This window comes from Scomber scombrus, chromosome 11, assembly GCF_963691925.1.
Source record: "Scomber scombrus chromosome 11, fScoSco1.1, whole genome shotgun sequence".
In the NCBI taxonomy this organism is placed as follows: Eukaryota; Metazoa; Chordata; class Actinopteri; order Scombriformes; family Scombridae; genus Scomber; species Scomber scombrus.
In genome coordinates this window covers 16,822,032-16,893,991 of record NC_084980.1, presented here as the reverse complement: position 1 = coordinate 16,893,991, position 71,960 = coordinate 16,822,032, and the positions used below count along the sequence as shown (strand labels likewise).

At 38.7% G+C, this 71,960-nt stretch overlaps 2 protein-coding genes across 3 annotated transcripts; both read left to right on the top strand.

Moving 5' to 3' along the window:
* Window positions 1–21,274: 21,274 nt before the first annotated feature.
* On the top strand, window positions 21,275–28,399 carry LOC133990936 (NAD-dependent protein deacylase sirtuin-5, mitochondrial-like). Of its 2 annotated transcripts, none has more exons than XM_062429366.1 (9): window positions 21,275–21,363; window positions 22,568–22,672; window positions 23,519–23,652; window positions 24,071–24,296; window positions 24,888–24,975; window positions 25,148–25,201; window positions 26,680–26,803; window positions 26,955–27,070; window positions 27,366–28,399. In XM_062429366.1, exons 2-9 carry the CDS (start codon window positions 22,573–22,575, stop codon window positions 27,436–27,438), a joined length of 915 nt encoding a protein of 304 aa, XP_062285350.1. In that variant the 5' UTR covers window positions 21,275–21,363; window positions 22,568–22,572; the 3' UTR covers window positions 27,439–28,399. The 2 variants fall into 2 exon arrangements, with proteins under 2 accessions (XP_062285350.1, XP_062285351.1); XM_062429367.1 differs by lacking the exon at window positions 21,275–21,363 and adding an exon at window positions 21,627–21,649.
* Window positions 28,400–39,063: 10,664 nt separating this feature from the next.
* Window positions 39,064–71,729, top strand: adcy1a (adenylate cyclase 1a). The gene is made up of 20 exons (XM_062428919.1): window positions 39,064–39,672; window positions 42,827–42,976; window positions 43,371–43,489; window positions 50,038–50,149; window positions 59,448–59,575; window positions 60,658–60,816; window positions 61,101–61,242; window positions 62,527–62,682; window positions 65,560–65,757; window positions 65,871–65,968; window positions 66,112–66,196; window positions 67,066–67,155; window positions 67,715–67,977; window positions 68,791–68,917; window positions 69,320–69,481; window positions 69,568–69,714; window positions 69,834–69,932; window positions 70,046–70,160; window positions 70,252–70,376; window positions 71,310–71,729. The coding sequence occupies exons 1-20, from the start codon at window positions 39,064–39,066 to the stop codon at window positions 71,727–71,729; spliced, it is 3,504 nt and encodes a 1,167-aa protein (XP_062284903.1).
* Window positions 71,730–71,960: the final 231 nt, after the last annotated feature.

The following is a 71,960-nucleotide window of genomic DNA, read 5'->3' as shown; positions in this document are numbered from 1 at the left end:
TGAAGCTTTGGTAAATGTTAGTAGTTAATTCTAACGTGAGATTAAGAAGATGGGAAAATATAGCTTTTGCCACACTTATTAGAATGCTGCAAGTTAAGATTTTTTGAATGTCATTTTACTTGAAAGTGAATTATACAGATTCTTCCATTTCTTGTCATCTGGTCTGAACTGGTTTCCATGGTTGTGGTGCAGGTTTTAGGCTAAACAATCCACTTCCGACCGAGCAGCCTGTCACTACAAATCTGCTGTTCCCTCTCTATCTGTAACCCTTCGTCTCTACCCATCTGTCATTCTATCTCTGCATTATTATCTGTCTTACCCACTCATAGCTACACACACACATATACACACAGTGCCACATTTGTTTGACAATCTGAAAGGGAATTAATAAAATGGCAAAAGTGTGGCACATTGCCTTTTTCACTCTTCTAATTTGCTGTAGGGAAATGTGAATAGTTATGTAATTATAATCTGTAAGGAAGTGATTCCTCACATTTTTTATGCAGTCCTCGGCTGCACCTTCAACACTAAGCTCAATCAGCTCGTAACATGATTATGTAAAGTCCACAGACTGCAACACCTCAGGAGTGGAAAAAATGCATTCATTAAAAAAAAAAAAAAAAAAATCAAACACAAATACACAGCAAGAGAGAGTCAAAATGGAGTGAAATGTAAGAAAGAAATGTATATTCACAGGTTTTTATATGAAATTATGCACATTGAACTTTCCCTCTTGACATTAATAGTCACTGTGAACATATGTATAATAAGATTTCATAAAAATAAGTGAATACTTTGACGTTGTGGTTTGACAATTCCACTTGTTTCTATTGGAAAACAACCTCAATTGTTGCCATGTAGAGGACCTCCTACACTTTTTCTACAAATCTTAAAAAAGGTAGAACTGTATCTCATATAGTGATGCTGGAATTACTGCATTGATAGTTATGGCAAGGGATTACTATCTATACCATCTTCTTACATTATGTCATATTGTTCTTCTACTATGTTACTACATTCCAATGTATTCTGTTACCTCATAGTCATTATTTTTTATATGTTGCATAGCAGTATGCATGTTTACAAGTGTATAAACATAAATATCACATACTAATTGTCATTATCTTATTATATTATGCTAGATTATATTAATTATACATACTGTACATACTGATTCACCTATACCCTACATATACAGTACATTCATAACTATAGTCTACTCCTGTATCAACTGTGTAACTTTGATCCAGATTATCGTAAAACTATAATATCAGTTTTGCATACACATTACACTTATATACATTGGTTTAAACTAACATGCTGTGTATATGTAGCATTTTAACTTTGATTTATTTGTTTCCTGTATGTATTTCTCTAGTTTTCTGTACCCTATTGCCCTGGTCTATTCTTGTGCTGCTCATCCTCCTGGGGTTCAAAGTAAAGTTTTATCTCATCTTATGCAACAATGTGCATATAAAACTATTAATATGCAAACAAAGTTTTGTGATATTTTATGGTGTCATTACATGTTTCACAGTAATAAAATCACAAGTTGCTGCACCAGTCATTAGCAATATTCGTCAATAACAAAAACACTATGTGTTTACCTGATGTCACACATAAGCAAGCACATATATAATATATACAGTACATATAGATATCTATTTATTTTTTTATAGGTAGGACACTTGCACACTGCACTAACATACATACTGTACATGCATACACATATATATATATATATATATATATATATATATATATATATATATATACAATTAAGAGACGTGCTGCAGTGCTACAGGCACCACTCATCCCATGTAAGATCCATTACAATGCTGCCATCTGGTGGGAAGAGGTTCAAAGAACACATTGATTAATGCTGCATTCATGTCCTCCTCGGATAGTCACATATCCCAAGTCCCACCACTTCGGTGTGTTCATGAGTTTTTAAATTAAATCGTAAGCCTAAACGTGAAAACAACAGACTTGTTGTTACACCAGTACAACTAATCTTGGTCACTTTACGTGGGCAGCAGCAAATAGTTATTAAATCTAAATTACAAATTACATAAGAGCAATTCATATATGCAATACATGAATTACGAAAAAGTTTCTTGCCATCAGCCAAACATTTACCTTCGGCCGTCATTTTTCAGCGTATGACGTCTAGACTTTCCGTGTTGTTGTGCCAGTTTAACTTTTATGGGCATTCAAGTGAATTTTCCCAGTCGAGACCTAATTTTTCCCATTATTCCAACACCACTTGCATGCCACATAAATGATATGCCTTGAATCAATTCTAACATCTCGATTATGCGGCTGTTATTTTAATACTTAATTTATATTAAGTAAGTATTTTGTGCTTTAGAAAGAGAGAATAATATTTTTAAAATCTGTTTTCAGTGCCTCTACGTTGCTCATTTGTACGTAATGACGTAGTGCGTAGTGCTACGTACACTTCCCCATAGGCTACTACATCCATGGTCGGATGTGGACATCCATATTTCCACAGTCAGATGTTTTCCAAAGGCTGCGATGTTGTTAGTAAAATATCCATCTTCCCAGCTCAAAGCATCGTGTCCGTAACGCCAGAATGAGCAACATTAACGGAGCACGGTGAGTGTTAAACCTAGCTTCATTTTAGTCCGAATATGCCCTGACAAGAGATGAAAAAATACCATTAGAAAATAATGTTTATGGGAAGTTGTGCGACTGTCTGCAAGATATGCGTCTGTCCGCTCATTCTATATAACAACTTTGTGTAGCTGTCCCTTAGGTGAACCTTATTTAACATGTCAATGTTAGAAGAAACAATATTACATTTATTTTTACAATATATAAAGTTTGGACATACCTTCCCATTCACTCAAATTAAAAGGTTTACCTAACTTTTGACTGGTACTGTACCTCTGTATTCTTTATTTGATGGGTGACTCTTCACTGCTTGACCTGTATATTTGTAACAGTTGGCTTTTTATTAATTGCAGAGTATTTGTTAATTGATGTCTGTCTTTTTATTATCATTTGTTGATATTTATTATTTGGTTATTTTGTTGGATGTTATTACTGTGAATAGATTTAAACGTTCTTTATTTGTTGTGGTGATTTGTTATTTACGGAGTTAGAGTTTTAATCCTTAGATGTGATCCTTAAAGGCTCCCTTACTCTTCAAATGTTTTGCTTTGTCCAACTAGCAATTTCATAAAGCCTGGATATTGTGTTTAAAATGATGGAACCAAAGAATGCTTGACATATTTGTGTAATACTTCAAAAAAAAAATTGTCTCAAAGAACACATAAAGTTTAAGCTTTGGCTTGAAGTCATTCTGAGTTAGAGTAGTTTCAATCTTGAAACTGTGCTACATGAGTAAGAGTTCACTTATCTCCATCAAACGGCTCCCTTCCCTTTTTTCCTCTGTACATCAAAATGTTATTGTTTAAAACTGTGTGCATGTTAGCATTTATCCAGATTGCAGAAAGACATATAGGGAAAGGAGGACGCTCTATGGATTGTTATAAACCGCTTAGGTTTGTACCATATTATTACATTTACATGAATTTACATATTTCAATACATAACCAGGACACTAACAGTAAGGAACTGGAGTAATGTAGCAACTGAATGTCACTGTGTAGCCAGTATTGCTCTTGGATGCTGAGCAGAGCAAATGTTGAGTGAACAGATAATTTGGGTAAATGATAATACCTGTTATTGCTAAACCATGCAATTCCCTAAATGAGGAGAGTGTAAGTACCTAACACTTGACCTCACTGTGCACATCCTGGTCATCTGCTCATAGATCCAGTTCTCATATATAGTAATATGTTTTTAGGTGATGGCCTACAGTATGGCATCCAGGGCCACTCCTTCACATGTGAATTTGTTCAGAAAATATAGGCCTTCAATATTTAAAAAAAAAAAAAAATCTCTTAATACACCAATAGGTGGTGCTAAAGTTGTGCCGCAATGACAACTTTGCCAGCCCACAAGCCATCCAGCCTCATTTGTCCAGAATAAACACCTACATTACAAAAAAGGAAATGGAGGTAAGTGCATTGAATATCAATTACTCTGTGTTATTTGCATTTATTCATGTTAATGTGCTTTTTCAAGGCTTAGAGCGGATATCTTTTACCAGGTGAGTTGTTTGGCACTAGATGTTATTAATTTAAACTATGAATTACCCAGTGAAGAAAATCAAAATGTATCCAACCATTACATTTTTAGTTCTTGGATGACAGGTTTAAATGTGACCCTCAAGATCTGTGGTGACAGCGGTGGCCTAAAGGTTATCCTGTGAGGGAGCCTGTGCCTACAAAATATATCTGGGCAGGGAAAGGGCACTGACCCATAACCCCTGCTGCAGCCAGCAGATCAAACTGTGATTGTACTGGGCAGTGAGCAGGTGTAAACGTGTGTAACTATGTGAGTGTCAGAGCATTCCTGCAAAAGGAGAGCTGGTTACTCATTGAAATTTGTCTCAATAGATAAAAGGTTTTTAAAAAAGTAGCATCAAAGGCCATCCAGTATTTTGTGAATGTAACAAAGACATTTCTCTTTGTTCTTTATAAAATCTTTCCAACAGTGTTTGGCCCCAAATATGATTCAGCCCTACAGGCTCTAATGAGAAAATTCCTCATCAGTCTGCAGAAGCTGCTACCTGTTCCAAACCTTTAACAAGTGGGTACTTGACGTACAACAATCTTTGGACAAATTTAGTGAATAAAATGGATATTTCAACATTTATCACAGATGGTTTGAGAACTGAATTTAAGAGTTCAACTTGTAGCAGTATTTTTATATGTTAGTCCAGAAATAACTGAATGTTCATGTTATTATTCCATATTGCTCATTCTGTACTTTATACTCCTCTAAAATGCTCCACATACAAGTGGAAAAGTCAGTCATGTACTGTAGTACTGCACTGGAGAGTTGCAAGAACTCTACTTATAACCTGTTTGTAAAACCTTGTGTGGAATTACTTTTATAGTTGGTTTGAGATAGGCAGTGGGTATTAATGTTTTCACCCTCATTAACCTGTGAAGCCGTCATTCACACACAGAGTGTGTGGAGTTCATGAATCAACCTGAGCCTCTAAATATTCGTATTCAGCATCATAAGCATCATGGCCATAAAGTTAAATAAGGTAGTACTTTATCGGAATTATCACTAAATTTCTGATTGTTTTATTTGTTTTTTTTCAGATACTGATTTTTTGTTTGTTGTCAATTTCTTTTCCAGCTCTGTGTTCCCCTGGTGATGATTGCATCCTTTCCAGCCTGTCCTATCACCTACCAAAGGTGGACAATGACGAAGGAGACACTGGATCTAGTCTGGCGTCGAAAGAGTACGAAGAAGAAAGCTTAGAGGAGATAAATTCAGAAAGGACAAAGAATGCGGCGAGCAATGGACAGCAACATGTTGATCAGACTGAAGATCAAGGAGCCTCTGTTGAAGTAATACTTCCTTTTGATGAAAGTGAGTCTTATAATAATGACTTAGACAAAAAAGTGGTATCACCACTTGAAAGCCTGCAGTACAACATCCTCAAAAACCTTCAACTGTCAAATGTTTGTGGCCAGGATTTTGCTTCTGTTAGAAAACTAAAGAGGCACAAGATAACTCACAGTGGATTTTTAACGAACAGATTGGGTGAGTCAGAGTCTACTTGCCAAGGTAGCTTTTTTCAGAAGATTAATTTGTATTGTAAACCAAAGACCAGTGCTGAAACTAGTATTTCTGGAAGTGAGAATGAGCTTCTATCATTGGAAAGTGTTACATCAGATAACCCACCAAAAGTGAATAGTCTTCCAAGCTTTGAGAAGTAAAATGTCAACTGTAGTCTTGTTTGTTCTGATTGTGGCAAAGTTTTCACTTACCCAAAGAATTTTGACAAACACCAGAAGATTTGTGCAGTCGCCGGTAAACAGAAGGGTCCGACAGTAGATCCAAGCACAGCCGGTTGCGGCCATTCGTGTGCCAGGTTTACAGCAAAGCCTTTCGGTTAAACAATGAGTTGAAAAAAAACACACAATGGTTCACACAGGGGAACAGCCATTCCGGTGTCCGAGATGTGGCAAAACATTTACGAGAAAATCTCATCTTAGAGAACACAGAGAAAAGGCATGTCTGTAACTCCACCATGTTTGTTCAGTTGTATGTAGAATAATACAGTTCATCACTACACTAAATACATGCACCATACATGTGCTGTCTTTAACAATATATTTATATTGTTTATATACTATAAAGTGTTAAAATTAACTTCAACACTGTCTGGTACTGTGAATGATTCACTGAGAATAAAAATGGTCTTGAAATACAGTGTCTTTTTTTAAATGGGCTTGACAAGGTTTCTCTAAGGGCTACAAAAAACTTGAGGCTGTGCCATAGAGGAAGAAGCAGACTCACAATTTGGAGATTTTTGGATGAATTGAGTCTAAATAAATAGTACAAAAAGAGTGTTGGAACAAGTGGTATCACATACACCCACATGGCTATTTAGCAATGAAACATCTGTCAGGGCGTACCTAAATGAATCCATGAAATGCTTAACAAATGTTTTTCTTGATAAACTTTTGTGTGAACAGGGCCTTACCTTTACACACAGAGTGGTGCTGAAGCAATGAATCATCAGAAAATTATTGAGCAGCTACTTTTATAATAGATTTTTTTTTTCCAGCATTCTTTTCATCCTCTGGTTCCAGCTTCTTAAATGTGAGGATTTTCTGCTCCTCACTGCTTTATATGACAATTTTCTGTTTTGGGGGTTTAGACAGCTGGTGAGACATATTATTAGACATAATATTATTACTTATACAGATTAATTTAAAATGCAAACAATTGTCTTTTCCAGCCCTACATGTCACAGAAAACATGAACAAGAACTTCAAGGCATGTAAACAATTTGATAAATTAAATAGGCTCGGTAAGAACTCGTTCTGCAGCTACAGATCCTTTACTCAATTAAACTAAAATGTAAAAACATTACATTCCATGTAGAAGTAATTGCATTCAAAATTTGACTGAAGTAAAAAGAAACAGAAGTATCAGCAAAGTGTTCAGTGTCACAAAAGAACACATGCAGAATGGCTCGTTTTAGATGTATTTAGGTGTAATCTGTTATATTAAGTCATCAAAGCATTAACAATCCTGTTTTTTGTGGGTGTGTTGCAACTAGCACCTTTTTTCACCATTAATTGATGATTCAGTCTATAAAATGCCATACAATTATGAACCACCAAAACTTCTCAAGACTAGATGATTGTAGTCTTGACTTTACTAGTGTTTGGATTTTGGACATACAGTCAAAAGCCGGATACTCAATTTGAAAAGATATATACATTTGGCCTTTTTTTCTTGATAAATTACTTAGCTGATAAAGCAATTACTAAAATCATTAGTGATTAAATTGTTTCAGTACCAGTATGTGCTGCACAATTAAACTTGTGCAGTAGCCTACTGATGCAGAAAAAGCTTTGTTCCAGCAGAGAGCAGTGGTGCTCCAGGGACTGCTTCAATTCCATCACCCAGAGTCAAACATACAATATCTATATGGTGATTAATACTTAATTTCACAGACCAACTCCCATTAAATGAAGACAAGCAACAGAAATCTATAAAAACAACATTCAATAACTTGTTTCAGAATGTCCCACATCATTTTCTTTATAGAACATTTTTCTTTGTATGACTGTCTATCTTCATGTTTACGAAGATAGCAATGGACCTGACATAAATGCTGTCACTACATCTGTTGTCTCAGTGATCAGACCCATTTTGTGTGTATCCCTTTTTGTTCCACGCTGAGCCCTGTTTCTGCAGAGCACAGTGAAACCCTCAGTTTGGGATTCTCCATTTTGTCTGCTAATTAAGAAACAGTGTTGCAGGCAAGGTGATAGAAGGTGTCAGACAAGAGCTTTTGCAAGGAAATGAACACCTCTTTAATAACTATGCAGCGGTGATGCAAGGACAAAGTGTTTGTGTTATTCCTGTTTATTGACAAGTGCAACATTGGGAAAAAGAGGAGCACTGTAGACTTCCCTGTTTTACTGTAAGTGCATATTTTCAAAGGGTCGTGGGCAGGATGTGCTTTACAAAATTGCGATAATAATGTTTGGTTGTAAACTGACAAAATCACACCATTTGACAGCAGACAAGTGAAAACCCAAACAAAAGAGCAACATCTCCAGTGAGCTCTGCTACACTGGTAGGCAGACTGTGCCCCTCCTCTGGGATGTTCTGGCTGTCTCTCTTCTTAGACACTCTGGTATTCTCTGACTGAAACCTCCATCTGTCCTGCTCTCTCTAAATGAAGACCACAGTGTGGAGTGGACTATCAACTAAAGAGCTTAGGGCCCCTCTGGCCTCTTATGGCTCTGCTGCAGTTAAGACTGATATCTCTTGGTTTCAGGCACAGGTAGCTCAGCATTATATAACATGTGCGTTTTCCCAGTTACTGATGAGCCATGACTGCAGTCATAATTGCAAGCTTTAGTGGAGAATAATTGTCAATAGACCATGAAACAACGATCCATACAGTTAGAGGCATTCTAAAACTGCTTTTCTATAATTTATTAAGCTATAGCTCCAATCATTCACTCCCTGGCAATGTCAGACTTTAAACAAAAAATTACTTTTAGAGTACAGACAGAAAACCTCCATCACATTTTCAGCTTTCTAGGGAGACTGTTAAAAGTAGGTAAGCCTTTATGAAAAAATAAAAACAGTCAGGTGAAAGTTTGAGCAACTTTTTGCTCAAAATTCAATGTATTTTGGGGTCACATGGTTTAGACGTTAAGATAGAGAGCATGAACTGCACTGTCTCTGGTGCGTGTCACTTAGAAGGCTTTTGTTGCATGTCATTCTCTAAAAAAAAAACATAGAAGTAATCACCACAAAAATTCCATCCGTTTTGTCTGTCATGTAAAACAAAAATATTGAAGCTAAGGATTTGCCTTAAGATGTTTTGCTCAGTTAGTTTTAAAGCCTGTGTGGAATTGTTTTATGTGATTATAGAGTTTTACAAGCAAACCTTCTTTTTTTAACCATGCAATGCTGTCTGCCAGAGTGTCTTTTTTGATGCTACTACTGAGAACCTTCAAAGCCATAAATGTTCAAATCCTAGACACAGAGCTTTTAATTAAAACTTTTACATAACATTTTATTGACTTTGTAGATACAGAATCCTTTGTGAATGCACATTTGCAGATGTTATCACTTAATGTTACAAAAGCGACATCAGTCATTGCACCTTACACAGATACTGGTAACACAAATACTTTTACTCCTATTCCAGTTTATGAGAATGTTTGCTTTCATTATGATTTTAAAATACTGTAATAACCTACACAATTCAATCATTTTGTCCTTGTGGTTATTATGTGATGAGATTACAAAATCAATTCTACATTGGATCTATAAGATTTGCTGGAGAAAGGATTGGAGCATAATGTCCCCTTGGTTCAATCATTTAATTTCACAGAATTATTCTGCTTCTTCAGATCGCAGTCGTTTATCCTGTGGGCTATTAGTCTGTCTTTGCACAGACTTACATAACTGTCTGAAAAGTGGAGGCATAATTTACCATAATGTACTGTGCACACAGTATATCTCTCCTCAAATCTATTTTTCATTTGAGGAGCTTTACTCCAAAACAAGGTTTATAGGGTACTATAACATTTGAAAAAACACCTACTCTTTATTGATTGATCGTAAAACACTTAATTTACGGAACAGATTAAAGGAAGATTGGGTATTCACATATGACATCTTATAATGAATCCTCTATACTTAAAGAACACTGATTGGTATTTTAATTATTTGGATATAGCAGTTCGGAACATTATAATTAATGTGCTGCTCATTCTTTTTTTCACATTTTACATAATAGTAATATTGACCTGGTTTGAAAGTGGAGGAGCCAAAATGTATCCTGACTTAGAAATAGAATAACATTTTGAAGGACTGCTGAGTGGTGCAATGCAGCTTTGATTGAATTGAGTCCCAGGTTTGCAGCAGTGTTGAAGGGATTCTGACTCTGTAAAGTCTCTTACTCAGCAGAAATATCCTAAAGAGCTGGTGCACTATGGGAGCTGCACTAGTGACGCCAGCAACAAATGCCACTCTGTAGACATTCATCATATCCACTTAATGGATGTTCATTGTATAGTCTACACCTGCTTGATGCTATCCACTGATATTATACATTTAAACTGTCACTGTATCAGGGACAGCCACACCCACCCCTAAGGCAACATAGGCTGGATTCAGTGGCACTGCCTGCTTGGTTTTATGTCTTTAAATCCAACAAAATTCATTGCATGTTTTAAATTCAGTGTAACCAGCAACAGAGAGTGATAGCGATTCAGGCAGAGCTCTCCTCCAGCATAATTGGTCCTTGGCAGTGCTGCCTTCAGATTGCTGTAGTATCTTAGCCCTCTCTGGCCAATGTGCTGCCACACTTACTATAAATATGACCCATAACTAAGCACATCGTCACACGGCTTTCTTCAGCTCGGGAGGCTTTTGAAAAAGGCGTTATTACTCAGCTGGAGTGTGGAGAGCACATCACAGCAAGGAGCTTTTTCCAACTTCCAAGTGTGGCAGAGAAAGAGCAAGATGAAAAGACGGAGATAGAGAGAGCGAGACAGAGAGTGAGGGAGAGAATCTGGGAAGATGCAAGATGCAGCTGCCTGCAGGCTCTTATAGAAGACACCTGCCTGTCCTTTTCTTTAAACCTTCTTGCTACAGAGGTTGGCAGGTTTTCTGGCCACTCTCCTACTCATGTTTTATTCAGACCGGTGATGCTTCATCACAAGAAGGCCTATGTGCAACCAAGTAAGAAAGATGGATGTGTATTTTTTTAGATGCAGGGCTGTTACTAAATCATATGATGCTTTGAAATGTCAGCCATATGCTGTGTGTGTGTTTGGGACATGGGGTTTGTAAAAGAAAGATAGATTGGGGAAGAACTGATATAAATCTCTTGCCACTAATTATGGCTACTTTGTTAAACATTTGCTAATAGCCTCTAGTGTTGCAACCAAAACTGCAAAAAAACATTATAAATTCAGCAGACTCTGCGCTGGCTCTCGTCTAATTTATCTGAAATGCACTTTTCTTTTGAAAAAAGAACTGACATCTTGAAATGGTGCAAATTCTGCTCGTTCTTGACCTTGCAGTCACCTTTTGCTGCCTTTAGAATTCAAACAAAAAATCTGATTAGACTCCATTAGAGTTTACATGCAAAACATTGCTACATGATTAACAGAGCATTCAAAACACAACATAAAATATCTGCATACATGTCTTGTTAGAAAAGCTGTGATCTAGACCTGACCAGCAGCTATGTAAACCAGCTGGCTCTGCAGCAGAAATTTGTCCCGTCCCATCATGCATCTGGTGTGTATTGATTGTAGCCTTTTGGACAGTGGTGCTAACTGTACACAGAGATTGCAACACAGAGCAGCACAGAGAGAGAGAGAGGCAGGTAGTGGTGGGCGGTGAATGAGTTTTTTTAGCTACAACATAGAGCCTGGTTTAAAAATTGAATTGTAAGACAGTGAATGCATGCACTCATCTCCATAACATGCGTTCAAGCTCTCTCTTGCATATTTATGAGTATGTATCCAAATTTGTCACCACATATTTAAATTTTAATACACATTACATGTGCTGTATACTGTAAGACAAATACACATCTGTACAATAGCTAGGGAAAGTACACTGGCTTCAGCTTTGTCTATTTGCACTCAGGCCAGGTATAATGGTCAGACCTTTAGCCATCAGTGTCCCCACACCTTTATACTGCACACAGAATCCAGATGCTCAGCACAATTAACATCTATATTATAGGTGTGTTGTTACTAATGTTCGATATGCCAAAGAAGACCTGAGAAGATCCTAAGCCTATAAGGAGCTGACCTGTGTGTTGTGTCTGCGAAGTGCATAGAAAAAAGCAACCAAAAACGTATTAGTGCCATTTCATGCTGTACTTGTACCAGTTAGTCATTCAGCCTCACACTGAAAGTATCTGACGACAAAAAAAAAAGCCTGGACCTGCATTAGTTTTGTGTGAGTGTTAATCACAGAGGAGTATTACAGGATCACAATGTAGACAAAGAAAGAAGGAATGCAGGCACAGACATGAGTAAAAAGGTTAGGTTGACTGTGTGCACACATATGATACAGAAACAAAGATTGTCTGATCTCTTTGGCAGGAGAGTGCTAGTGGAGTATCAAAGAAGGTAGCTCCTGTAATTGGGAGAGTTTCTTGTGTGTAGCATGAGTCTGCAGACAGAAAGCAGATGGGGCTGTAGTTAAGCTGCTGAATGATGGGCAAATAAAAACAAGCAGACAAGCTCTTCCAGTGAGATGGATGCTGTGTCAGCAGGCAACACACACACAGCACATTAACAAAGGACTATTATGAACGCGCAATACATGTGTGCAAACATGTGTGCAAACATGTGTTCCCAAATGCACATGCATGTGTCTCGCTTTATCTTTTGGTTAAAAATCCACAAATAGGATCCTTGGGCAAACAGTAATGATTATTGTTCTGTAAACATGGTCATCACTCAGGTGCTAGTCCAGATGACAGTGTGTGTTTGTGCGTGTGTGTGTGTGTGTGTGTGTGTGTGTGTGTGTGTGTGTGTGTGTGTGTGTGTGTGTGTGTGTGTGTGTGTGTGTGTGTGTGTGTGTGTGTGTGTGTGTGTGTGTGTGTGTGTGTGTGCGTGAGTGTGTGGCTGGGCTGACAATCAGTTTCACAGGGGCAGTAATGATTGAAATCAATCCTGTGAAGTAGATCAAACACCCATCTACACCTACACCCCATAATGTTTTATGATAGGTGACACAAACATTGATCTCTGCACAATAACTGACAGCTATTATATCATTATGTCTTTGTGACTGTGCACAGGGCCATTTAACTGTGGGGTAAATTAGATTATTGCAGACGTTAAACAGGGCAATGCAATAGAGCAATGTTTCATACATGCTCTCTGATTCCATTAGAATCCCACAGAGTTATCATTTGTATGCTACAGCCTTGTCTCTGCAAAAGTCAAACTAGAAACAGAGACTAAATCCCCATGGAGACGACTGATGCATGTATGGGCTAACTAAGCTCAGTTTCAGCATCAGAGAATAAAGCATCCGCTGTTAAAAAATCTAAACAACTAAGCTGGCAAGACAGACAAACTCACTACGTAACAAAATGGATCACACAACTCTGCATCATTGAAGCAGATGCCGTACTGGCGATATGTTGGTTGTAACCTAATTTAACCTGTTGGATATTAAAGTGCATTTCTGCTCTCTGTGAAGCAGCAATTCATTGATGAAAATATGTATACAGTCCATAACATTTTACAAATAAATGTCTACTCAAAAACATTGATGCAGGTCTCCTCCTGTGTCACTCTTTGTACACTTTGTATTCATTTTTGTTATCTATGTAGAATGTTTTAAAACATTATACGGACGCTGAAAAGTAAACACTGTAACAAAGAGAAACCAAAGCAACTGTCTTGTCCTGAACAACACAAAGCTAATTGCTTAGTTCTTGTTTCAGGTCCTTGGCAGCACTGACCATTCATCATTATAAAGCACCTGGGCACACAACCACAAGACTCTTGGTTTCCTTGGCAATAAGCATGCTAAATCCTGCTACACTTATTCTTCAGGTGGAAGTGAGTCAACATTGCTGTTGTACAAATCGCCCCCGTACCATTCTCATGCTTTGTATAAGCTTGTTGTAGAGCAGGGATATAAAAAAACAGGAGCATAGAGACAAATGACAGTGTCCTGCCATTGACAACAAGCTTGTCTCCACAGGGCAATGCTTGTTGGCATGAGCAGAGAAGCCTAGAGAGTTGCAAATGCTTATCTGAGATAACAAGCTGGGGGCCCTTTTTTATTCAGCATTCATTCATTCACAGAAATACAACAGAGTACCTTTGCTATTTTCCAACAGTGCCCTGGCTCATATTGCACACCTGGGAGCTGCCAATACAGCTACCAATGTTGACCTCTAAACAGCTGCACTGGAGCAAGGTACAGTCACCCTGTGAATAAACTGAGCCTCTGGGCACAAACACTATAACCTCTCGAATACACAGCTTTAAGATAACACAAATTATTCGGAATGTCCTTCTTGTAAAAAAGGCAGCATGGGGGTGCACTGCTGAGTACTCCAGCCTCCTCCCACAGATGCAAAAACATGCAGGTTAGCTTAATTTGTGACTCTAAGTTGTGGGTGTATGAATTGTTGGTTGTCTCTATACTATATGTATACTATATGTCCAGAGTGTACCCCGCCTCTCATCCAGTGCCAGCTGAGATTGATTCCATCTCCCCTGCAACCCTCTAGAGCAGGGGTGTCAAACTAATTTTAGTTCAGTTAGTTTCCAGACAAACTTTGAAGATGTCACCTTTGGGTTTGAGAATTGTGATGGACATTTTCACCAATTACCATCTTAAAGACTGCATATTAAATCAATAAAGTAGAAAAAATGATTGAAAGATGAATCAATAATAAAAATAACTTAATTGAAGTTGTACTTACAGACCTGCTTTGTCATTAAAATAGCTGATGATGTTGAACAGTGGATGTTTACACTGTGCGTCACAAATCTGAACTTAAGTTTTTGACGTTAGGTTTCCACAGGACACAATAGCATCACTGTAAAAATGATCGTTAAAGAAAGCTTAACCCAGTTTCTTCACACTAACACATCCAATAGAGCAAACCACCCTCACCTAATGGCATTACAGGATAAAGGCTAAAACGTGAAATTACTCAAATGTAGACATTTTGGAAAACACACGAAGAACCCTAAAACCCATAATAAATACTAGACTGGCAGACATCCAAACACTAAAGTAGATTATAGGCGTGGTACCATTCTCACACATTTTGCTGAGTGGATGAATGGGTGTGACTCCTGCAAGCTGAAATGCTGGGGCTATGACATTGTCTGTTTCGTCGTAACTGCTCTATAGGACTTATTTCAGAACATTGGTATCATGGGAACAAACAACATGGGACCTGATGTCATTCTAGTTACTACACATGTGGGCACAATCAAATCATCCTCATGAATGAGACGAATAAGAGAAAACCATACTTGATAGTGACTGGTACAAACATCAAAGACCCATTACAAATTGTTAAATGACTGACATGACTATCATGAGATTTTATTTTCGGCAGTCTCGTGGACGCAACGTGTATCTTAATTACACTGTAGTGCAAAAGATCTGAATCCTGTTGTCAGCATAAAATGCCAAGTCACCATGGTAACAGAGGATGCAACCCGCTTTGAAAAGGATGATAGAGAGAGAAGACTATATTCATCACCAGCATCATTGCAGGATTTGTTACACCTGTTAAAAATGCGATGATTAACATCTTTTTTTTAGAGCAAACCGGATATCCTATCTGATTTTGTGCCCCACAACCACTTCCAAATCTCGGGCTACTATGGGTCACGTTGAAGCTTCTTGACATTATGTAACACCGTTGAATTACACTGGTAGAAATTACCAGGCGCCGACGAAATCACAGTTCACATATGAAACGGCGTTCAAAGCTGTGGAAATGCAGATACAGTTTTATTTTTCCCCTCTTGCTTTTTTGCGCCAGATGCAACCACCAGCATCAGTCTACAAAGTTGCGTAACATTTCAGGCACATTTACGGGAAAGGACCCACAGCAGTCCATTAATAAATTTTGGAGCGATAAATCTCACAGCACAACTGTAACACAAGTCCTCAGGAATACCAGAGTCTAGGGTATCGTCATATTTTTAAATTCGGGTAATAACCCCCCTCCCCCCACAGTCCATCCACATAACGACATCTGGCATTAACATCTAACGTGAAGATTTGGGGACAGGATGGATACGCGCCTACCTGTCCGCAGGTTAAAGGAGAGCCGGGCTTCAACAAGATATGGGGTGTCGCTCTTTGAGCGAAGTCTCCTGATCAGTCGGCGGTCTGTGCTGCTGTCTGGAGAATTCGCCATCAATTTGAACCAGTGTCCAGTGGTGACTGCTGGCCGACCGGGGCAGACGCAGAACCGCGGCCACTCGCACTGTGGGAGGTAGCTGTTGATGTAGAGGAGGAGGGAGATCACACACACATCGAGGGGGAGAGAGGGAGAGAGAAAAAGAGAAAGAGGGGGCGGGGGGAGGGAGGGAGAGAGAGCGAGAGAGAGAGAGGCGTTGGTGGAGCACAGCATAGATAGCTACAATGAGAGAAAATATAAAAATAAATGTCCTAAAAATGGCAGCATATAATGCCATTAAAGAAAAAAATCTAAGTAAATCTAATTTGAGACACAGACCTAGAGGTTATCCTCATTGTATTCTTTGTAATGCAAAATTAAGTTTTACGTGTTTTAATGACTGGCAATTATTAATCATATTTATTAATAATATGTTTAATAATATTAATGATTATAATTATGATCATGAGTTAAGCATAATCATTTTCTCGTAAAATGCCAACAAATGGCTCGCAGAAGTTACAACTGTACACAACATGCACTATATCACACACTATCCAATTATACAACCACACTACTCAACATTATATAGATAAGCAAACAATTAATAATAATGAAATAAAATAAAATACATTAATAAATATGAGATAACAATTGAATTTGATGGTAATGGCGAGATTTATGTTGTGTAAGGTATTGAGGTTTTGCTGCTTCATTTGAGTACAAGAGTTTTTTTTTTCTCTCAGCAAAGCAGCATACACATACACACAATAAAATCACAAATGCACAATAAGACTTGAGTGGCAAAGTCAGATTATTTTCCGAATATATATATATATATATTTATTTATTTATTTATTTTTTATTTATTTTATTTTTCTTGACAGTGAGTCAAATTCTTTTTTTCCCCCTTCTTATTCTTATTTTGGTAACTTTCTTGAGTCTGCATAGGCTGCAGTGTAACAGTGTTGCAGTCTCTGTTTAATTTTGCTCCTCCTGAGAAAAATCTTTAAGGTCTGACTTCAGATGTAACCCCCTTTGTAATCATCAACATTTTCATAAGTAACTGTAACACATTATACATTTTTTCTCAGTAACTATAATGGATTACAATTAAATTACATAACGCCATTTCATGTAACTAGTTACACACTCTCTCTCTCTCTCCCTCTGTCTGTCTGTCTGGGTATGGGATCAGAGGGGTAGGGCTACAGTGGTTAAGAAGTTACATTAAAAACAGAAAACTGTTTGTGCAGGTGCAGGATACAAAATCGTCTCTTTTAAGTATCACTTGTGGGGTACCACAGGGGTCGATTTTGGGACCAAAACTGTTCATATTGTACATAAATGATATATGCAATGTTTCCAAAATATTTAAATATGTAATGTTTGCTGATGATACAAATATATTTTTTGTATAGGTGAGAATCTTCAGCAGCTGTTAGAGACTGCCGCAGCAGAATTGGGGAAGCTAAAGTTGTGGTTTGATGCAAATAAATTAGGGAATACGAAAAAACAACTGAATACTTCGATTGGATTAATGATTGATGATAGTGTTAAACTGGAAAGAGTAAATGAGAGCACATTTTTAGGAGTAATAATCGACCATAACTTTAGCTGGAAACCACATATCAAATATATTAGGTCTAAATTAATGCGCTTGGTAGGGATTCTCTGCAAAACAAGGTATATATTAAATAATAAATCATTACAAACACTCTATTGTACACTTTTGTTACCATATCTGACTTATTGTGTTGAAGTATGGGGAAACACCTACAGAAGCAACCTACAGCCAATATACAATATGCAAAAGTGAGAAATAAGAATAGTGAACAAAGCAGGTTATTATGATCACACCGATGCAATGTTCATAAATCACAGACACTGAAATGTTGGGATCTAGTAGAGTTCAAAACCGCACAAATTCTGTACTGTATATACATATATTTACATGTATGGTCTAAAGGTTAGGGCATCTATAAGCTTGTAGCTTCAGCCCTGACCATTTCTATCAGCCATGAAGCCCTGTTGTTAGAGGGATGTGTTACTATTTTGTTTTGTTTTTTGTGGTTCTATTTATTTTTTTGTTGATCGAAATAAATTCAAACTCAAACTCAAACTCAAACTCTGTCTCTGTAGACATTTAGACTGAACAACTGAAATGAACTGCCAACACTTTGATGAGTCAAACAGGAGAGGAACTTATTTCCAGTGAAACCTGTTGATATGTTTGTAGGTCATGCTCTTGTAATTCCTGTTTGATCTAGACTTTGACAGCAATGTCAGTGAAATAGTTGACAGACTGCACAGATATCTAAAAACATAATAATAATCAATAAACTTAAACTAGAAACAGAAAACTGAGGCACCTTTTCCTTATCAGATATCCTGAATCAATACAAGTTTTCTCCATTAGGTGGCACACTAAGACCACAAATGAATCTGGATGACAGCAGAGCACAAATTAATCTGGATGACTTCAGAGCACAAATGAATCTGGATGACTGCTTGACTTCATTAATCTACTGCAATCCTCTGAAACTGTAACTTGTTATAACAAACTATTCAACAAGATGACACAGAAATAGGTATAGAAGTAAACATGGTCAAAATTAGAAACACAAATATATTTCTCTAGGTTACAGCCATAGACTGTGGTAAAAGAATTCAGTGCTTCAACTTGTGCCAGCTGCACACACACAGGCGTTGCCATGGTAGTTAATAACTGGAGAGCATGACAACAGAGAGAACAGGCAGAGGCAGCAGGTAGATTCAGGATTGAATGAGAGAGGAATAGGTTGCACATGTGGGTCCGCAGATCAAAAAGTATAAAACATAGAAAGACCAAATTACACACATGTATAGATGATACTTGTGGCTACATTTTGACATTTTGAATGGAGTCTATAGCTGAAATTATGCAGGAATGGTGTATATATTTTGAAAGAAATCGGCGATAATCCTACATTTAAAGGCAAGTTGTGCACTTCCTGTTTGATTGGGGTCAGAGGTGTCAGCACGTGATTTGTAGGTCTTGATAAGACAAATCTTTCTTCAATCTTTCTACGACATTCTTATCAGACGTAGTGGCCGTTTTAGTGTTTATAGGTGACGCTAGAGAGCACATGTTGGCACTTTTGGGGTTAATTAAATTCATTTTATCAAATTTATGGGCAGACCTGATGTGCGTCGTAAATTTGGTCAGTTCTGGAGCATGTTTAGGTGCTCAAATTTAGGGTCAAAGTGGTGATAGACTCTCCTCCCATTCATTGTCTATGGGAGCTTTTTGGCAAGGGTTTTTGGGCACTTGACCTTTGAGGGCTTCTAAAATCCAAACCGGACAACTAATGAAAAAGTTGTTCAGAAGTTTTGTTCAGCAGGGTGTGCTAAGTCAGCTATTTAAGTTTGAAGCCGGCACGATAAACGCCCTCGGACAAGATGTTGTTTGTAAAAAACGTTGAAAATCTCACATGTAACAGCAAGTTGTGCACTTCCGGTTGGATTTAGGTCAGGGATTTCAGCGCGTGATTTGTAGGTCTTGATAAGAAAAAAAAATAGTTTTGGTTTGATCTTTCTATGATATTCCTATCAGGCGTAGTGGCCGTTTTAGTGTTTCTAGGTGGCGCTAGAGAGTTTGACGTTGTTGTTTTTCCATTTTATCGAATTTTTCGCCAGACCAGGGGGGTATTCCAGGTAGGAGGTTCAACACACTCTTAGTCTAACCCAGAACTCTGAGTTGACTTACTCTGAGATGGGAAACTCTGAGTATCCGGTTCCAGAACAGCTGATCTGAATTAGGTAAATCAACTCTGAGTATGTTAACCTTGAGTTTAGCGCGTGCGCGACCACTATACAAAGCCATCATCAATGGAGCCCCGATACCTTGATTCACCATGGCAACTACTGAGAAAAAAAGCTCGAGTTACGTCACCTCACTGTAACTGGAGCTCCCCCTGCAGACCTGTGGCGAATATGATCATATATTTCACAAAAAGTAACACCGCTGCAGACGCTAAGGAGAGAGAAGCGGCATGGGAGAAAATTGCTGCCCGAGTCAATGCTTCAGTTTTAATGCACCACTCCACTGACTTAACTTACCTCACTTAAAATTGTAGCATACAGGTGAAAAAGTGGTGTAATGTATTTGGAAGCAGCTAAAAATAAAATAAAAAAACATAATTCAGAAAAGTAAGGCACATTTTGCTGGGCTATGATTGTACCTCGCTTTGATTTTATTCATAGTTGACGTAGGGTATTAAACAAAGTAAATATTAATTCAGTGGCTACTTCAACATGTAGTAATTTAAACCTCAAACAGAAAGCTGCTTAACACATATGTCCTCTCATCTAATATCCTGCTTAGTAGATTAACATTTTACACTATTTTAACACTTTTATTTAACACAATTTTACATATAATACATATTGGAGTCATTGATTATAAGACTAGCATGTGACGATGTGTAGGCCCTACATGAATATTAAATAAAATACTTCCTAAAAATTAGATTAACAAGAAGGCAGATATGGCCGGACAATGAAGAAAGGATTGAGTGTAATGAACAGTGCGTTCTAACAGATATTCATCTCGGAATGAAAGCACATCCAATTGAGCCCTGAGTACATCTCCCGACATAAGGCATTGCGAAAATAATTATGCCTCGATATCTATCGGATTGCGAAGAAACGGACAACCCATGCCTGGCAGCTTGCTGTCTGGCAGGTGGGAGGAGACAGGTAGAAACTCCGGGTTTCTTACAGAAAACCTGCCAGCGAGCAGGTTATGTTCACAGAGTCAGTTACCATGGTGACTGACTCAGAGTTTCAGTTACCTTTCTTTCTGGAACGGATAACACGGAGTTTCCCTCATCTCAGGGTTAACTTACTCTGAGTTTTCACATAACCCGCTTTCTGGAATACCCCCCTGATGTGCTTGCCAAATTTGAGCAGGTTTAGGGGGTCAAATTGAGGCTCAAAGAGGCGGTAGAATAATAAAAAAAAAAATTAAAAAACGACACAATAACAATAGGGTACTCCTCTGGAGTCCTCGCCCTCTTGCCTTTCGGTCCCTAAAAACTGACAATGACTTGAGAATGAATGCATCACACGTACTGCAGTCCACCACCAGATGGCTCGCCTAAATTACACAGTTGTTCCTCTTTCCTCCATTTGTACTTCAGCTTCTCAGCTTTTTTTCTAACGTGCTATTTACGACAGTGTGGCATGTTTACGACCTATCCAGTTAATTGCAGTGACAGAGGTAAACAAGCAAACTCTACGACGCTCTCCGACCACAAAGTGCGAGCATTACCCAGCAAGAAAAGTCTGAGCAAGTCAGAAAGGCAAGTACTCTCATACTGGTCAATTTTCGTTCAGTGTATCTGGAAAAATACGTTTCTATGTGCACGTTTGTTCCTTTTTTTATGTGACAGCGAGCACAACAAGCTAACAGTAGTTCACGAGTAACCTTACGAGCAACCGTTTGTGAGGAGTTTTATGAAGGATAATGTCCGCTTAAGTTAACGTTCACATTTTTATTGGAGATATCTTCCTTTAGTTTAAGTTATGCGGCTGGTTGGTTGCTTTGGGAGGGGGGCTATCCTGGGTGATCAACAAACAGCTGTAATGGTGAGTGTAACTTGTGCAAATGACTTTAGTTGCACGGCACTTGGACTCAAAGCTGTTGTCATTTGGAGGTTTTACTAAGTTGATCAACCTGGAAAACCTGTTTCGACACGAACTGTACTTGTATTGGTTTGCAGGGTGCGCCCAAGTGTGTTGGTTATAGTTTGTTTTAAAAGCTGCTCTTTACTTTTACTGTACACCTATTCATTTTTATGCATTTAATCGGTGCCAAAATCCAGGCTGCCTTACTTTTTGTAGCTAGTGTAGCCTACATTAAACAGGAGAACAATCTCACTGCTATGATTGCACAACCACATTCTTGCAGCTTGTGCTTTCATGTTAATATGTTGAAGTTGTGCTGTGTGAAGGAAGACTTTGCACAGTCAATTGCACAAACACAGGCTCGCTTTTCTTTCTACTTAAGTCAATCCTGAAGTGCCATACTTAACAGCACATTTTTACATACTGTAGTACATAACATAGTTTTCCAGGTTTAAAGGCTGCATTACAGTAAAGTGATGAACAGATTGTTCTACCTGTTCTATTATTTGTCTTTACACACTTGGTCATTATATCCACATTAATGATGATTATTTATCAAAACTGTCATTGAGTAAACATTTTGTGAAAGCACCAGTAGTCATCCCTACAATATTGTTGTGATATCAATGTTGAGGTATTTGGTCAAAAATATTGTGATATCTGATTTTGTCCATAGCACCCATCCCTAAATGTTCCAACACTTTATTGTAGCTTTAAGTTTAATAGTCATAACTGAAAACACTGCCTTTATGGGTGCACTTTTCATCAAACACAGATATTTCTACAAGTCTTGTGGATCATTTTGTAAATGTATCCTACAACTTTTCAGTCATTTCATACTCATTTTTTACTCTCTGTCATTTTTTTTCTATTCAATAGTGACAATGTTGCTCCAACATAGAGCTGTCATTGCATTTGGTCTTCGCATGTGCTCTACGCATGTGACGGGAGGACCTTTGATGGAGGCAGCAAGACCTAGCTCTGGTAAAATGAAAATTGTTAGATTCCAGGTTCATATTTATATAGCTTTGCTGGTGTGTCAGGTCAGTTCTGGCCCCGTTTAAAACTTTGAATATCAGCCATGTGGGTCATCTTTCCTTAAAGAAACGTTACATGTGAAAATATAGTATGACTAATTAACAAAGGAAAAATACAGTTAGTTCCCAAATAACTGCATGAAGAACATATGTTACTGACCACTCTTAATCAATCATGCCTGATTCTGCTAAATCAAAGTCTAGAGTTGCAACAATAGTTTTTCATTATCGATTAATCTCTTCACTGATATCTCAATTAATCAATTAGTTGTTTGGCTCATAATATGTCAGAAAATGGTGATAAATGTTGGTCACTGTTTCCCAAAGCCCAAAATGACGTCCTCAAAAGTATTCTTGAGTCCATAAATCAAAGATAGTAAGTTTACTACCATAGAAACTAGAAAATATTTACTTTTAACAATCTAGAATGAGAGAATTTTGATAAGTCGATTATCTCAATAGCTGGCAATGAATTTAATTGTTGGCAGATATAATAATTAACTCATTGCAGCTCTAGCAATGTCTGTGGGAGAAGCACCAAGAATTGTATGATATACTGTATAAATAGTAAATAATAAATTGTAATACTTCTGATTATAACAGTATCAGTAAGTACTGATTGTGTTTTTAAAAGCTAAAAATTGTTCTCAAATATTAGATATAATATTATATCTATAAATAATAGACGTAGTGTATGGCTTTTGGCTGCCTCAACTGTTACTTGTCTTACTTTGATTGGTATCAATATGGAGGTTATATTATTCAAACCTAGTTTTTCCTCTTACTTTCTTAGACATGTATGAGTTCCGCAAGGTCTTTTCCAAAGCCAGGCACATAGCAATCATCACAGGAGCAGGCGTGGGTGCAGAAAGTGGAGTACCAACCTTCAGGGGAGAAAATGAGAAATGGAGGAAGTGGCAGTCACAGGTAATTTCCAAAAAAAATCAGAACAGGTGCATATACTCTTACAAACCTGTATTTAATTAATTTATTGTGCTTTTATTTTGGTCAAAGTTTTGTATTTGGTCTCATTTTCAGCTGTGGAGAGTTGTTGCTGTGGAGTAGGTGTATTTTATGTTTACATAATACCTCCTCGCAGCTCAGTGGATTTATCTTAATGGTTGCATAATATGGATTCATGTCGTGGGTTGCAGCAATATTTCTCTTTAAAATTTAAAAATTGTCTTTCATTCAAAAAGTTATAATCTATCTCCCTAATTGAGGTGTTTAAACCTAATATACATTGCATTTCATCATCTGTTTAATTCTTGCCACACTTTTGAATGCTGCCTTCTTAGCCTTTGAGCTTTGACCTAAAAACATGCCTATGTGGATGCTTTCCCAGGACCTGGCTACTCCAGAGGCCTTCTCTCGCAACCCATCACGAGTCTGGGAGTTCTACCATTACAGAAGGGAGCTTGCGTTGAGCAAAAAGCCCAGTGCTGTTCATCTGGCTATAGCAGAGTGTGAGGCCCGGCTGAGAAAACAGGGACGCTCTGTGGTCGTCATCACGCAGTGCATTGACGACCTGCACCGACACGCGGGGTCCAAACATGTGCTAAAGATTCATGGTGAGAGGCAGAGACAGAACATCACAGTCATGATTGTAATAATTGTAGAATTATTTTATTGGAAAGGCCATATACTAAAATTAATGCTAAATAAAATTCACATATTTTGAATAACATACCACTCAGTTTTGAATAAATAGTTGGGGAAAAATAAAATATAACTCAATAATGTATAAATCTGCTGCTCCACAGTTGCTGACTAATGGAAAGTTTGACAGCGGCATTGTGGTTCTTTTGGGATGTGGAACATTTGTTAGTCTCTCAAACAAACACCACATGGACCCACAGTTATTTTCTTACTTAATGTCAGTGGACCAACTCCAGAGAGTGTTGTGGTAAAATGAGTTTAAGCAGCAATTCACTTCACTTTGTTGTAGAGTGGTTTTCACCTCTACATGATTATTCCAACATTATGGCAAAATCGTCTTAAAATGAGTACTTAATAATTTCTTTACAAAAGACTTGCTTTAATTAAGTATGATTCAAGACATGAAACTAGTGTTGTCAAAAAATTCTGTGGAGAAGGAGATGTTTCTGTGACTCCACAGGGTCCAAATGAAAAACCGCTGTGTTTTCTGTGTGTAACTGCAGGCAGTCTGATGGAGACACGCTGTGTGAGTTGTACACATGTGACCATGAACAAGCAAAGCCCCATATGTGCTGCCCTTAAGGACAAAGGGTAAGAGGCAGCAACTCTGGAGTATACATGCACGCACACACATACACACACATTGATAAACACACAAGATTTGTAACCTGATCACTTCAGCTTGACCTCTGTGTGGATAAAGTTGACACTGATGTGTGTAAAGTGCCATTTAATCCACTGTGTTTGCTCTCTGCATGTACAGAGCACCTGGACCAGATATTGCTGATGCCCAGATTCCTGTGGATAAACTGCCAAGGTGGGAATACTTTCATTTCATGTTAGTGACATTGAGCACCAGATTTACTAAGCCTTTTATACTTTTATAATATATAAATATATAAATAAGTGATGCTGATTGTGCATTCCTTCAGATTTACATATTAAAGGTGCAGTGTGTAGAAGTTAGTGGCATCTAGCAGGATGAACTTGGCTAAATTGAATATAATATTCATAATAATGTAATTCAATATAATTAAGCTAATGTTTTAATTAGATTGAGTCCTCAGAATAAGCCCTTTATATCTAAATAAGGAGTGGGTCCCCCTCCACAGAGACCACTGTTGTTTCACCGCCATGTTTCAACAGTAACCCAGAACAGACAGCCCAAACACTGGATCTAGAGAGGGCCTTTTGCCTTTGTGAGTTTTGCACCCACCTTAGATTGTCTTGCACACTTGGAAACGGAGGGGTATTCAATTAGTTGCAATCTGCAAGCTCACCACTAGATGCCACTAAATCCTACACACTGGTCCTTCAAGACCTGCTTAATTAAGCAGTTCTATCTATGAAGAGCATATGCAAGTGTTTTAAAAAGGAAATATTAAAAGGAGGGTTGTGATGGGTAAGAATTATAGAAAACTCACAATGGCAGCGGAAAAAGATTGACACAATAATAACAAATAAACACAATAACTGAATACTCAATAACACTAAAAACTAAAATGTTACCGGGGAGTTGTACCAGCAACATTTTGAGTGTTATTTTAGTTTTCTAGTTTTCTTTTGAGACATCAGTCGTATTAGCCACTGTCTCCACCCTCCACCTGCTCCACTTTTAGCTTCTGTTGGACCTGCTGCTCCTTCCTGCTCTGCTCTCTGTTTCTTTCTCTCGCCATCTCTTGCAGAGACTTGCATATGTATTGTATTTGTTAGAATCTTAATATATCTTAATATAAGTTGACCTGCAAATTAGGCTGCAGATTATAACACAATTTAATAAGAAATTGAATTAATCTAGATAAATGCCTTGGATTATTGTTACTTAATGAGAGTTTCTGTGCAGCATCACTACATTATAATTTTAAAATGTAGTGATCTCAGACAAATCCAACCACTGAACTGTGCCCGCTGTGTTCTCCTTCACTTACAGATTGTAGCCTGGTTGTGTAACGAGCTGCTGTCTTATTAAATCAGTTTCAGCACAAATTAAATGAAAAGTCCAGTGCAAATTTGCCCTCTGATTCAAGTACTTAACTCTGGCTGGATTTTCACTTGGTCTTCTCAGCCTCATCTAATTCCAATCTCTCACTTACAAGTCTGTACAAGTGTTTTCATTATGGTTTGGGGAAACCGGGGGTCCTTATGCTTTACTTGATCCCCATGTGTTAATAGTGAAGTTAGGACATCCACTTGGGGGCAGTGGTGTGCTATGAATATGTCAACTTCTTAGGCCATCTATGGACCGTGACACACATAATTAATCAAGTAAGGACTGTTTGATGCTGCTGTATCAAGGTGTGACGACAATGACTGCCACGGTCTGCTGAGGCCTAACGTTGTGTTTTTCGGGGAGACTCTGGACTCTCATACCCTGACCAAAGTGGAAAAAGAACTGGAAATCTGTGATCTCTGTCTGGTGGTGAGTTATCTTCATCTTTACGTACGTACATGCCCTATACCATTCTTGTGTAATACCATTATATAACACAGTATTTGTTCAGAAAATGCAATGTTTTGACGAGAATTTCAAGATAAACTAAGTGTCATTGTCCCCCGTTGTTAACCTGTAGGTGGGCACGTCTTCAATCGTTTACCCAGCAGCCATGTTTGGGCCGCGGGTTGCATCCAGAGGCGTCCCAGTGGCGGAATTTAACACGGACACAACACCAAAAACTGAGTACTTCACGTAAGTTAATCAAGTGATTCAACTATGCCACTTATTTGGGTCTATAATGAATGAGGGTAGCATGAAAAAATGTTCATGGAAAGTGAAACTAGATCAGCTAATGATCCATGCACATACCCATTATTCGTGAGATTCAGTAGCAGCAGAGGCACATCGAGTCCACTTCACAGTATTTGTCATCTTGAATCAGTCACTAGGTTCTTCTAACTCCTAGCATGACTGCAAAGCTAGCCCTTTCAAATGTTCTAATTTTAAGTATCTCTTTGTCTTTCAATTTATCTACGATGTGGCACAGGTACCATTTCCAGGGTCCATGTGGAACTACACTGCCTCCTGCCTTGACACGACATGAGTCAGAGGTTATTTAAGCCCCGTGGGACTGATTTAACAGACAACCATCAGTGGCTTCTTCTACAGTTTAAAGCAAGCCAAAGCTGTAATATTTCATGGCATTTTTGTCAGTCCAAATGTTTACCTTAAAACTACTTTAGCTTGGCAGAGGGAGGCTTGAATGTAAGTTGTCTTTTTAGATCTGTCAATACTTGAATATATAGTTCACTAAACTGAAAATGGGATATTGTATGTTTTACATATTTGCTGTGTAGATTTTATGCAGGAATTAAGCAGCTTGATATAACAAAGGGAATGCGCTATGTATGTAGTTAATTGCATAGGAAGCTATCTCTTCATAACAGAAGGTATTGCTATTCTTTACATATAATACTAGTCACTGCTGGTGGGGATTTGCTATATTTTGGATATACTATGCTCTAAAATTAGGCAGTACAATGGAACAACATACTACTTCCGGTGCAAGTGGAGTATATTCCTCCTCATTCTTTCCACTGAATGAACAGATGTACAGACCATAACATAATCTTGTGCCTTTCATGCTGTTTACACAACCTTGACCAAATGCTCGCTTTAAACCTCAAGTGCAAATCAACCGCTGTTACAGAGATTTAGTGTAGAGAGTTTTGCTGTTGACCAAGGACAGAGAGGATAGAGAGATGGAAATATATTTTCAAGCATAGCCCGAATCAGCATTATTCCCTCCTTGTGCTCTTTGGTTGTTTATTAGTCTGTCAGTAAGGTTACATGTCATGGATTATTCGTGATACATTTGATATATTTTTTAAACATTTAAATGCCTGTTTTTGAACAAAATGTGTTCAGTCACTGTAGATGTACATTGTTTAAAAAAATGAAAGCAATCATACAATATTTAATTAAAGATGATCTTTTTTCTTTACATATTTGCTTAAAATGTACTTTATTAAAATTGCCATTGCAATGACGCCAAATGCAATAATTAAAACACTAAATGTATATTTACTGGTTTTGTGGATTATTTTCTGCATTATTCAAGGCTTTTGTTGACCCACAGTGGAGTATACTGTATGTGCTGAAAATGAACAGTAGATGCCAGCATCTACCTTTCTAACCCAAATGTAGAGTATATAGTAACATATAACTCTGCTCTGAGAGGAACACAACATCCTTGTATCCATTTAGATTCTTCTCTTAGTATGCATGAGTGAAAGGAAACGCATGCTTCAACATTAAGGCTGATCCAAGTTTAGAAAACAGTGTCATAATGCTGCTGAAAATGGGAACAGTTTGAAGTGTAAAGCAGTGTGTACCACAAGGTGGCCCCTGTTGTCCCAGTTGATCTACAGATATCCTTATTTTTTATTTCTTATTTTTTATTTTTTTATAGTATTATTGAGGATTTTTTGTTGTTGTTGAAATCTTTAATTGAAATGATTGCTTGCAGAAAACAGTCTTCAGCTGAGGGGTTTCCTTCAATTTCTCTCTTTCTTTGTGTAGGGCTAAGGAAGGCCCTTAGATTGTGGTTTAGTGCATTGGGGGGGGGGGGGGGGGGGGGGTTCATCTTCATTAACTGACTGGAATAATATGGTTAAGCCATTCAGTGGAAATGAGAGAGACAGAGGGCTAGGAGTCATTTAAATTAGTTGTGGAAGGTTGTGTTCATTAGACAGTGTTATGATAATGTAATGACAGTCATAACGGAGTTATCTCAAGAGAGCTATAGTGTGTGAGAAAGAGGGAATGGTGCAAGTGAGCATACACAGGTACATAATGCAACTTTGATATCTCGGGAGTCACTCAGGGTTAGTTCATTTCATGCCCACTGTAGTTTCAGCACTCTCATAATAACGTTTTTGTCCACACAGCATTGCAGCACCACAAACATGCCACAGTTGTTCCACATTGGTGAAACAGCACATGTGCTGCGAAAATACCCTGTACTATTTCCACTGAAGTGCTATTCCCTCTCCACTGTGGCGCCTCACCACTTGCTTTCTCTGCTCAACAATTAGTATCCAAATCAAATCCCTCTGTTGAGTATCACCAACTGTTAATGTATATCATCATTATCATCATTGCCATGATTAGATTTCCTCATTTCCTCTTCTATTACTGCTGCTTCCCTTCAAGGAGAGGTAAGGCCAAGTCCCATTTTTCATCAGAAGAAAAAGTACATGGAGAGGCACTAATGAGAAATCTCAACCATCTGATACAGTCATTTCTGCTCTGTTGTGAACAAGGCTGTCAGAGAGCAGCCAACTCTGCTCCCAAATCCTGCAGCTCATTCATGAATGTAGCGCAGAGGGATGAAAAAGTGCAAGTGGAAAGGTTCTTGTCTGACCCGAAAGCCTTGGGGTTAATAGACTCATCATCATTGGTGGCAGCCCTGCAAATATCGCTCTGTCTCTATGAATGAGGAGGCAAATTGACCGGGAGATGGCATGAGTGTGTGTGTCTGTGTGGAGGCATATATTGGTTTTAATGTGAGTGTCTGTGTATGTTTGATTGACTTCATGACTTATCTTGTTGGAGTCTCTGTTTGAAAAAAAAAAGCTGAGAGTGGTATCTGATGGAGTTGGATGAGTGTGTGTTTGTGTGTGTACTTGCACCAGAGGGAAGAATGTGTGTGTGTTTGCCCTGTATGTGCACTGGTATGATTTTTTTTCTCTGTATGCAGACTGGCAGAAGTGTCAGCCCAAACCAGGTCAGGCTGGTTGAGTAGCTGTGAACATTACACAGATACACATACTGTAGTTTTACAGTTACACAGAGCTTGTCAATGTCCGTTAGGCATGGCATGGATCACTCTGTCTATTCAGGAGTACAAAATCTGTGTTTTGAAACTGAGGCATTTTGTTAAAATACTAATGCTGTTACTGGAGCAAGTCTAAAATAACAACTTTTACATTTGAACTACATTTTAAAGGATGGATAACACATTGTGTATAAAGCTAATGAGATTGATAACATTGCATAGATGGCTGCTATATCATCACATACTCATATTTTTTGATTTGTCAGCCAGGTTACTGTTGCCAGGGCATTTAAGCAGGTCAAAGTTGTTCTGTTGGAGGAAAAGGTGTTACTGATCTGTTTCAATCCTCCCTGTGGCATCAAAAAAAAAAATTGAAAATTGGTTAATAACTAGCTTGGTGCTTATTTAAGTTAATACAATATTTTTAATACCAGTCCGGGTTCAGAAGATGTTCCACAGCCAGTCCATGTTCACCTGACTGATAGGACAATAGGTTATATACTGTACAGGCATGGTCCTAATTGACCTTCAAAGGACATTTGATACAGTAAATAATTTTATGCAAGAAATAACAGGGTTATAGACATAGACTGTTTATAAAATAGATCTGATATCCTTGTAGTTAGTTGGTTTAAATCTTAACCTAAGTAATCATATGACAAAAGATGATACGTTACATTTTGATTACTAAAAAAAATCATTAAAATTGCCATTAGGGTTCAGTATTTAGTAGCAAGTCGTGTATAAATAACTAAATGGCAAGGCACCAGGGGTTTACATGTGTTCGACTGTACTAGAGACCAACATATAAGCATGACACTAGCAAATTAGTTCAAAATCTATATGATGTGAGATGTTGATGAATCTATTATTAATTAGTATAAATAAAACAAGGAGAGATGGGTGAATGTGCTTAGTATTTTAGTAAAACATTTGTATAATGAATAATATCCATAATTAAACTGGCATATCACAACTTGAAGGTAAGTCTGTAATGTAGCAGTAGTCTTTGTTGTCATCATGATTTTTGACTATGGAAATAAGTTATTTGTGTTCTAAACTATTTATAGTTTGTTTTATTGCACTCCATGTTATATTTTTGGTCTTGTATGTTCAGATCCGTATTAGATTGAATGTCTGTCTTTTGTTTTTGTTCTCTTCTTTTTTGTGTGAATAGACTGTGTATAATGTGTTGTTTATGACAGAATATAACCAGACCGTATGTTACAGACATGCTTTATCCCTTGATGAGCTTTCAAAATAGATAAATATTTTTAAAAATAACCTGACGATATTTAGAACCAGCTGTATAGTTCAGAGAAAACCGAATGGCAGCAGCTTAAGAAGGCCTAGGTATTTTCTATTTATAGCAACTGTCAATTCACAACACTGCAGGGCTTGTCTCACATGCAAACTCACACACCTTCATACAGATACACGCACATATACAGTGCTAGCAACACATACTAATCTCCTCACAGTCTCCTCTTTCTAACCTTTCCCTGAACTATGTGTGTTTAACAGTCTTGGCTGTGATAACAAAGCTTTACAGTTAATCCTTTCATTGCCATTATAAACCCCCCACCCCCCTTATGTTTGAACCTCTGTGATGAAAGCTTCATATTCTCACAATGAGATGAACAGCCAACAATTAATAACAGTCAGATTGAGGTGAGGAAAAGAGCCAAAAGCCAGTTTTCATATACCGACTGAAGTATCATTGCCTTTGTCACAGCATATCCCTGAATTATACTGGTGCATCTATGTAGCCGGATTGGAAGAGACTTGTTGTTTGAGAAAGGCTAAGATGGGGGATCAGGTGCAAGTTAATCTGCTCTAACCCTGCACTAATTAGGATCGAGGCTAGCAGCCACTTTCTCTTGGTTATTGATCACCAGGCCCCATCTCGCTTAGAGAAGTATTTGGCTCCTATGAGAGGCACACATAGGAGGGAGCTCTCCCCACCCTGCTTGCTGAATCTTGTTTGTGTCTTTGAAATTCAATATTCACTTCCTATTTAACATCAGGCCTTTCCAAGTGTTGTTGAGTCGCATTGGTTAGGCTTCCAATCAGCCGGCCCTGTTTGTGCCGGTTTCCTTGATCAGTAGTCTCCAACTGACCTCATCTGACCCACTCAATATTCATTGTATAGGTGTCTGTTAACCAGCAGTGCTCGCATCTCTTTCTGTCTCTAGATTTCACACTTTTCATGTCTGCCCCTGTCTCTCTTTCACTTTCTCTCTTTCTCATTTCAATTCAGCTGAAGTAACCTTAAGTGACAGAGTACTTCCAAAGTAGTATGATTTCTACAAAGTCAGGTTGCTACTAGCCAAAAACATTATAGACTCTTTGGACATGTGCTTGGCATGATGATATTTACAGCTAATTTGTTTTTTAATTATATAAATTTACATAATACCAATTTTAAATGACTGTTATTTAATGTCACTGTGAAGGACAAATCTCTGACCCAATATAAAGAACTTTTGTTCTCTCAAAAATCAAACATTTGTCCCAGATTGGCCTAATAATGAAAGTGAATAATTCAAACCAAATTTAGATGTCATCCCCTTATAATGTTGATATGGCAACTGTATTAGAAGTAAGTTGTTAAATTACACATCCAGTAGACATGGAGCAACATTAGGATTTATTTTGAATCATGGTTTTGCCTACGTGACTAATGTAAGACTAACATTAACTGTCATTGTAGCTCTGTTTTGGTCTCCATCAACTAGCCTGAGCTGGTAGACTCCCTATACTATGGTCACCAGCTGGTTGCTAACTTTATCTCTGTGCCAATTGGTGCTGAGCTCATAGCGTACAGAGGATTTATCAGAGCTTTTTCATTGAAAACAGCAGCTGTGACTGTACACAAGGTTGTTAAAATCAAAATAATGAGCTGAAAAATGCTAAAAGGAATTGCAGAATTAGGTATTTACTCTGTGGGTTCTATAGGCAAAGCCTTCCACATTATATTTAGTTATTTTTTGGTTAGAGCAGCTTTACAGACACATTTTGGTGTCATACAACTTGCGTCTTATTTTTGTAGTTACCTACCTGTATTAATAGTACTCATGTTAATTGGTAAGATCTGGGAATGTTGCAACATTATTTTAAAGTAGGATGAGACAAAGACAAAAACATAAGATAATAACACATTTCTCCACATTTAGCCAAATAGAATATTTAAAAGAAGGTGAATGGTAAAAACATACCATAGTTGTTGAGGTTTGCTCACTTCACCACCAAATAAAGTGGTTTATAGCTAAAGCTGTTAGCTTGTTTCCAACCCGTCTGATTGTCTGAGTGCTTGTGTTTCTTGCCTAATTGCAATTTGCTGTGGTGAAGTCACTATGTTCCCACTATGTTCTCAGCAATTACTGGTAACTAAGATTTCATCAGAACTGACAGAGATAATGGCCATTAAACATTAAACAACTAAGTAAGGCCAGAGTTGGAATCTTGATTTAATAGCACTTTTGATAGCCTGAACAGCCTGGTTAAATGTTAAAATGAAAGCAGTACAGTTGATTTCAATGGTCAGGTTGGTGCGGTGTTGCATTTCACACTACCTATTTTTTTTCTCTGTCTTTCTCTCCTACCTCATGTGCTGCACAGTGAATACTGACCCTACACTGAGGCGCACAGATTCAGTGTGGCACGTGATACTTTGGTAGACAGCCATAGTGGGAGGGGTTTGAGGCACATGGACTGGACACAAATACACACAGACAAACACACGCACACACGCACACACATACACTCACACATTGCCTCTCCCAGATTACTTGAACTATCAGAAGCTTTAAGAGGATTTCACAATGGGAGGGTGCTGCACTTGAATCTCATGCACCTGATGGCTATTGATCCATTCTAAAGCGTGCACACAGATGCACATGTGAAATGGGCACAGTTGTTACCTCTTGTCATTAACAACAAGCTTCTGACATTTTGTCTTCATTTTTCAGTGCTCAGTGTCATCAGAAGTTCTACTCTGTTCTACTTTGTAGAATTGAATTCAGGCCTACAGCACAATACATTAAAACAGCTTAGTATTAATCTGACCGACTCACAAGTTTGAGTTGTTGTACAGGAAGCGTCCAAACAGTAATCCACATCTTATTAAAGGAGAATAGTAAAAGTAAAATCCTGAGCATTAAACTTTTTTTACACAAATTGTGGTTCCAGCAGAGGTTGCCAATGAAATAAATCTCTCCATAAAGAGTACACTCTCGCTGTTGGGCTCATTAGCAATGCTGATGTGAGTGGAAGATTAGGAGGGTAGAGCTGTCTGTAATGGAGGAGACACAGAATGCGTCCCACAAACATGTATGTTGATAAGCAAAAGGTTGCAATCAGCAAGCTGTCATGTCATGATAATATTGTGTGTATTGTTTAGGGATAGGGAGACACTGCACCAGGATTACGTTTGATGGTGATGCATTAAGTGCAATTTTTAAGAAAGCCAGGTTTGACCTACATTTCCCTCTCAGTTAAAATACAAAAATGTAGACTGTGTCAGTGGTTAGCAACCTTTTCACATTAACAGCTGCTAAAAAGGGAGTAGATGAAGATAGAACCAGCCTCATGTTGAAGATGTAAAATGCAAGACAACAAATGTTGACACAAATATTGAATTTTACTTGTGCTATTTTTAAATATTTAATATTTCATGCAGGTTTTGCCTTCCAGCAGGCCACAACTGTTTAACCTTTCACACATTATTATTGAAAGAAGGAATGCAAAATTCTCATACATCTAAGATCATTTTATTTATATGTTAAAAAATATATATTTGCATATTTCAGAAATTGTCCTGTGACACCCAAAATCATTTCCTGGAAGGAGATTGGGGCGCTGACATCAAAAACAAAATGAAAAAACATTGCATTATTGAATATTTTACATAAAAAGTGTTACTAAACAATGCTGCTTCCTGGATCACAATTCAAAAGTAACACTTGCTGCATATCTGCAGTTATTACACAGTGTTGATGCTTTTTACAGGACAGGATCCTGAAAGCAAAACAGTAACAACAAGCTGTTAACGTTTTGTGCCATCGCCTGTCTACTTGAGAATGTGTCTGTGACCAACACATTTTTCAGCAATACTTACCTGACAAGAATGAACTGTGTTTTTTTGTTGCTAAATAAAAAAACATACAAAATGCAGTCCAAACATTTGGTGACCTTGCTGTCATCAAAGGGTCCATCAAAAGATGAATTACATCTAAATCATGATGGAATCTGGGATATAATATAGCTTCTACATTTATCTGTTGTGACTGTATACGGGAGGTGTTTTGAGGAGGAATGAAGGATAAGCTTGTGGATTTTTTCCCCCTGCGTCCAGTTTTGATTTGGTAATTATGTGTGCATTATGTTTTCAGCCATGACAAATGGAGTTCTGCAGGTTGCTGCTCAAGGCTGGATTCAGACTCATTTCTTTTTAAGTTTATTCGAAAAATTTCTAACTTGTGGCTACATTTAATTTATACTTTCTCTTCTATTTCATGAGCAAAAGAAAAGAACTAGATCGATCACTATATAGTGAAAGAAACACAATGTAATATGTATATAAAGCCCATATTCTTGCAGAGTTCTCCACCATTCCAAGATGTGGCTGTTTCTCTAAGGAAAGAGGAGCAGCACACCTGACTGCTGTGGAAAAATGTTTTTCCTTAGCACTTTTTAATTAAGGCTGACATTAGCTAATTCACAACACACATTGCCAGTTCCTCTGGGGTCTGGCTTGGCTGTTTCATTTGCTGGTGTTGAGCCAATGTGTCTGTGATTATAAGACCAGCAATGCTTCAACCACATCTGGACACTGGTGGGACTTGCCAGCTGCTGGGCTATCATTACAGATCATCACTTGATGACAGTGTAAAGCACTATTTAGAGAGAGGTAGCAGCTCTGAACATTCTTTTGGATGTGCTCAGCTGTTTTCATTCATCCACTTTTTATCCTTTTCATCCCAGAGCAATAGCGTGCAAGCTATCTGTTTCCAGATTCAAAAACACCCTGCTGGTTGGAGAATTAGGGGCTGTGAAAATCTTTTTGAAGCATTTTTGAGGGAGGGGAGAGGGGAGAGGGTGATATTTCTCAGTGCTCAATTCACAAGAAAACATTTGAGATATTGACCAAAGGCTCTATAAGAAACAAATTTGATAGCAAGCATTTGCTACTGTAAGATCTCCTAAATGTTATAGATCAGCTTTTGGAAAGAGGCTATACAACTGACATGTGGCGGAGAAGATTTTAATTGCTGGAGAGCTCAAGCTGTTGAGTCATCAAGCTGTTATTCAAATAACGATTTTGCAATGTAAATATGTCAGATACATAATCAGCTGTTTTTACATCATTTCAGATGCTCAGCTGTTTCATGTCTTTCAGTGTGAGAGGATTTTTTTGTGAGATGAAAGAGCAAGAGACAGGAATAGAACGACAGACAGAGGAAGTGGAGACGATTTTTTAGTGGAGAGGCACGCAGCAGGAAGCAGGCTGCTGTCTCCTTGCCCGATGCCCTTGGAGTGCAGCTTTGGTGTGTGAACTCCCATAAGACCTCTCTTTGTTCTCAGAAGATGAGGCCTGGCAGAGTGTGACCATGCACTTATACCTGAAGCCATCAAAAAGCAGAGGGAATAACACTTTTGTACTGTACAATGCCTCTGCTCTCATTGCCCCCAATGTTCCTGGTCACAAACAGGCCAAGAGGTCCTCGTGGGTATACTGCACGCCTTCACACAAATGCAAAGAAACCAGCTGTCAATCAGCAACAGTCAAAAAAGTACAAACCTGCATGTGCAGATACATAAATGGCAATCTGAATGTCAGATTTTCATCTTGTTTGAATGCACAGTTTGACATTTGCTTCAAAAGAATGTGAAATGTCTCACGAAACGGAAAAACAGCAGCGTTCATTATTGAGATTAAGTGGGGAGCTGCTAAACAAGGAATATTGAAATATTGATTAAGGCGATGACAGTAAATCAATGCCAGATTTATTACACACTGGTCAGCAGACTATAAATGATGACACTGTTTTTTGGTTCATTTGCATGTCACCTTTGCACGCACATATCAGTGTTTTCTCAGTGTAAAAACCTTGTGGATGAGACATAATATCAGCCTAAAAGCAATGTGTCCTACATCCTGCGCCCCACATCTTTCTCTCAGGGGAGAAGAGAAGGGATAGATAACACAGAAAAGTGAGACTGGCAGGCAGGCGAGAGGGATAGGTAAGGGCCTTGGATGGACACAGCAATAGAGCTGTAGCTTGGCCGAACATTTAGTGTGACAGCGACAATTTCACACATCTCACAAGATTTCAGAAATAATATCAACTAGGCCTGCAAATTGAAGATTACTTTCATTATTAATTAATTTATAACCTATTTTTTATTGTTTATTTTATTTTAATATACTAAAATAGATAAATCACAATTTCCAAGAGCCAAAAGTAACATCTACAGAATGCTTGTTTTGTCCCACCTACATTTCAGAAACCAATTATATTCAATTTACAATTATATTAAACTAAGAAAATCTGCAAAACCTCACATTTTAGAAGCTGTAACTGAACAATGTTTGGCATTTTTGCTTGATAATTGACTTGAATAATTATCAAAATTGTTGCACATTAATTTTCTGTCGATTGACTAATTGGTTAATGGACCAATCATTTCAGCTTTAATATCAACTCACTTGAGCCGTTTGTGCACAGAGAAGCGAAAAGTTTGCAAATTACAATCATAAAACACTTGTTTGGATGTTTCTCCTTGAGCAGGCTGTAGTGTTTTATTTAGCTAACCCCATCCATTTCTATCACTCTTTGTTTACCTGTCACACTTTATACACTGAGTTAGATCAGTGAAAGCTAGAATACAAACAGCTGAGGGGGAGGGGGACAGAGGCCATGAGAGAGTCCTGGTAGCATGGTAGAGTGCTGGACTTTGGCATGGGCCATCCATCTGTCACTTTCTTACACCCTGCCTGGCACTGACGGTTCATGGTAACGGCAGCCTGTGATGGATGACTAATCTTCCCCTAGTAATGAATGAGACACCACCCCCTGAATGCCAAAAGGGTGCTGATGGTGAGGGTGGCTGCCTCATTGGCATCACATATATCATACAATGAGTGGTATGCAAGCATGTTGCCCCATGTCTGTGCCAACCATAGCTACCAGTTAGCACTATCTCTGAGATGAGGATTTCATCATAGTCTGAAAACATTGATACACAAGAAATCTATTAATTCTGCTTTCCTCTCTCTCCTATTTATGTGCATCTGTGAATCCATCTGTGTGAGTGAGGATAACAGGAAAAGGAAGAGCATAAATTAATGTTAAAAAAATAAATAATTAGATTGCACAGGGTATAATGATGGAAACAGTGTAGGTGGGAAAGCAAAAGGACACTGTGGATGGTGTACTGTCGGCTTGGTGAGGGAAGCTCTGCAATCGCACCAGTCAAATCGTCTTGACTGTGTGTTGAGTAGCTGAGACCCGTCTTATCTTCACCTCATAATGCGCAGGCGTGATCCTATCTGAGCCCCGCAAAAAGCTGTTACCATCCGAACTAGACGTCGTGTGCGCTGCTCTTCATGTAGCGCCCAAGCCGATGCTGAAATTTTGATACATGTTATTTTGCAGATCGTCGTTGTCAAAGAAAAAAGGGTGGGGAGCCAGGAAATGAAGGTTTCTTTGGTTGCTGGTCTTTCCGAACGGCACAGTTCAACCTGTGGATAGTGTGGAGCGCGTCTGTGGCGACCGGCCAGTCTCCGCTATCTGGGACGCTCTGCCTCCAGCCTGCTGCGCGCGTCTTAGTTGGCTCCGGTCTGTGTCGGCGAGGGATCCGGTGTTCCGTTTGACATAAGCTGTGAGCAGGTATTCAGTTTATGAATGGCACTGACATGGAGGAAATACCGTTTCAGAAAGTCAAAACCAGGCGGAAGAGAAGTCACTGTCCACCGGGCGTCCCTTTGACCACCATCGTGTGCGAGGACGAGTTCGACTGCAAGGAGCTCGAGTCTCTCTTCCAAAACTACAACCTGAAGCTGGAGCAGACGTCCACCCTGAAAGCCCTGGCTGTCCTCATCTTCATGTCCTCGACGCTGGCCTTAGTGGAGTTGCTCTCCGGCCCCAGTCTCACCATCTCCAAGGGGTCCCATCCAGTCCACTGTGTCATCTTCGTCTCCTTGTTCATTGTAACTAACGTCAAGTACCTGCAAGTGACACAGCTCCAGCAGATTGTGAACCTGACGCTGCTCTTCGGCTTCACTTTCTCTTTCCTCTGCTGTCCCTTCTCCCTGGGCGCGATGGGGATGGAGCCCCCGACTTCCCCCGAGCAAGGCATGTGGCAGCTCATCTTGGTCACCTTCGTCGCCTACGCGCTCCTACCTGTGCGGACACTGTTGGCTGTTGTGTTTGGAATAATGGTCTCCATCTCTCATTTAATTGTGACCGCCACATCCGTCACAGTGAAAACACAGAAACTATGGAGAACGGTAAGTATAGACGTCCACATGCACCCATCGATTATGGCACCTTTGGTGGTTTGTAGATACTTATCTTTTAGTAGGCCTACAGTCATCACCATCACCATCATTTCAGCATCGTCCAAACAGTGTAATATAACTAAGACCCATGCAGAAAGAGATAGTTAAGACTGGAGTTCAGCACTAAGGACAGCTCCCTGTGGTTAGACTGGATGGGATTTGCTCAGGCTTTGATCAAATTTGACAAAGTGTAATTCTGCCATGACCTGTTTAGGTTTCAAAAAAAGACAACCTAGTTCATGTCAGCACACCCACTGGACACGCAGCAGTAAAACTGTTAGCCATGAAGGAGAATTTTAGATGAAAAGCTTGATGTTAACTTCTTGTGGCATGTGATGGACAAACACAAAGTAAGTCTGTGTGGATATTTGTGGGCACATTTTCCCCCTCCTCTCATGGTACTCTGAGATACAGGCCTTGAAGTGATTTGACATATTTACAGTGGTTAAGTAATGGAGAACTACAGAACAGTACTGTGCAGGCCATAGATATGGTGATGCATACCTGTGGGCAAACAAAGAGGAAAAAATGAATGAGTGAAGCAGTGTGTATGACCATGACTGTTTCGGGCTGGGAATGAGGAACCACAGTCAAATGCACACACACACACACACACACACACACACACACACACACACACACACACACACACACACACACACACACACACACACACACACACACACACACACACACACACACACACACACACACACACACACTTTCACCACACTACAGTAAATGCTTCAGTTGTGAAAAATAGGGCAAAGTCATGCATGTAATTTTAGAGCTAAAATAGGAATTGGTACACCACTCTCTATACCTTTATATCTTTGTACCGTCTGTCACAATGAGGCATACATACACTCACATTTCTGACTGTCATCAGCTGTGGGGAAAGAAGATATGTCACATCAGTCAAACCCCTCCAGGAGTAATGGAACATTTCTGCCCTAGTGCAACATATGACATGAAGATTGTGCATTTCTTGGAAACAAAATTGAGATTTGATCAGTTCATCATGTCCTTGGATGATGACAGCGTATTTGCAGAGGAGATTGTTTTCCTGTATGTGGGCTATGAGATACCTACGTACGTAGCCATGTGAAGGACAGTGTTAGCTGTTCGACCAGAGATAGCTAATCCATTAAGCTTAGAGATGAGCTGTGTGGCATGACCCCACACAGCCCAGGCTCGCGCCAACCACCCACCTAGGTCCCAGGCACTGAGCCTACAGTACCTTCTGCTTCACAGCTCATTCTACCTGAAATATTATTTCTGAAGCAATAGGTGAGCACTCTCATTTCAAACCTAGTTTATTACTGGCTCCCTGCTCTTCAGCTGTGTGTCTGTCTTGACATATTCTGCAATAACACTTTAAACGTTGTGTGTCAAGAATAAAGACAAGATCTTTATTCTTTTAGTGCCACATTATATTGACTCATCAGAGAGTTGGGAGTGATAAATTGCTATATGTCATAAGTTTACAATCTTGCATTTCCAGATAGCGCTTGGATTGCACAGAAAACCTAAATGCTGAACAAACTGAAAACTTAGACCCCAAACCAAAGCAAATCCCCCATCTAACTACAATGACTACTATAACAAAAACATAGTATCCAGTCCCAGAGAGTTTGTGTTTGTAATAATCTTCACTAACATCAAGTACAACAGTGATAATGTGCATATTAAATGAAAGCCCTGTATTATCAAACACTATTGTACAATAAATTGTAACAGTTATACTTCACCACCTTAATACACCATGAAAGTTATACAGAATCAGATGATGTAAAGGTTATAATTGCTTCACTGTGAAAGACTGTAAGGATCTATTTCTCTGACAGTGAATGGATGAAATAGCTGCAGGAGTGAGTGCAGTGCAATAAGGTCAATCATTGCCATAACAAGGCAATTTGGGGTTATCGCCACAGATAAGCACGAGAGTGAATATTCTATACCACTTAACTCCAACGTTCACTTTTACTCACTGGCAGCTCTGAAGTAACTTGAGCTTCATTTGAACATGTCGATGCTTGCCCGCACGGCTGCCAAGCACAAAGACAGACTGCCTCTGCCAAAAACAGTCTTTTCAAGGTACTCTATTATTCTTTGGACTGGGAAACATGCCTGTTTGTGGTGTTGGAAGTTTATTAAATTTAAGAAGTTGTGAACATATCATATGAAGCTTTCAACAGCGTGTTTATGATGGTCTTCGGAACGAAAGTGCTCTGAAATGACACTCATTCTAAGAAGTAAAGCATAATTAATTTGTTTTAGCTTTTCTTAAGGTCACCTATTCTCCATCATCGACTCCTGTTAGGGAAAACACAAATGATGAATGACTTAAGATATGGAGAGAATGAATTCCTTACAATTATTTCCCAGGGTAACAGCTTGCTATACACTCTAGAAGTGAATATTAGACCTTGTTTGATTTGTGTACAAAGTCAGCCAACCTCAGTCAAGTAAAAAAAAAAAACCTTTATTTGTGTCCTGCGCAAGGTTGAAAGCAGTCATGCTGTTCTGCAGTGATGGATGAAACAGCACCAAGATTCTCTAACGTTTTAATGTCACAGCTTCCGAAACAGAGATATAGTAGATATAATGTGCTGGTATGGGAGGACTTTTATTATTCTTGATATCAATTATACTACACCAAAATAGGCATTGTACAGTCTACATATAGAATATTCTTCCAATCAACTTATTTTTTATAAATGAAATTCTACAAAACTCCCCTATATACCTCTCTAGGGGATATTTAAGCAGTTTCAGAAATGTTAGGAACACACTTTAAAATATGCATATGTACACGCTTATGTGTATATATCATTATGTAGTCTGGATACTGAAATATATACAGACAAATATATCCATACTATATAGATACAATTATATAACCAGATTTTTAAGGTTGTTACACATTTGGAAAAACACATTAATTTTAAGTTGACTTGCATGGATTTACATACACTGACAAATAGGACACACACATAACAACAATTATTGTACTTACATAGTCCTAATACTATGTTTAGGTATGTTTAAACTGTACTAAACAATGTAGACAGTCTTTTATGTTTTGTTTTGTTTTTTGCAGTTGGTTGCCAACACAGTGTTGTTCACCAGTGTCAACCTGTCAGGGCTGTTTGTGCGCATCCTGACAGAACGAGCCCAGAGGAAGGCCTTCCTGCAGGCTCGCAGCTGCATTGAAGAGCGACTCCGCATGGAGGACGAGAATGAGAAACAGGTACAGGCACCTGTATTCTGCTGACAATATGTGTACATGTTTTCTTTTCCCTTCCCTTCCATTTTTTTCTCTCTCATTTTCTCTCTTTCTTACTTGTGTCATGAGTCATTTCGACACATTATTTCTTTCCGTTCTTTTTATCTTGCACATTTCTTATCGCTACTAACACTCTGTCCTGTGATAACTTTGCTGCGTTTGACTGTACAAAAATGTATATTTAAACATACTTTATCTTTTCTCTCCCCATCTCCCTCTCTCTCTCTCTGTCTTTCTGTCTCTCTTTCTCTTTCTCACTGTCTCTTTTACACACACACACACACACACACACACACACACACACACACACACACACACACACACACACACACACACACACACACACACACACACTCAGGAGCGCCTGTTAATGAGTCTGTTGCCCAGGAACGTAGCTATGGAGATGAAAGAGGATTTCCTGAAGCCCCCTGAAAGGATCTTTCACAAAATCTACATCCAGCGCCATGACAATGTCAGGTAGGACCCTCATATCATCCCCAACTGTGGTGTGAACTGATCACAATGATATTTAAACCCAGCAGGGAATTTACTTTACTAATTCAACTTTTAACAGTGGCATTTGGAGATACTATATCCTCCTCATGAAATAATTTCCAGCTGAAATAGTGGAATAAATACTGTCTCAGTGCATTAAAGCACATGCTAAAATTTAACTGAATATCTTGAACAAACATGTCCTCTGGAAATAAAACTGATGGCTACACAATGTAGTGTGATCTGACCCAACATTTTCCTAAAACATTATCATTCCCCAGGCTTCAAAAAACAAAATGTCTCATTCTTCACGCTTAACATCTGATTCACTCATTTATTATTAGTCAATATATCACTGGAATCATAGCAAAGACTTGAGATTGCACCTTCCAGTTGTTTATTATTGTTGTTGTGTTTTGGAGCAAAGAAATGTAATGAGGGCTACAAGGAACTTACCCAACATCCACTGATGTCAAGATCAAAATCTGTACTCATTTTCACAGGGCTAAGGATAGTTTGCCAGTGGCGCGTATGCCAACTTCAGGGCCATCAAACCTCAGCAACCTCCCAGGGAAACAAGTGTTAGGGTTCTCACTGGGGAAACAGAAAGGCAGATTAAGCAATGCTTACTGAAGAGGAGTTTCCTCTGGCGCTTATGTAATGTGCTACACATTTGCCAAGCTCCCGGCTGTATGCTGTCTTAAGATCATTACCCTTTGCTACAGGTTGATGGCTAATAGGTCTCAAAAACTGGCATACAAATGATCTAACAGTGGGTACAGTGTATTTCCTTGCTGTAAAAGGCAGTTCATAAATATTATATCTCTGTCTATCTGTTCCAGTGTCTCTCTTTGAATTCAAAATGCTGTGCAGGAGTATTTTTGATTATTTTGATTATATACTCAAAAGTAAAAGTACTCAGGAACATCATTTCTCCTTTCAGCATCATAATATTTTTTATTATATTACTAGATTATTATTACTGATAAATTAATACGTATGCAGCATTTTAATGTCACAGCTGGTGGAAGAGGAGCTGATTTTCACTACTTTAATACTGTTGGGTTGTTCAAAATCAACCTAGCAATGTATCATATGAAGTAAATGCAATGGAGTAAATAGTACAACATTTGCTGCTAAAATATAGTGGAGTTAAAGTATAAAGTAACATCAAATAGAAATACCCAAGTTAAGTACCACAAGTTTGTACCAGAGTGCTTAGTCGGTTACAATCCATCAATGCAAATATGACTCTTGCACTTTCCCTCTTGACCCCTGCAGCTGTAGTTGGCTGTGTTTGACCTTTTAAACCTTTGTCAGAAAAAATGTGAACAGTATGTCTGAAAACCTGATGTTTACTGCTCCATTGTCTGCAAATTCAAAGATTATTATTTTTTATATTCTCCTTTTCATCCACTTAAATCTGCGTTTCTTATTGTAATGTTAAGTCTTATCATTCTCCAGCATTTCTTATAATTTCCTCTTCCTCCTTTCCTCTGTGTTCTTGGAGCAGCAGGGAGGCTTGAGGAGCAGAGTTTGCTTAGCCCCAGGATTAAGTTGCTGCCGGGGATTAAATGCAATGGAGACTAAATTCTTGTTGCATAACGCTGTGTTATGCACTGTGTGTGTGTGTGTGTGTGTGTGTGTGTGTGTGTGTGTGTGTGTGTGTGTGTGTGTGTGTTTGTGCGCATGCTGTGGTTAAATATGGACTCATCTCAGTGGAGCTCTGCTGATTACTTTTGTGCCTTGAACTCCTTCAGTTAGCACCAGCCTGTGAGAGTGATCTAAACTGAATGCAGTCATGATTTATATGATTTGGGTGGACAGCAAAGTAAACAGTGTGCAGCACAATTTACTTGAATTTTTGGAGTTTACATCATTATGTTCTGAGACTGTGGGCTGTGTTCGATCTGATTACAATCTGGCTGGTTTAATAACATTTAGGGGTTGAAGTATTGTAACTTATATGATTAAAAAATGGACATTATAAATGATTACTGTAAGGAAAAGACATTTTTAAACCACCAGTAATTCAATTGTTTTCACCTTTAATAAAATATATTGTATGTGTATCATTTATCATATAAATAAGGCAAAAACTGCTAAATTATGAGCATAGACTGTTTAAAATCATATTTCTCTTTTAATTAAAGAGCTTTCAGAATTATCACATCACCTTATAATTTAGCACTCCCTCTACCCAACATGTCTGCCATGTCTATAAATAACATGTAATTCCACCCCCACACGTACATTAAATAAATACATAAAGGCAATCACTCTCAATTTAAAGGCTTCCTCTTGATAAAACAGACAGTACATTGAATCAAGTATAAAGTGACAGACTTAAGTCTTTTAATACATTAGTTAAAAGAACAGTTTCTGCAAAGAAAGAGATGAGGTCAGGATACCTGCAAAAAAGAGAGTTCATTGAGAGAAAAATAATAAACAACTGAAAGGAGGTTTTGTTTTATGTTCACAATCACACATACAGACACAATTTATTCTCCTGTTGTTGGCATCCTGCACTCCAAATTATTGCATATACTCCTCTGTGTCACCTCCTTTATTGGCCCAGTGTCAGCACATGCACTGGCAACATACTATAGCTCCAGAGGGACCCATTCACAGTTAACCCTTAAGTTGGCACGTGGCTTGTGTCTTCTGCTATGATCTGATATTAAATTGAAATTTTAACTGCCAAAATGGCTACAGTAATGCCTCACACTGAGGGAACCAAGAGATTAGCATAATTGGGGGAATAACTCTCCTTGAATATGTGCCATTGGAGAGGAGATGATGGATGAGGGTGTAAGGATGGTTGTATTAGACAATATTAGATAACAGAAGATTATGGTTACCACGGATATAATCATATATGAATTATGTAGCGTAATCATTTGAATTGTAGCGATTTGCCTTCTGTAGGAGATAGAGTGTACTGAGTCAGAACCTTGAGTTGGGTTTTGACCTTGAGTATGATATAGTGTAGAGTTTCTTGTTTGGTAGGCAAAGGCCGAAGTTAGAACAGCACACCAAGAGAATTGCAGAGTTTGCTGGCATGGTTTTCAGAACACATTCAAAATCAGATACAGATGTTGCCAGTTAAAATCTGCAATCAGCAGCCTCTGTGCGCAAATTATTAAAAACAGTGCCCTGAAGAGTTAAATCTGCTTAAAGGAAATTATTCTTCACACAGCTGCAAATTCTGAAATATTTGTGCCAACTTATAATAAGCTTGCAATTTGACACGTCATTTTTAAACATGTAACCATTTTCTATATGCCTATAAAATCACATATTGCTGAAAATTGCACACATACTGCTTACTGTATAAGCTGTATAGTCAAAAATAAGCCACAGATGTTTGTGATATGAACCGCAGCTCTGCACACACCCCATACTCATATTTAGATTTGTCTTTTTTATTTAGTTTGCCTGTCATACTACATGTGGGAACTGTTACTAATTACAGAATGAGTTTATGTGTTCCCCTGTGTAATATACAGTATATCGCTGGATTTATGTACCCTTTCATGATGTGCTAAGTGAAACATCTGCTTAAATTAAACATTTCAGCATCCCCTGACCTATATTACATCCTTATTTCTATTCATGATCGTATGGTATTTAAAGTACGTGCCACCATGATTACACGACAATGCATTTTTGTATCTCTGTAAACCTGGAACTAAGAAATCTTGTGTACTGCTGAGCATTTGTATTTAAAGGGCTGTATCCTCAATGGTAGAACTTCATGATTCCTGACCTGTACTGTACTTCAATGGAACAGAGTGCTCATGCTTTGTGCATGCTTTAGATAAAAGTAAAGACAATGGTGTGCGTGTGGTTGAAATGAGGTAAACACAGTCTACAGTCACATGAGGTCATGAGATATCGGGACAATGCAATCAATGGGATGTCTCTGTACCATGTCATGGTTTATGCTTTATGCACACTACAGCCAGGCATGTGGGAGCTGCAGATTCTTCAAGCTCCTTTTCTGAAAAATCCCCAAATCTTTTAGGCACTTAAGGGCAAATTTCTCCCTAAACAATAACCAAACTACTCACTGAAAAGCATGCTTTGGGCTAAAATTATGTAGGTTTTTCCACATAACCTATTAATAAGTATCCAGTCTAGTATTGGCAGTACAGTACAGTACAGTACAGTACAGTACAGTACAGTACAGTACAGAATGCGAGGAAACATTGCTTAGCCTGTAATTTAAAAAAAAAAAAGATCCACTGACAAAAGAATCCAGAAAATGACATTGTGACTGCTTCACAATGAAAGTCACTCTATATTTCACTAGTTGAATGCAGTGTCACTGTATTTCACTAGTTGAATGCTTTGAATTAAAGTAAGAAATGTTTGAATTAACAATGACTTAAGACAACTCTTACACTATATGGCGTTAGAAGCGCTAACAGTAAACAGTGAGGCTGACATAGAAATAGTAACTCTGGATTACAGTCATGCAATTTGAGTCCAGAAGGATTCACTGAATGGCTATTGCTGGAAAAATGTTGACCATATATGATATTGAAAATGGGGTCATCATGAGAATTATAAAATAGATAAATGCAACAGTCTGCTGCTCCCATGTGTAAAGCCACACATGAACCAAACATTTAATGGAGACTGCAGAAGTATTTTAGCTTACTTGGGAACATCCTGAAAATGTGTGTGGAAGGCAATTTTCTTGTCTTATTAATATCAGATGTATTAATATAGGCTACCCCAGTTAAAGTTTTCCTCAAAAGCAGGACTCCAAGATGATTTGCACATGTTCTCCACAAAGTCAGCTATCTACTCTCTAAATCTAGTTAGTAGCCAGCTGACTTTGTCTATGTGAAAATGGTGATTTCACAGTATTGTTTGCAGCCGTCCTCTTTGAATTCATCCTCATCGTCCTCATTATTTGTGTTTCAGAAAAAGTAAAACATTTTCTCATGAGAGGTTGGTTGGATTAAAGACTACAATACTGACTGGCTTTTGAATACATGATTGCTGCAGGTGGAGCTGATGAATTTTTAATTAATTACAATCAGCTTGTCTCAGTTTGCATTTCAGCCCTCTAAAGAGAATCTCAGAAGGCTGGAGATGTTTTGGGGGAAGTTTTTAATCAGCAATTTAACTTAAAATAAAAATGGCTCACTTTACTGGAGGAATTCATATTGTTTTGGCTTGGAGTCCATAGCAGGCATGAATTTGTTGTGCCTATTTGAGGGATTAAATAACTGGGCATGTGTTCTGTAACTGATCAAATTTTTTTTTAAATCAATTAGATTTTTATCCAGCCCTTTGTTTTATTGTTGACCAAATCATTGTACACATCAAAGCTGCTTTGTATGCATCCATACTGCAATTAGGGTGCCCACTGATCCAAGACACTTAATTGCATCAGTTTGGTCCTTTTCTGAGCTTTTATTTAATATTCCAAATATTTGTCAGCCACAGAAGGTTGCCAAATAAAACATTCACACAAACTGAATCCATTGCTCCTCATTATGGTGGCATCTTTGAGACAACACAATGACATTTAGCAGCTCACTCTTAGAGATCCATCACCCTGTCACATTGTGAAAACTCCAGCCCACATGAAGACAGTCTGCTGTCAGTATACGAGCCGCAGGACAGTCAGAGTTTGATGACTAATTCCCCTTTCACACACCCCTTTGCCAAACAACACTCAGCGCAAATCTTTCATGAGAAAAGTTCCTGTTCTGCTCTGATGCAGATTGATAATGAGTAGTGTCTCATTTTAAGATACAGCAACACAAGTAACCTTTACACCGGGGCCATTGCCCATGATGAATAAGGTAATCTGCAAAAATCACAAATGGCACAGAAAAAGATTTAGGATTTATATACATATATATAACAGTGAGAAAAAAAACTCAGCCACCCTTAGAACGCAAAGTTTAAACCTCAAGCACTTTCAGTCCTGTATACCAGCTGTCAAAAGGGAATACAAGTTCACCTGGAGACTGTGACAGCACCTTGATGGTTGCATTATATCTTAGAATGGCTTCTCTCCATCTCCTAACAGGACATGACTCCACCTTGATCCCCGTGAGAATGCTCTCGCTTCTATTTTGAGTCACTGTGCTTGACTGCGCTGCCGGTCCGTTTGAGAACTGGAGAGCAGGCTTTCTCTCTCTCTCTGTCTCTCTCTCTCTCTCTCTCTCTCTCTCTCTCTCTCTCACTCTCTCTCTCTCTCTCTCTCTCTCTCTCTCTCTCTCTCTCTCTCTCTCTCTCTCTCTCTCTCTCTCTCTCTCTTTATTTTTTCTTTTGCTGCTGCAGGCCCTTCATTTGAATGTTTGATTACTTTGCTGTGAACACATTATCCACAGAGAATGTTCAAATTGACTTTGGTTGAGGCTTCCTTAATGTCTGTTTAAACATAAGAACTCAAGAGATCAGGCAGCCAACATTCTTGTTTCCTTGATACAGTGTAACTTGAAGCTATAAATAACCTGCATTGACTCAAATACTTATTTGTTCTCTCTTTGTCTCTGTTACAGCATCCTGTTTGCAGACATAGTAGGTTTCACCAGCCTGGCCTCCCAGTGTACAGCCCAGGAACTGGTTAAACTGCTAAATGAGCTGTTTGGAAAATTTGATGAGCTTGCCACGGTGAGTCTGTTTCCCTTCCCTGAGCACATATCCCTCAATTACAGTCACTTGTGGCATAAAGGCTGCTCTTTTTCTCTGTGTATACACTTCAGCCAGAGTTTGACACAGCAAGTATGTTTGTGTGTACTGCATTGGCCACCGGCTGTTGGCACATGCCACTATTGTACCAGCTTAGCATGATGTCACAGTGAATACTGGAAGCCCATATGATGGTTAATATGATTATCCAGTGCTTCATTTGAGGAAGAGTTGACAGACCTCTTTAATCTAGGCCAGATTTACCCCGAGTTAAACCTCGTCTCCACTCCACTTGTGTGAATGAACTAAATGAAGGGGCCACTGAGTTGTACTTGTACCCAATCTCTCTCGTTTTGCATGTGGAAAAGATTTCAGCTCTCCCATCTGTCAATATTTCACTCTTTGTGATTTCAGTGCTCAAAATCCGCTCAACTTTTGCTGTGAATTTGACCGCTGTGGTTAATCTAGTCACTCTCAAATGTGTCGCTATCAGCGCTGGTATTACAAAATACCATGCCGTGACGTGGCTTGGGGGATGAGTTCACAATTTAAAGTATTAAGTCAGTATTAAAATGTGCCCATATGAACACTGAAACCGTTTTTCTTGCTGTAATCATTCCTCCTGTTCACACTGGCCTTTAAAAGATCCCTTTCTAATGTACTTCCAATGTGATGGATGTGATTTTTCTGCTCAAAATACTGTAACTTGGGGAGATACCCCAAACTTTGTGTAAGCCAGACAACTTGGGGAGATACCCCAAACTTTGTGTAAGCCAGACTTTGGAATACATTTTTGCACAGAACAAGGACTCTTTTTAGTACCCAATCTCTTACATTGGAATTCCATTAGAAAGAAATCTGTTCACAGAAAGTATGAACAGTTTTAAAGGGGACATATTACACTTATTTACACTTTTTTGATGTTAGATGTCTATGTTAAACTTGATCAAAGTTCAAAACCTTGAGGTCACACGAGGGGGAAGTAGAGGTGACACTGCAAACAAAATGTTCAGAGAAGACTGATGCCTGAGCTTTTGACTTTCAGGGAGCAATATTACATACAGTACCAGTCAAACATTTGGAAAAGCCTTCCTGTTCACTTAAATAAGAAAGTGTGTCCAAACATTTGATCAGTACTGTATGTAATATTGCTCCCTGAAAGTCAAAAGCTCAGGCATCAGCCTTCTATGAACATTTTGTTTGCAGTGTCGACTCTACTTCCCCCTCGTGTGATGTCAGATTGATCATTCATGCCCACAAACAGCCATCCATTCCATAGCCTTTGTTGCCAAGGTTGTTGTTATGGTTGTTCCATGGGATGTTCCCATTGTCCACTTGCATATTTGGGATTGGATTTTGGCTCAAACATGTACAGATATATTCGCAAAATTCAAGGGGGAGGGGCAGCTTTTCTAAGATGACCAATCAGAAAAGAGTGGGCTCCTTGGAAGGGGGCTTTAAAGAGACAGGAGCTAAGATGGCCTGTTTCAGACTGTGCTGCGTATAGAACCATTGTAAGATATATAAGATATACGAGTAGAGCCCCAGAATATAAATATAGACCTGTAAATGTGCATGATACATCTCCTTTAAGGCAGACTTGAAATACAGGTATTTAGAATCAATACTCCTCCAGTAAAGTATAATATTGCTCCTTCTTGTCCAGTTTGAGTTTGGCTGACACATACAGTATCTTTGTTTTGTGAGAAGGTTGAGCCCCTGAGCCCCTGAAGATCACCCTGCCACAGCCTTATCTACATGTAATCTGGCCTCTATTACTTACACTAGACGCATGCCCTTGTCAAATCCATTAATCCACAGGATTACAACTTAACCTTTTTTGCTTTCATAGAAGGTTTTTTCTTGGCCACATTGAGAGCTCTATTTATAACTTGCTTGTTTACATGCACAAAATAGAAATGACCTAAAAGAGAGTGCCTTTCATTTGATTGTTATTGTCAAATAATTATCATTGCCTTCCCATTTAATCTTGGATCGGCTGCTGTACCTGGCTCATGCTGTTTTGTCAGCTGCATCTTTACCTTGTGGAAAGTTGCATTTTACCCTGACGTCCTATTAGAAAACAAAATGACTCCATGCATTACACACACACACACACACACACACACACACACACACACACACACACACACACACACACACACACACACACACACACACACACACACACACACACACTTCAGTGATTGAAAGATTGATACCTTTTCACTTTCCTCCCCCAAATTAATTCGTTAGAAGAAATGCTATCTTGAACAATGTCAATTTTCTAGCTGTTGTGATTTGAGCAGTCTCATTCTTTCAGTTACAACTTAATGGATTGGTCTGATCTCCACTTGGCTGCTAGCAGGGAATCTCATGTTACACTGAAAGGCTGTCCCCAGCTACGAAACTTGTCATCAAATGTTTTAGCCTCGCCCTGACCCAAAGCCCCACTCATTCTGATCCACTTTGGCAGGAAGTGGCAGTGCCAGTGACTCATAGCTGCGGTCACTGTGGGCACGCAGACTCTTCTCGTTCCATATGAAGAGCGGGCGATGCCACATGGCCACTGGGCATCATCGCATAATACCATTCCAGCACCATCCCCACACCACCTGTCCACTCTTTGGACTAGTCAAGCTGCATGGGAAGTTGGCCAGGAACGCAGTGTTCTCCTAAAGTGCTGTTTATGTAGTAAACCAAGTCTTCTCTCCTCTCCTCTCCTCTTCCTTCTTCTTCTTCTTCTTCTTCTTCTTCTTCTTCTTCTTCTTCTTCTCCTTCTCCTTTTCCTGAAGCCATTTGGCTCAGTGTTCAGTATAAATGAAGATAAGGCAGCAAACATGAACCCAGGTTTATCAGAAACCTTCCACCCTCATCTGACCTCCCGTTGACCTCAGGTAGCAAAGCAATTTATAACAGTTTCCAAATTTAACACAAGCTCACAACACAATCTTGATTGAACATTTTTATGTTTGAACCTTTAGGACCACTCATAATCATTAGTTTTTTGTTTGTTTGTTTGCTCTGGCTTTGGGTCAGGGTAGGTTTTATTCAAATGTAATTTATTAAAGCAGTATTAATTGTAACATTCTTAACTATCTGTGACCATTTGGGGGCAGCAGAACAAGCTGAAAACACAGAACTGACTTATTATCACCTTATAAAACTGATTTGGCAGGTTCTGATGCAGCAGACAAAAGGTCGATTAGCGAGGCTAAAGTGATCCAAAACAGTAACATTACAGGCTGTAAAACCAAAACAATGAGCTGAAAGATGCTATAACTCTCCATAGAGTTATGGGGAGCTGAAGAGTCATGTGTTAATTCCCTGTCATAGTCATTTGATGGATTGTTAATACATATAATATTATGAATGTCGTGTTGCCAGTAGATATACAATGCCCGGGGGGGAAACAGAGTTAAGTCAGTGTGTGGGTTTAGTAACATTTAGTAAGGAGGGAAGTAAAGCAAAACACCTTGAGTCTAGTGGTAGGTTTGGATTTTAAATTTGGCAGCACCAGATTCAGAAAGAGGCTGGATTTGAGTCTCGGTTTTAGCCCCATACGGAGGTCTACTCCTAGAGTATTGATTAAGTCAGCGCTCTTATTAACCTTTGCTTCAACCCCACCTACTACAAGCACAAGAATGACTCCTACCAACAAAGACAATAATTTAGAGCTGCCTTCCACTGTTGCCGATGTCTTTGTAATGGGAGAGGAGTGTCAGCCTTCACTGTGGACTGCAGCATTAACTTTACATCAGAAGACAACTAAACCCTTGCCTTCTTTAACCGTGGAAGCTGGAAACTAGAAGTTGACAGGAAACCTGTTCACACTGACCAGTATTTGCTGTTTGACTCCCACCACCCACAAGAACAAAAGCTTGTAATTATAATCATAATCGGTAATTATAACTCTTCACCACCAGGCCAAGAAACTGCCAACTACAACTGAGAGTGAAGACAAGAGGCACAATCTCAGGAAAGCTTTGAAACCATCTCACTAACCAACTTTGCCTTAATTGTAACAGTTACGCTGTCGAAGTGTTGCCACCATGAGTTTACATAGAGATTGCATGGCAACTCGCCACAGGCCGCTTTTCGCCGCTCTTCGGTGTGTTCCCGGTGTTAAGCTGTAACACCAGACTGACGTGCAGGGCTGCAATAATCAGCCGATGCGTATCTGAGGTGTCAGAGGAAGATAGCGGGATCATTTAGTAAAGACCTCACAGTTTTGTTTGTCATAAGAATACAATGACAAAAAACAAATAAACAAAAAACATCATATTTTTTGTAGTTAGTAGAAGGAGTCCAGACTTGACTATTTTTGACTTTTTTGTTTTATTGAAAACATATAACACTAAAAGTCCATCTATGGTTCACATGATAATTGAAAGTTGTAAGAGATAAATACACTAAATATAAACACTTCCTCTCCTTGGCTGAGTTCCCTACAGTCTGTCCGGCACCCAAAACAACAGTTTCTGTTGCAAGAGGGACTCTGTGATTAATTTATGGTTGTTGTGATGCCATATAACATTAATAGTCCTGGACTGGATTTGCTTTTGTGTCTATATGCGTGTGTGTGTGTTTGTGTTTGCCGTTTCCATGGCAGAGTTTCACACAGCTTTTCATTCTAGTCTCCCTTTTCTCTCCTCTTGCAACACCTCCCTGCATCACAGCTTTCAGACTCCTCCGCTCCTTGTTTCTCAGCTTTTGATTGACATGCAGCAGCCTACTTCCCTCAACTGTGTCTTTTATGCCCTGTGGTTCTCTGCACTCCCTTCCTCTCTCGTGTTTCCATTTTTAGGATGGCTCAATGATATATCTGTCTGCTGTCTCTTACTTTCACGGCAAGTCAGAATCCCCTTTTCATTCACACATATAAGGCTGTGATGGCTTACAGAATAGCTTATGTCGTGTGTACAGCGCATACATGCATACTGAAATGTATTTCCATACTTGTTTTCCTAAATCAATGTGTTTTTCACTTTATTTTCATCATGTTTGACGAGAGTAATAAAAGGCACATTTCTGGTGTTCAATTTTCAGGACTATTATCCCCTGATTAAACATAAGCACTTAATTCACTGGAAGAACTGACAAAACAAATTAATCTGCTCATGAGTAAGCTGAGAGTGTATTATCTGTTCGAAAGCTAGTTTTTGTGAAGGATCACTTTGTCCAAAATAGAGAAAGAAGTTGTTTTTACAATTATAACCTGAAGGAAATTCAGTAGTGATCATTTGTACATCTGGAGGTTTATATAATACAAAATCCTATGCCAAGAAAAATATAACACAAAACAAATCTCACCATTTATGATGCTAACAGTTTAAAAAAATATATTTTTAATTAAACACAAAGTGTGCTCACTGCCCACACTGTGACAGCTGCATATAAAAATCAGCTCCATATAAAAATTTGGGTGTAAACACAACTCAAATAACCCTGTTTGGGTTTGTCCCACAAGCAGGTGCAAGGATCACTGTCAAGTCCTGCAGTTTTCCCTCAGACGCCTGTGTGCTAGAAACTGTGGACTCAAGCTAAGCCAAAACTAAACAAGCCAGCTTGGGTTTTTGACAGAGGAGTCAGAGAAAAGACATTTTTCTGTTGCTAGAAAAATAACTAAATTAAATGATTTTTAGATCTACAAAACCAATGAATTAAGTTGTGCAGTCTACCAGCAAATATTTTTTTCCAATATGGAATTTTTTCCCTTTATTTGTTGGTTCAGGGATATAGTTTGCTTTGTAAGATCCCATATGTATACATCAAATTAGTTAAATTCATCAGCAATCACTTTTTTTTTTTACATGTTTACTTGCATTTTGCAACAAATTTTAAATAGATGTCCCTAGATAAGAACACGCACAGTTAAGAGTTACTTAGTAATGGTTTTCAGTAGAAACATTCAGTCATTCAATTTTAATTCATGTAATTATAATTGACATTATCTCCTTATTTGCGTATTCTCACACAGTGCTTCGGTTTGATTTGATCACAGTGACATTATCTATATAATAAGATTAAACTGTCACAGATTATGTTTTTCATTTACCTTAATAGAGATGTATTCTTTCATTTCAGTATGTATATTGCGAGTTAGTCCTGTCTCAATTTAATTTGCTAACAACAATATTCTTTTATCAAAGATTAACCTCCAAGATTCAGTTTGTGTGTTTGCAGTGTTTCTCACACACAAAGGTTTCTTTGGCAGCACTCCCAAGTACATTGACAGCCATCCAAGTATATTTTAATTATTAAAAAATATTGTTTAAATAAAACAACAGCAGTCATTCAACTGTTCCAAGAAAATAATACTCCTGGTTTCCAGTTTCTATCAAATGTTTAAAAAAAACCTGTGCCATCTATGTAAAGAAAATATTCTTAAAACATTGAACATTTGTTATCTATCATGTCCATCATATCTATAAATAGGTTTACTTCACAGAACTTCAGCACCGGCTCGCTTCAACCCAGCAGGTAGTCGTGGGTGGAGGAAGTGTTGATATATTATTAATTTCTTGTTGCACATAAATGATTGTACATTAAGTTAAATCAACATAAGAGCTGGTGACAAAAGGAAAATATTTAGTCACTGCCTGAATGCTGGCAGAGGTGAAGAAAGGCAAGGGGTGTGGAGGAAGCATTTGCAGTGCTCTTAAAGATTTTGTCCAGCACAGAGCGCTTTCAATGAATAACTGTCTGCAGATATTGATAAAATGTTGGCATGAAATACTTCAACATGCCGAGGTAGAATGGAAGATAGCTAGTTTTGTCAATGTACGTAATGGCCTGATGTAATTTGATTATTTCTAATAAGATTCAGAAAAAGTGTTATGTGTATCAGCCAGGAACTAGTGATTTTCCAATTTCTTACATTTCAAGTCCACAGAGGACAGATTCAGAGATAGTTAGCGGGACAAACACACGTTATGTTTTGTGTGCTTTCAATTCCCCCAAAGTTACAGGAGCCCTTATCTTCAACCCCATCAACAATATGAACACAGCACTGACCTTTGTCTTTGTAGCAAAGACAAAGCACAGTGTATACTGATTTGTGTTTGGGGACTTTTAAGAAATGACCTGTTGCTACTCTCAGCTGGCCTATCTTTTCCTTCATAATCATTCATTGAATGTTCCCCTTCCCTGTTATTTGTCTCTGTGTCTCAACCTTTGTGTGTGTGTGTGTGTGTGTGTGTGTGTGTGTGTGTGTGTGCGTGCGTGTGTGCGTGTGTGCGTGTGTGCGTGTGTGCGTGTGTGCGTGTGTGTGTGCGTGTGTGTGTGTGTGTGTGTGTGTGTGTCTTGTTCTCTTTGTCTGGGTGTGCTGAAGTGTTTGCTAATTTGCATCAATGTACACATATGGATACACTGTATGTAAGGCACCTGTTAATACAACTACAGCACACCTGTGGAAGTGTTGAATGTTTTCATTATCACCTCACTTAAAATACAACATTGATGATCAAAAAGAGCCTTTTTAGAAAATGTGACTAGGTGTTAACGTCTAGTCCCTATACAACATATTGCATCCATGTTTCTTCTATGCTGATGACCACCCAGATTGCCCACAATGCTTCAGTCACATGACAGTAGTAATCCTGCTTGGGTCTGAATCAGCTCCTAAGCCCACAGTGCAGATTAGCACAGGAAAAGTACAGAGTAGGTGAATCTGTAAGTACCAAGGCCTTCCCTGCTTCCTGTAACTGTGGCCGTGCCCCACTGTAGCGCCATCTGTTACTGATCCACTATGACGTACGTTGCCCCAAAGAGACCTAATGCCTCGATTACAACATAAAGTAACTTTTTATTGTTAAAAAAATAGAGTATGGCACTGAAAGTAAGTGCAAAGTGCATGATTTAGTAAGAATTCAATTTCAAAAACAGTTTTACAAGTAAATAGATTAAGATCCAACCAAATTTTTATTTCACAAAAATAACATATTAATGTTTGTTTGTGTCTTACACCTTGCTTTTGACACCCACCCTAAGGTGTCATTTTTAAAACATTAAAAGCTCAAAGCTCAAAATTATTTCTCTGATTTTGGTATGCATTCAATAAAAGAAAACAAAACAATGATAACTTTGAGGCCATGGGTATTAATTTTAGCATTAAGATCATTCCAGTGTCCATAGTTTTTACTTTCTTTGTATCTTAAGGAAGATAAAATAACACCTTTTGATCCCCAGCAGGAAAATTTAACACAAGAAAGAGACCAGATTTTTAGGTAGAAACAGGGTGTAGAGAAGTAGAAAACATATCATGAATAACTAACTTTAAGTTAGAGCCATAGGCAGAAATGTCCATTTATGCAGTTTCCCCATATTCTAGAGTAATGTATATGACAGATACAGACAAATACAGATAGATTTTATTACTGTTTATTGATAATAGCAGTAGAAATAATTAGGTAAAAATAATAAAACATAATATACAGTACCATAAAAAACAGGAGACAAGTAGAAATAACTAACCTGGCTCTGTCCATAAAACCTAAATAAATTTAAAAAAAAACTACCAACACTTCTAAGGTTCACAAATGAAGATGTTACATCTAATTTATTTAATCCAATGCAAAAAACAGAGATTAAAAAAGTTATGTTTCACCACACCACTGGTCCAATTTCAACAATTTAGATTGGTAATTGGAAATCTATTTAAATGTACTACATTGATTATTATTATTATTAGAGTCAAAAGTTACACTCTTTCCTACACCAAGTGTAGCAACCTGACACTGATATTAGGCTTATTATGAGAGCACTATAATTAATTATAACATTTTAAATTCATACACAAATCTCAGACATCATGAATTGAATTTGTATAAAATGCTGAGGGATTACATATTTTGACATAGTTTAAGCCTCAAAGTATTATGATGAAGCTCTAAAAAAGTCCTTTTAAGTTTGAAAGGTGATAACTCCTGGACTGAGAAGTGAACTGACCTTGGAACTTGCAGCGATGAGTAGCTTGAAGCTACAAAATACACTGTCGGATATCAATCAGTGCAATCAGTGTAATGGGTAGACTGTAATGACATCAGCTTGGTGTGACTTTAGTGAAACTGGAAGAAAGTTGCATTTTGGCTTTATTGTGGTGGTTAAATACTAACTGAACTTACCCTCATCATTAAAATATTTAATGCCAGTTTGTATTTGATGAAATGTAGAGTTAAATATGCATTTTCTGTCTGACTGGCTCATATTGGGTCATCTTCATTGTTGGGTGACACTGAATCACTTTTTTCTTTCTCGGCTCTGCCTTTTTGATCGACAGGAGAACCACTGTCGCAGGATTAAGATCCTGGGAGATTGTTACTACTGTGTGTCTGGACTGACCCAACCCAAAACTGATCACGCCCACTGCTGTGTAGAGATGGGTCTGGATATGATTGACACCATAACGTGAGTGGATGTTTTACACATGTGGTCAATGAAATCACACTATTACTTAAGTATATGTATTGATGATCATTTACATCAATACCTTTATTTATCATTTATTTATTGGAATCCATCTATCCATCCTATAATGTTCAAAAACTATAGAAGCCAATTCAATCTTTACCTTTATTTTATTTTAAGCACACTGTTTAAATGAGTCCATGATGAGAGATTAGCCAGATTAGCAGCCTGATTAGCCATGTGTGCTGTGAGCGCATTCTAACACTGAACATTTGAGAGAGTGGAACTACAGTTGCTGGCGAGAAAAGGCTTCAGTGTTGATGGAGAATTAGCTGCATTACTGAGCTCAAAACTGCTTGCGTATCCTCCACAGTTTGAAAGAGGACAAAAGGAACATCAGAATGTAAGAGACTGAGATGCAGCAACAGATTAAATCAGATGCGTTCATGGCTTGATTATAAGTCTGACAATTAAATTGAACTTCTTCTCAGCACTGATTAAATAAAAGTGTTCAACTCACACTTTTTTTGTTCCACAGTCTGTTTTGGTATGTTAGCACAAAGAAGGGCACTTTGTGGACAGTGTTTGTTCCCTCTCTATTCATAAAGAATGCCTGTAGTTGCAGATTTGATATTAATCTGAAATTCAGATGCACTGTTCACCTATATCATTACACATGGGGATCTATTTTAATAAAAAATATTTAGTTATAACAGTAGTGCTGTTCAAAGTAATGCTTTTTCTTGAGATTTGTACATAAAAATTAAATGAAAAAGATGATATTCCTTCATCAACTCATGAAAGACATGAAAACATTTTCTCACACAGTTTGTCTAATTGTTCCATATATATATATATATATATATATATACATATACATATGTGTGTGTGTGTGTGTGTGTGTGTGTGTGTGTGTGTGTGTGTGTGTGTGTGTGTGTGTGTGTGTGTGTGTGTGTGTGTGTATATATGTATATATGTATATATGTATGTATATATATATGTATATATACAAACATGCACATATACATATAGATGACCTTAGGACCTCTCACCGCGTAATTCAATGTGTTTTGCCCCTGCAGGTCAGTAGCAGAGGCCACAGAAGTCAACCTAAACATGCGTGTGGGCCTACATACAGGTCGGGTGCTGTGTGGAGTGCTGGGCCTCAGGAAATGGCAATATGATGTGTGGTCAAATGATGTGACCCTGGCCAATGTGATGGAAGCTGGAGGACTACCTGGGTCAGTACAAGACATTATGAATACCAGCTTCAACAACTATGGACAACTTATTTTCATCAGTTTGTCATCCTCTCATGTTTGTAAAAGCCTTCAGGAGCAGGATTTCAAGTCTGATTTTGACAATCACTTGTAATGCTTAACTCTTGTACACTTTACCTGCTCAGAGCTACTGTTGCATGTGCCAAATGCATCTAATGGTTACAGCTGTAAATGGTGAAGAAAATAGATGAGACCTGCTGTTTTGTGTGTTTTTTTTTTGCCCTATCTTTTCCTGTACTCTACAGAAAAGTCCACATCACCAAATCTACGCTGGAGTGCCTAAATGGAGACTATGAGGTGGAGCCTGGAAACGGACACGAAAGGAACACCTTCCTCCAAAAACATGAAATTGAAACTTTCTTTATAGTGCCATCTCACCGACGGAAGGTACTGTGTTATAATGCTATGCTGAGGAACTTGTATTCATTATAATGTATGAGGAAAATGGTTAAGGTGCAGCATCAATTGTATCTTTAGATGACAACCCCTATTAAACCTTGTCCTTCAGTGAACCTTTTAATACGTAGAAAGTGTACTGTACACATTAGCGAAGCTTCTACAGGTCGTATGTTAATCCATATTAATGGACCTACTTGGTAAATCAGGCTTACAAAAGCAGGCTTATCTTACCTCTGTGCCAAGATCTATAGTAAGAACCATCCTTCAAGTAGAAATATAGTGTTGACTAAAGCATCCAGCATCCTATGATGGAGCTCACACACATTTGTTGTTGAGATGATCTTACTTCCAGCCTCTAATAGATTGGACTGGGGCTATAAAGAGAGAGAGGGAAAAAACAGCCTGTGGCGTCTATCATCTCAAATCTACACAGTCCAACAAACATACAGATATGTGTGTGGCGGTGTAAACACGCACATCTACAACAGATGTGCCACAAGCAGCTGGAGAGGGAATTTCAGTCTTGTTTCTATACAGGCCTCCTCTCCTCTCCTCTCCTCTCCTCTCCTCTCCTCTCCTCTCCTCTCCTCTCCTCTTCTCTCCTCTCCTCTTCTCTCTCCTCTACGCCCCTGTCTTCTCCCTTCTCCCTCTCCTATCATCATCATTTCTTACAGCAGGTTTCATGTTATGCAAGATAAGACTTGCACATAGGTTACATCCTCATTTGAACCTGTAACATCCCAGTTGCGTGTATTTTTTTTGATATGCGGGAGACTATGTTAATCCTCTTAATAGAGCTGATGGTTAGACTTCATCAAAGACATGGCTCAGAGAAAGATGTGCCCTGACTAAGCTGTGTTGGATAGGATGCAACTCGCTCTTCTATATTGTGCCTTTAATTACTCCTGTTTAGTGACACACATCCAACTCTGTGTATAAAACAAACCATGTATTTATTACTATTGGCACATTTGATACTCTTGAATCTTATCGCTTTTTCTAAAATAGCCTCATGAAAGAGAAACAAGGGCAGTTCCTAAAGTCCTTAAACTACCCCTAAGGGTTTGATTGACCTATATTATTTTAACAACTTTATACTGAAATTCCTGAGCCTGATAATAATGATTGCATGCGTGTGTGTGCATGAGCATGTGGTGCACATGTATACTGTCCAGTGCCTGTGCATGAATTACAGACCCTTACATAAGATATATATCACTGTGTTGGGGTATCATGATTTAATCCTTGTTCCCATTTCTTATCTGGTGACAGATATTCCCAGGATTGATTCTTTCGGATATAAAGCCCGCCAAAAAGATGAAGTTCAAAACTGTGTGCTACTTACTAGTGCAGCTTATGCACTGCAGGAAGATGTTCAAGGCTGAGATTCCCTTCTCCAATGTCATGAACTGCGAGGACGGTGATAAGGTATTAACTCTCAGTGTCTGTGTTCACGTTTCTGTGTTTGTTCGTGCTGTGATTTTGGTAAATAGAGACAAAAGAGATATACAGTACAGTCTGTGTGCCTAGAAATCCCTTATTTGTGAAAATATGTAGTGAACTCTTGTTTGAATTACCTGAATTCCTAGCAATAATATTATTCATGCAAATGTTTCCTGAAGCACTGCACAGCCGTTAGGAAGCCTTTCTTCTTTAGGTTAAACATTTATATTCTGTGGTTTTCTTTCAAGAAAGGCATTTCAGTGAGCTTTGGCAAACATTAGAGGAGCATCTGTGTGTGTTCTCCCTGGTTCAGTGGCTTTCTTAATGTGAACTCATTAACATACTGGACATAATGTAGATATTATGTGCCACAGATATTATGTGCCACAGATGCTCTTATATCCAAAGCTGTTACTTTCATCTTTTTTGTCACCTCATTGGACATTGTACATTGCACCCTTGTAGTAGCCAGACTAAAGTCTTATAGGGCTGTTTGATGATGCGCAAGAGGTCCTCTTGTACCAATATGTAGTCATTTTAATCTGGGCGTGTTTCCCATCCACAGATCTTTGTTGTAGTCTCTGAATTGTAGACTCTGTTGGTATCATTTTTGTGTTTTTATAGAACAGGCAATATCTTCCAACACCATGTGTTATCATGTGCTATTTATATACAGTATGCTATCCTAAAGGTTTGCAGTACTTTCCTTTGCCTTCACTGAATGCCTAAACTTTTTTTTTCAATGAATACATACGAAAGAAAAGTGTTTTTTGTGTGTTATGTTGTAGGTAAATTAGGTAATATTTAGTTTTATAATTCAACTGAAGACCAAACCACAGTTTAGGATAAAATAATTAAGGATTCCAGGTAATTCAAAATGCTTCACAAATGTGTTCTTGCAACTGTACATTGTAGTCAGTGAATAAATATATCATAAGGAAATAGAGAGCTATGGTGAGATGTGAGTGCTCGTGCCCCTTCAGCTATAATGACTTCACCATGCTGCTGCTGCCAGAGACCAACATACCAATTTACCCCCATATACTGTCAGTGACACTGGCAGTCTGGCTAAAATGTCAAAGAGCATATTTGACCTTGTGTGCCTAGAAAGAAATCCTGTGGCCTGGCAGCTGTAAAATGTTTGCACCAGCTGTTTTAATCCCAATTTGTAGGTGTGTTTGTGTGTGCTATATATTTATGTCATTGCATTTATCTTATATTTCACACACAGGGACTTTCTTTACCCCAAAATAGTCCCCACAAGTTAAATATTTTATTTCAGGGCGAAGACTTGGTTTAATGGTGTAGGTAATGACAAACTTTTAAGGCAAGGGTTGGTTAGGCATGTAGCAATTTTGGTTAAAGGTCAGGGGGAAATGAATTTATGTCAAGACAAGTATAGTGGTGCAGATTTGTATGTGTGTTTGTGCATGACCCACATTTATGTCAAGGATTTCAAGCATTTGTTATGAAAGTTTAACTAAGCATCATCTTCCTGTTTTTCTTACATTGCCTTCAGTAGCTGCATCCAGTAAATCTTTACCACCCTTATATCTATATTACCAGTAATGACAACACCCTCACTGTATAGACAGAAGGCAGCTTAGTGTGAAACAGACAAATGGATAAGGGAGGCAGGTTAAGTTGTACACACACCTTCCCCTGAATGGTAATTTCACATTCAGACCAGACACTCTTCAGCTGTGTCAAACGACATATGCATTCGAGGCACGAAGACAAGCAATATGAGGGACAGGGGATGAATGAATATGATTTTTGGTTGTGGCAGACATGGCTACATGATTATGATGTGTTACACTGTGCACAATATGAAACATGAGGAAGATTAAAATGAAAACAAAGTGAGGGAGGTGCAAAAAAAGAGATGGAAAATATGGAGAAAAAGACATGGAAAAGCAAGGAAGCAAAGAAGAATAGATGCAAACAGTAAAGGGAGGAAGGAAAGAAGGAAAAACAGATGGCATAAAGAAAGGAATGGAAATAAACAAGCAAAGAAGAAAAGAGAGAGCAGAAAGAAGGCATGGAAAAACAAATGAAGGCAAGAATGCAAGCAGAGAGACAGAAAGGGTAGAAGTACGAAAGAGGGAAATAAGAAAAAATGCTGCAAGGAAGAAAGGAAATAGTGATGTAAGTAAGAAAAAGTGGAAGCAGGGAAGGAAAGAAGGAAGTAAGGAAGAACAGAGAATCAAGGAAAAACGGTGAGAAGTCACAGGAAAAAGAAAACAAGTAAGCAGAAAGACAGAAAGAAAGGGAAGAGATGAAACGAAGGAAGGAAAGAGAACAGGCAGGTTCGCGGAAAGAAAAGAAGAATCTAACAAATGAAGAATAGACAGGCGCAAGGAAGGAAAGCAGGAAGTAAGGGAGAATAAACAGAACTCAGTGTGCATTCATGTCATGTCATGAACTTATGAAAACTCTGGTGATCCGTGCTCACCCTTTGTCCCCCCTACTGCGCCTCTGAGCTGTGCAATTCATCCAGCACACTCACTTACATATACACACACACCCTCCTACACACTCACAAACATCCACTCTTCCATGTTAACTCACTGGCTTTGCTCCAATGCCCAATGTTTGGCAAAGCTGCTCAATTTGGCTGCAGAAGGCACTTAGACACAGCGGGGTGCATTCAGTAATGAAGTTAAGTGTGAAGACAATGCCGTGATTTGAAAGTATAATAAGTTGCCTGTGTTTATTGTTGACTGTTATTCACCCTTGTTCCTAATATGACAATATTCCAGTAGTGCATAGAAAACAGGGCACCGCATTGCAGCCTATGTATCACACTACTACTTTACAACTTCTGCATTTTCAGTTTCTGTTTTTTTGTTATCCCACCAGCGGAGGGCCATGCGGACCGCCCCGCAGAAGCTGAGGAACCGTCCTAACGCTAACCAGGCTAACTTGCTCCAGAGCAGCCCCAGAACACGGGTCAACCGCTACATCAGCCGGCTGATCGAGGCCCGCCAGACCGAGTCCGACACAGCTGACCTCAACTTCCTCACACTCATGTATAAGTGCTCTGAGCGCGAGCAGAGGGTGAGGGGCATTCAGCGAGATGCTGTAAATGTCAAACTTTAATGTGATGAAGCCACCGACTGAATGTTTTTTGCTATGTTACTCACTCTTATGTGGTCTCTGGCATTACACAGTACCACCAGGTTCCTGATGAGTATTTCACCAGTGCAGTGGTCCTTTCTCTGATCCTAGCTGCCTTGTTTGGCCTTGTCTATCTTCTCATCATACCACAGTATGTACAACCGGATTCCATTGTTGTTCCTTCTTTTCTCTTTTGCTTTTTCTGTCTCTTTCTCTGTTTATATCTTAAATCAACTATCATCCAGTTTTCTTACTAATCTCACTCTCTTCACCTATTCTTTTTTTTCCTCTCAGGGGCACAGTGGTACTAGTCCTTCTCGTCTTCTGCATCTGTTTCCTAGTAGCTTGTATCATGTACCTGCATATCACTAGATTACAGGTAAATATAGTTGCTTTCTTATACTTTACTGGATACACATCTGCTTTTCTTCATTCACTTCTCATTCACACATCAACTTTCATCTTCTCTGTTCTGGTGCTTAACAGAGCTGGCAAGTTAAAGTTTCTTCATTATTATTCTTTTGCTGACCAAAGGAAAATATGTAAATGTATTTTTCATAAAGCCTTGTAATAGTGATTCAATATTCATTGGCTTCGAGATTACTTTCTAAGCCCCTATGTTGAATTCAAACTCAGATGGCAAGTCCAAGTCTATTAATTTCAGCTTTTGTTGAGGTTGATGGTCTCCCTCGAAGTTCCTAATCGCATCAGTTTTACAGTTTATTTTACACTTTGAAGCTCATATACTGTCGTTTCTCCTTCTTTTTTCTTTCTGTTTTTTGCTCATCTTACTTACCTCATGCTACAATCTCTATCTGCACAGTATTTCAGATTCCCACTACTTTTTTGTCCATTGAATTTACAAAAAAATGGAAGTTTGTCTTTGGCACTGGCACAACATACACATCAATACACAATAATTATACATTAAATGTAGGATCAAAATCTTAAAGTGGCAAGTGCATATGTTCTTTATTTAACCAGGTAAAAGTCTTCTCTTGACCTGGCCAAGAGAGCAGAATAAATATTGTTATAACAATAAAAATACATTTAAAAAACATACAAGTACAACTGTCACTTCATATGAGTGAACACAATATCCAGTTAAAATATGATTTTTTTTCCCACTCATATTTTTACAGCTATTAACACTTTCTCCAATTGCAATGTTGCTGTGTTTGGCTATATATCAATTAATTTGCTCTCATAATATCTCTCCTTTTCTCTCTCTCTCTTTTTGTCACTCAGTGTTTTCCAGGGTGCCTGACCATTCAGATTCGCACTGCTCTCTGTATCCTCATAGTGCTCTTAATCTACGCTGTGGCCCAGGCATGCGTGGTAAGTAGGCAACGTAACAGTAAAAGTGTCACCCGCCACAAATGACCCAAACTTCTGGCCAACCAATACATTGTTTTATTTACAGCTCCAAAAATGGATTTCAGCTGTAATTTTCTGAGCTACTAATTGTAATTAGCTTTTGGTTTGATAAAGGCAGATTTAGATGCTAGACTGCAGTGGGAAAATGCATTATTGTCACGGGTTTAATAAATATTGCATGGTTTGTGCTTGAGATGGTGGTTTAGTGAGTTAGGGAGCCAAAAAAGCTAAAATAAATAATTTATCATGAGCATAGATAGTTGGTATTCATCATGTTAACAACAGACATTTATGACAATATTCTCAAGTCTGCAAATGTGTGAGCTCTGATAGACAAACAAACATTCAAAGTTTGAAATACAGTCCATCCCCAGTTTATTTGTGATGGACAAAAATTTAAAATTACCATGTAAACCAGGTAATGCAAGAATGCTTTTGGTAAAGCAAGGCTAACACTGAACTGTTCTCGACTTCACTGTCCTACAATCTTTATGGTAATCTTTCTGTTTGCCTTTGATAGGTGGGCTGTATGCCCTGGTTGTGGGATAGTGCCAATACCAACAGCTCCATTGTCATCATTGATGTGGACAGCGGCGTCAACCAAACCATGGCAGAGCTGCCTTGTGACGGTGCCCACTATGCCTTTCTGTCTTGCGTGGTTGGCACACTCACCCTGGCACTTTTCCTGCGCATCTCCTGGCTGCCAAAGATGGCGCTAATGCTCATTCTGGGGGTGCTGTATGTCACCGTGTTGGAGCTCAGTGGCTTTCGCAAGACTGCAGGGTGAGGTTTCTCAGCGCAGCGTGACCATCAGATGAAAACCGTCATGCAAATCACTTCAGCTTGTTTGCACATGTTATTTCTGTTTTCCTGAAATGACATGACAACAACACAAACATCCTATCAGAAAAGCCTCCAGATTGTGCAGTGATTTTGCATCATTGAAGCATCAGAATCAGTGATTGGCTGTGAATGTCAAGCAGCAGTTTTTTTGTTTGTTTGTTCCAGAGAGAAAAAAAGATAAGCAGGAGAGAGAGAGAGCATTTACAGCACATGTCCTGAGAAGTATGTGTGTGGAGTCTTTGCTTGTCTTCAGCCCACACACTCTTTCATTTACCACCCTTTGAAGCAGCACATGTGCTCATTAGTTCCAAATCAGAAGCCTGAAAGGACGATGTGGGCTGGATGATGGGAGAGCGTTAGCTGTTTCACCCCAGCATCGAGGGACCTGACCAATTTTATTGGAGCTCAGATCATAAATGTGCTCTCAAAAAATTATTATGATGAATTTGTCAGGCTATTAAAGATTGCTTTTGAAAACTAATTTTGTTTATATCCACTTGTGCATCCATAGATGATGAATATTCTATGATTCAAATCCTCAACCACATTTAAAGCTCTTTCATTTGTACGTTTTCCTAAATTTAATGCTTTCATTTGATGTTGGCCCTCAAAAAAATCCACATTTTCATTATTTCACACATATAACTTTACGCATGATCGCTCTTGACACTGTGGGGGGTCTGTTCAACCCTCCTGTGTAGTTTTCTGTGTGGTCCGGTCCGGTGCTGACTTGTGTGTTGGTCTTTTCCACAGTGGGGGGTCCTTCCACATCCGGGGCTATGAGCCCATCCTGTCTCTGTTGCTCTTTGTCAGTGCCCTGGCCCTCCACTCCAGGCAACTTGACCTCAAACTACGCTTGGACTTCCTATGGGCTGTGCAGGTCAGGAAGTGTGTGTCTGTATGTGTATGTGCATGTGAGACAGGCTGTGGATTAAATCTCATTATCATAATATCAGTTTTCATAGAGGTGTACTGTAGAAATTCTGCCATTTGGGAATTGTTATGTGTAAACTATCAGGTTATGTGTGTTATGCTTGTTTTGGCTTGGTTTCATTTGGCATCAGAAGTGTAAAAAGGGGCTATTTTGTATAGTGGGAAGCAAATCTGAATTTAAACAATTTAACCATTTAACTAGCAGCCTTAGCCATTTCATGTACCCAAACCATTAAAAATCCAACTACACATATGGCAGCAGGCTCATAAGGTTTTTACTGACCCCATGTGGTGACAATGTGGAACAAGCTGCAGTATGTGTTTTTTAATGTATGCTATTTTATGTCAGGCGGAAGAAGAAAGGGACGGTATGGAAAAAGTCAAACTGGACAACAGGAGGATTCTCTTCAATCTTCTGCCCGTACATGTGGCTCAACACTTCCTAATGTCAAACCCCAGGAACATGGTGAGCCTCGCTAATAGTAAGGCAGACATACAGAAAGACAAACAGGTAGATAATGAGACAGAAGAAAAATAAATGAACTGAAATGACATCAGAGAAGATGTTTTATACTGTATTCCTTCTTTATCCATAAGGATCTGTACTATCAGTCCTACGCACAAGTAGGTGTCTTGTTTGCCTCCATCCCAAACTTCAATGATTTCTACATCGAACTGGATGGCAACAACATGGGAGTAGAGTGCCTGAGACTGCTGAATGAGATTATTGCTGACTTCGACGAGGTGCGATGCTGATTTTGTTTTTCTTGACTTTGAACTCACAGCGCTGGGAGTTTGGAGTTGGTTTGAAATCTCTCTCTTTCTGTGTGTGTGTATGTGTGCTTTTAAAATATGTTTTTCAGCTCATGGATAAGGAATGCTACAAAGAAATAGAGAAAATAAAAACCATTGGCAGTACATACATGGCAGCTGTGGGTCTTGTCCCCACCATTGGCAACAAGGTGCGTGTTGCTATTTGCTCATGAATGTGAATTTAATACATTATAATTAACCAAATTATGAAGGAAAAAGTCATGAATCAATACTTATGCCATCCTCTGCTTTCTCTCTTTAGGCCAAAAAATCTGTTTATGACCATCTGAGCACAATAGCGGACTATGCCATTGAGATGTTTGACGTTCTGGATGAAATCAACTATCAGTCATATAATGAGTTTGTCTTGAGAGTGGGTACGTTTGCCCTTGTATTCCAATTGTTGCAAAAAACATCAAAATGTGACAATGTTCAATATCATTTTAACATTTTCTTGTGCTTGCTCAGGGATCAATGTGGGTCCAGTGGTTGCAGGGGTGATCGGGGCACGGCGGCCCCAGTATGACATCTGGGGGAACACGGTCAATGTAGCCAGTCGGATGGACAGCACTGGAGTACCGGGAAAGATACAGGTATCCAAAGCCTTTTCTATTACCAACTGTATTTAAAAATCACTGTATTACAGGGGAGGTTTGGTTAAGAGATGGGACTGGGAACTGTTTTAAAAGGGACATTTTTCATGAAATCATTAAACTTATTACAAGCAGTCACTGCACATGCATAAATAGACTAATATCAGGAGATAATAATAACTAGATAAAATGCAATAAAAGATGTAAAATAGGTACTCTACAAGGATAAAAATGTTGCATAGCCCAATTTAAGGTAAAAATAAAGCCCACCCATGTTTAGTTGAGGCCCTCTAATGTGGCTGCCAGGACCCATCAGCTCAAAGTATCTTCTGTTTAGGTGACCAGGATGGTCATAAATTGAATTGAGCTTTTTAAATACAGAAACCAAAGAGATTTCAGTTCACTCTGTTTGGCTCACAGCAGTAACCCGCTGCCTTTGATCATCAAGCTGTCTTTTGACAGAATCCTTTTTACCTTTGCATCAGTAGAAGTACTACTGCCAAATTTCCCATTAATCTATCTATTGCTTTGTAGGAGAGGTGTGTACATGTAAAAGATTTTATCCGTATTATTTAAAAATATCACAATCGATAATTGACAATAGGTGGCTGGAACAAGCACAACGAACTATAGATTAATTTCGATTAATAAAAAGTGGGGGATGGGTTCATTCGAAGCATTTTGTTTACATTTTGTCCTATTTTCTTTAAATTTGGAAATATTAAATGGTATTAATATTTCAATAGTACAGTAGATGCCCAGTAGTGTCATGATGATGGCATGTTTCTATTTTTATTAGCAATGAATATGACACTACTAATACATTTTTATAGTAGACTGAACTTGGGTTAACTCCAAAAAGGACCTGGCTGTTTTCTTATATTAATTTATTTGAATGTACATATGTTTATTTCCTCTGTCTCTGTAATCCAGGTGACTGAAGAGGTTTATCGTCTACTGAATACTAACTATGACCTAGTGTGCCGTGGTAAAGTCAGTGTCAAGGGTAAAGGTGAGATGCTGACCTACTTCCTGGAAGGGAAGGTTCAGGACCTGGGCACCGTAACCACTTCTTCAGTGATGCGTTCTGTCAGCCTGGCACGACGGATCCACTCCTGTGGCAAAACGAGCGTCCCAACCAATCTGGGTAGTGTCTCCTCAGCTGCCAGTCTGACTGCTCATGCCAGCATGGGCAGCAACATTCAGATGAACGCTGCCAATAGCAGCAACAACCAAGCAACATGTCTGCCCCCTCCATGCGTGCCCGCAGTGGGTGAGGAGGACGAGGAGGATATAGAGTTGACTGAGATTGAGATTGGGGCTGTGGCAGCCGCTAAGGATGAAGCCGTGTAGAAGGAGAGACAAGATTGTAATCTTGCATGCAAAATTAAAGAAAAAACCTGGTTGGAGGCCTAGAGAAGACAGGGCTGTCCGGGTATTTTCACCAAATGCTGAGCTGCTGGGAAAACCCAGAGTATGCTCATTCCGGATATGAACTTCCGGAGTCATCACATGATGATACAGACAATCACACTCGCTTTTAGGGAATTTGAACTGCTTGCCACTTTTTGGAGATGAACTTAA

Bases quoted from the DNA above. Each gene is read 5' to 3' on its own strand.
- LOC133990936 (XM_062429366.1), top strand. From the start codon at position 22,573: ATGTTGCTCCAACATAGAGCTGTCATTGCATTTGGTCTTCGCATGTGC. The intron at 23,653-24,070 runs GTAATTTCCAAA...ATGCTTTCCCAG, and splicing joins GGAGGAAGTGGCAGTCACAG to GACCTGGCTACTCCAGAGGC. The intron at 25,202-26,679 runs GTGGGAATACTT...TGCTGTATCAAG, and splicing joins CCTGTGGATAAACTGCCAAG to GTGTGACGACAATGACTGCC.
- adcy1a (XM_062428919.1), top strand. From the start codon at position 39,064: ATGAATGGCACTGACATGGAGGAAATACCGTTTCAGAAAGTCAAAACC. The intron at 59,576-60,657 runs GTGAGTGGATGT...TTGCCCCTGCAG, and splicing joins GATATGATTGACACCATAAC to GTCAGTAGCAGAGGCCACAG. The intron at 67,978-68,790 runs GTGAGGTTTCTC...TCTTTTCCACAG, and splicing joins GGCTTTCGCAAGACTGCAGG to TGGGGGGTCCTTCCACATCC.